Source organism: Vigna umbellata, chromosome 9, assembly GCF_029865625.1.
Source record: "Vigna umbellata cultivar VRB3 chromosome 9, Vumbellata_1.0, whole genome shotgun sequence".
NCBI classification, from domain to species: domain Eukaryota; kingdom Viridiplantae; phylum Streptophyta; class Magnoliopsida; order Fabales; family Fabaceae; genus Vigna; species Vigna umbellata.
This window is the reverse complement of record NC_142173.1, coordinates 35,642,091-35,714,179: the sequence shown is the minus strand read 5'-3', so window position 1 is coordinate 35,714,179 and position 72,089 is coordinate 35,642,091. Positions and strand designations below refer to the sequence as shown.

Below are 72,089 nucleotides of genomic sequence, written 5' to 3'. Positions count from 1 at the left end.
AACTTATTTAGGATTTTTTTAGAAATGTGAATAGTGAATAGTGAATAGTAAATAGTAAATAGTGAATAGTGAATAGTGAATAGTTAAAAAAAAAAATATTAAAATAAATTATGGAAGAGAACACTCCACGTAGAATTAATCATTCAGAGATAAGAATGGTGAATAAAAAATAATTTTTGAATAGTAAAAATGAATAGTAAAAGTGAATAGTAAAAATGAATAGTAAAAATGAATAGTAAAATTTTTGGCTATAAATAGCCAAGGGGGGGAGGCTGAAGATTTACACCAAAATTCTAGAGAAATTGTGAGAGAAGAGAGTTAGAGGAAATTCTAGTTAAAGAGGGGAAATTCTGGAAGTTTCCGGAGAACGGTTTGAGAAGAGGAAACTAAGTCTGGAATAGAGGTAAGGGAAGCCACTCTTATACTTTGCTTTTCTCTAATCCTAAATCTTGAATATGTATTATTTTGTTGCTGTATGGTCTTGAATTTTGAATGAGAACATTTATTTGTTTCTTTTGTATTTTTGGAAGGACGAGAAGTTGTCTAACCGGCTCTGCCAGATTCAACTTCTTGTTTCCCCAAAGCTTTGGTTGTTTCTTATATCTTTATATGGTATTTTTGGAAGGACGAGAAGTTGTCTAACCGGCTCTGCCAGATTCAACTTCTTGTTTCCCCAAAACTTTGGTTGTTTCTTATATCTTTATATTGTATTTTTGGAAGGACGAGTAGTTGTCTAACCGGCTCTGCCAGATTCAACTTCTTGTTTCCCCAAAGCTTTTGTTGTTTTTTTTATATCTTTATATTGTATTTTTGGAAGGATGTGAAGTTGTCTAACCGGCTCTGCCAGATTCAACTTCTTGTTTCCCCAGAAATTTTATTGTTTTATCTATACTTTTTATTGCATCTTTGTGGAAGGATTTGTCTAACCGGCTCTGCCAGATTCAACTTCTTGTTTCCCCTGAATTTTTATATTAATATTATTTTGATGGTAAGGGCAACTAATTATTTTTGTATGAATTTATAAATATACGAATGTTGAACTGGTGTTCTCTTGCGAAACTATTTTATGACTTTTATTATATTGGGTGTTATAACTGAAACTGTTAAATTGTACATGTTGTGATGTGATGAATTTATTGAATGGGTTTGTTGGCTGAAATTGATCTTGTTGGAAGGTCTGGAGTAAGGGTTCTGTAATAGCTTGTATATGAGTATTAAATAGATATACAGATACTGTTTGAGGTTGTTGTGAGAGGAAGTAAAAATATTAAAATTAGGCATTTTAGATTTAGAGCATAAGACAACAAGGTAGATAAATTAAATAAATAAATTGATTAATTATTGAGGGCCTCCCTTTGTTGGTAGGATAGAGGAACCTTAAAAACCTGAGTTGGCACATCCCTGATCATAGAGCAGCCCTGGCCTGGTCCAGTCAGTTGTGACTAGTCATATGTGCTGGCGTCGAAGGTGAGTTTGATGCGTTCAGACATCTGGGTCCTCTCCGGTGACCAATTGGGGTAAAGAAAAATCTCTACTAGGATGAAAATAAAATAAAACAAGTTGATTGTAGATGCATAATATTATCATGGTAAAAATTTCATATATATTTTATTTATCATTACATTGAGCCCAGACTTTAATATGTAGTTCCTAAGATATGTTGATGTATTTTGGTTGATCCATGATCTTTGTTTGGTGAAAATATGTTGAGTTATACTCGTTATGGGCAAAATGAGTTTATAATATGAAGCATGATATCTGTCAATGTGTTTAATTTATCGATACCAAAACGGGTTATTATGAATTCATGATTAAAGAATGAACATGATTGAGTTAGGTGGATAAGAGGGTATGAATTGTTGGTTTTTATGAAATGTTGGAGTGGATATGAGAAATCATTACTTATGAAATGATGTTTACTACCGGGAGTAGTATGTTCGAGTTATACCATGAGAGTTTGGTATGAGCAAAGTAACACCTGAGATTTATGGAAGCAGGCAGAGAGGGGTCTGACCATAAGGCTTCAGAAAGTAAGACATAGTATGTAAGTGAGGCTTAAGGAAGCAGGCAGAGAGCGGTCTGACCATAAGGCTTCATGAGTAAGCATGGTACACTTGTAAGATTTATGGAAATGAGAAAGATGATTTTGATAATGATGAATTAATGACATCGGAATAATGATATTTTATCAATTGCAGAAATACCTGATTTTAATATTTTTGTTACAAGTTTAATGATTTTATGATATGGTTGGCTTACCCTTATTTGTTTGTACTATGATCATATAACTCATGTTATATGTGATTAGATAATGTTGCAGATGCGGTTGAAAAAGCTTAGAGATGAGAGAGATGCGGGGAAAAACTTTCAGGGATTTTTGTAAAAAGAATAAATTTGTATTGGGAAGATTATGTTGTGTAAAATTTATAAGTTGAAATTTCAATGGTGAAGACTATATTGTTTAAAGTTTGTAAGTTTGGTATTGTACTTTGGAGTAATTGAAATAAAGTTTGATTGTTTATATGAGATATCAAATTAATTTAGTCTCTACTATCAGTAATACCCTTTAAAATATTCGGGTGTTACATTATGGTATCAGAGCAATGGTTTTCGAAAGTATTTTGGGACTATGGGGAGTGAAATTATTATTCTTAGTAAAACTATTAATGGTTATGATGAAAATGACTATTTGGAGGAAATTGATATCATATGCTAAATTGTATTGTTATCTTTTTGAAGAAATCATTTAAACTCGACAAAGATGCAGCAACAACAAGTTGATCAAGTACCTCAAAATCATTCTAGCTTGAATGACTTCTTAAGGCATGATCCAACTAAATTTAATGGGGAGGCTACTCCTGATGAGGCTGACTCTTGGCTAAGGCAGAACGAGAAGATTTTTCGGGTAATAACTTGCTCAGAAGAACAAAAATTAACTTATGCATCATTTCTTTTGGTGGGTGAGGCTGAATATTGGTGGGAAAGTATGCAACAGTTGATGACGGTTCGTGGTGAGACTGTGAATTGGGAGAACTTTAAGATAAGGTTCTTGGAAAAATATTTTCCAAACAGTGCAAAATTTGCAAGGGAGGCGGAGTTTCTGACCTTACAACAAAGAAGGTTATCAGTACAAGAGTACGTAGTAAAATTTAATTATCTCTCGAGGTTTTATACTCAGAATATCACAGAAGAATGGAGATGTCGAAAATTCGAGGGAGGACTAAGGCATGAACTGAAGAAGGTACTTATGCCATTGGAAATACAAGAGTTTCCAGCATTGGTAGAGAAAGCCAGAATGATAGAATTGTTGGAGTTTGATCCAAGTAGAGTTTCCAGACTTGCAAAGGGAGAATCTTCAATGAAATTCAACAAGAAACCTTATGAAAAACCACAATTATCATATCGAGGAACAGTGAAGTGTTTTGAGTGTGGAGGGGCACATTTCAGACGTGACTGCCCTAAACTTACTGGGGAAAGAGTTGAAGGGAAGAGATGTTTCATCTGCAATGATCCAGGACACTTTGCTAATGTCTGTCCAAAGAAAAAGAAGGTGGGAGAACCACAACAACAAGATTCTGCTGAAGTAAAGCCCCGGGCAACAGGAAGAGTATTCGCAATGTCTGCAGAAGAGGCTACTAAGCCAGGTACATTAATCTTACACACCTGTATGCTGTTAGGAGAATGCGTATATGTTTTGTTTGACTCTGGAGCCACACACTCCTTTATATCTCTAGCATGTTTAGAAAGACTCGGATTACCGATGCTTGATCTAGGGTGTGAATTAGTAGTTTCTACACCAGCATCGGGACCAGTTACGACCAGTTCAGTCTGTGTCGGATGCCCGATCCAAATTGCAGGACGCAAGTTCAAAGTGAACTTGATCTGCTTACCCCTTCAAAATCTAGACATTATTTTAGGAATGGATTGGTTGACTGCCAATCACGTTCTTATTGATTGTGGGAAACAAAAGATAGAGTTTCTAAATTTGAACAATTTAGAACTAAGCTCAACTCGAGTCGCTGCGAAGGATATCAAAGATGGAGCTACCTGCTATGTGGTGTTAGCTCAGGAGAAAAGAGAGAATACTGAAGAACAAATCATCGGAATACCTGTGGTAGAAGAATATGTTGATGTTTTTCCAGAAGAAGTGCCAGGTTTACCACCTAGTCGAGAGATCGATTTCACAATAGATCTAGTGCCCGGAGCTGGCCCGGTTTCTATGGCTCCATACAGAATGGCTCCTGCCGAACTAGCAGAGTTGAAAAAGCAAATCGAAGATCTGTTGGAGAAGAAGTTTATCCGTCCAAGTGTGTCTCCATGGGGAGCTCCTGTATTGCTGGTGAAGAAGAAGGATGGAAGTTCAAGGTTGTGCGTGGATTATCGACAGTTGAACAAGGTTACAATAAAGAACAAATATCCTTTGCCAAGAATCGATGATCTATTAGATCAGTTGAGAGGAGCAGAGGTGTTTTCAAAAATTGATCTCAGATCTGGTTACCATCAGATTCTTGTCAAGACGGAAGATGTACAAAAGACGGCTTTCAGATCTCGCTATGGACACTTTGAGTACGTGGTAATGCCGTTTGGTGTGACGAATGCCCCAGCGATTTTTATGGACTACATGAACAGAATATTTCGGTCATGTTTAGATAAGTTCGTGGTAGTATTTATCGACGATATTCTTATCTATTCAGAGAATAAGGAAAAGCATGCAGAACACTTGAGGGTGGCGTTGGAAATTTTAAGAAAACATCAACTGTATGGGAAACTATCAAAGTGTGAGTTCTGGATAGAGAAAGTACAATTTTTGGGTCATGTGATTTCTGCTCAAGGAATCTCAGTGGATCCAGCAAAAGTGGAAGCTGTGCTAAAGTGGGAGCGGCCGAAAACTGTAACTGAAGTACGAAGTTTTGTAGGATTAGCCGGTTATTACCGACGTTTTGTCGAAGGGTTTTCCAAGATTGTAGGTCCTCTAACTCAGTTAACTCGTAAAGATCAACCATTTCTGTGGACTGACAAGTGCGAAGCCAGTTTTGAAAATATGAAGCAACGACTAACATCAGCACCAGTATTAATCATTCCAGACTCTAGCAAATCTTTTGAGGTGTACTGCGATGCGTCATATCAAGGATTGGGGTGCGTTCTAATGCAAGGAAGGAGACCTGTAGCTTATGCATCTAGGCAGTTAAAAGCGCATGAGAAAAACTACCCAACGCATGACATCGAACTTGCAGCAGTAGTATTTGCATTAAAGACATGGAGACACTACCTCTATGGGGCAAGTTTCCAAGTTTTTAGTGACCATAAGAGTCTAAAGTATTTGTTCGATCAAAAGGAATTGAACATGCGACAAAGAAGATGGATGGAATATATGAAGGACTATGACTTCGAGCTTTTATATCACCCAGGAAAAGCCAATGTGGTGGCAGATGCATTGAGTAGGAGACAAGCTCAGATAACAACGATGATGGTGAAGGAATTAGAACTGTTAGAAAAGTTACGTGATATGAACTTGGGGTTGCAGTTAAACCCAGATCACATATGGTGTAGTCATTTAGTAATCACTAGTGACTTCTTAGAACAAGTGAAGGTTGAGCAGTCGATGGATCAAGAGTTGCAGCAAAAGATCAGGTTGTTGGACACCGATCAAGCTAAGGAGTTCGTTCTAAGTAAAGATGGCATACTTCGATTTAAAAACAGAGTGTGTATCCCTGCAAAGAGTGAATTAAAACATTTAATTTTAGACGAAGGCCATAAAAGTCGTCTTAGCATACATCCAGGTATGACTAAGATGTATAAGGACCTGAAAGAGTCATTTTGGTGGAATGGAATGAAGAGGGATGTGGCCGAGTTTGTAGCAGCCTGCTTGGTGTGTCAAAAAGCAAAAGTGGAGCATCAAAAACCGGGAGGGATGTTACGACAGTTAGACATTCCTCAATGGAAGTGGGACAGTATCTCGATGGACTTTGTAACACATTTACCAAAATCATCAAAAGGTCACGATTCTATCTGGGTTATCGTTGATAGACTAACCAAGAGCGCTCACTTTTTGCCTATTAATCAACGTATGTCACTAGAAAAGCTGACGGAGTTATACATCGGGGAAGTAGTGAGGTTGCATGGCATACCTACAAGCATTGTGTCAGACAGAGATCCAAGGTTTACTTCAAGGTTTTGGCAGACGCTACAGAAGGCTCTGGGAACACAGTTGAAGATGAGTTCGGCTTATCACCCTCAGACTGATGGTCAAACAGAAAGGACTATTCAATCTTTGGAGGATTTGCTGAGAACTTGTGTATTAGATCATCTTGGAAGTTGGAATGAGATACTACCATTAGTAGAATTTACTTACAACAACAGTTATCATTCCAGTATTGGTATGCCACCATATGAAGCTTTATATGGAAGAAGATGTAGAACACCGTTGTGTTGGTTTCAAGATGGGGAAGCACTGACAGTGGGACCCGAGCTATTACAACAAACCACAGAAAAAATAAAATTAGTCCAAGATCGGATGAAAGCAACTCAAAGTAGACAAAAGTCATATGCCGACAAAAGAAGAAGACCGTTAGAATTTGAAGAAGGAGATCATGTATTCTTACGAGTAACGCCAACTACAGGAGTCGGGAGAGCTATCAAGATGAGGAAACTGACACCAAAATTTCTCGGACCGTATCAAATTCTCAAAAAGATTGGGCCAGTGGCTTATGAGATAGCACTACCACCTCGATTGACATATTTGCATAACGTTTTTCATGTATCCCAACTGCGGAAGTATATTCCAGATCCAAAGCATGTGTTAGAAGTTGATGAAATTCAGGTCAAGGAAAATTTAACAATGGAAGTTGGCCCAGTGCGTATACTAGATGTTCAAATGAAAAAGTTAAGAGGGAAGGATATTCGCACGGTAAAGGTACTTTGGAATGAAGACACACAGGAAATGACTTGGGAATTGGAAGAATTTATGATAAAGGAATATCCATATCTCTTTTGTAAGTAATTTTTTTTTGTTAAATAGTCTTTGTTTAAATAAATAATTTTCGAGGGCGAAAATAATTGTTGTTGGGGAGATTGTAAGATCCTTGAAAATATTTGTATGTTAAAATGTAAGATCCATGAAAAAAAAAATATTTATAATAGTAAATTTTAACATTTTATTAGTAATAATAATTTTAATGGATAGAAAAATGTAAATTTTTGGATATAAAGTTATAGTAATTTTGGAGGGAGAGCTTCAAATTTTTGATAACTTATTTAGGATTTTTTTAGAAATGTGAATAGTGAATAGTGAATAGTAAATAGTAAATAGTGAATAGTGAATAGTGAATAGTTAAAAAAAAAATATTAAAATAAATTATGGAAGAGAACACTCCACGTAGAATTAATCATTCAGAGATAAGAATGGTGAATAAAAAATAATTTTTGAATAGTAAAAATGAATAGTAAAAGTGAATAGTAAAAATGAATAGTAAAAATGAATAGTAAAATTTTTGGCTATAAATAGCCAAGGGGGGGAGGCTGAAGATTTACACCAAAATTCTAGAGAAATTGTGAGAGAAGAGAGTTAGAGGAAATTCTAGTTAAAGAGGGGAAATTCTGGAAGTTTCCGGAGAACGGTTTGAGAAGAGGAAACTAAGTCTGGAATAGAGGTAAGGGAAGCCACTCTTATACTTTGCTTTTCTCTAATCCTAAATCTTGAATATGTATTATTTTGTTGCTGTATGGTCTTGAATTTTGAATGAGAACATTTATTTGTTTCTTTTGTATTTTTGGAAGGACGAGAAGTTGTCTAACCGGCTCTGCCAGATTCAACTTCTTGTTTCCCCAAAGCTTTGGTTGTTTCTTATATCTTTATATGGTATTTTTGGAAGGACGAGAAGTTGTCTAACCGGCTCTGCCAGATTCAACTTCTTGTTTCCCCAAAACTTTGGTTGTTTCTTATATCTTTATATTGTATTTTTGGAAGGACGAGAGTTGTCTAACCGGCTCTGCCAGATTCAACTTCTTGTTTCCCCAAAGCTTTTGTTGTTTTTTTTATATCTTTATATTGTATTTTTGGAAGGATGTGAAGTTGTCTAACCGGCTCTGCCAGATTCAACTTCTTGTTTCCCCAGAAATTTTATTGTTTTATCTATACTTTTTATTGCATCTTTGTGGAAGGATGAGAAGTTGTCTAACCGGCTCTGCCAGATTCAACTTCTTGTTTCCCCTGAATTTTTATATTAATATTATTTTGATGGTAAGGGCAACTAATTATTTTTGTATGAATTTATAAATATACGAATGTTGAACTGGTGTTCTCTTGCGAAACTGTTTTATGACTTTTATTATATTGGGTGTTATAACTGAAACTGTTAAATTGTACATGTTGTGATGTGATGAATTTATTGAATGGGTTTGTTGGCTGAAATTGATCTTGTTGGAAGGTCTGGAGTAAGGGTTCTGTAATAGCTTGTATATGAGTATTAAATAGATATACAGATACTGTTTGAGGTTGTTGTGAGAGGAAGTAAAAATATTAAAATTAGGCATTTTAGATTTAGAGCATAAGACAACAAGGTAGATAAATTAAATAAATAAATTGATTAATTATTGAGGGCCTCCCTTTGTTGGTAGGATAGAGGAACCTTAAAAACCTGAGTTGGCACATCCCTGATCATAGAGCAGCCCTGGCCTGGTCCAGTCAGTTGTGACTAGTCATATGTGCTGGCGTCGAAGGTGAGTTTGATGCGTTCAGACATCTGGGTCCTCTCCGGTGACCAATTGGGGTAAAGAAAAATCTCTACTAGGATGAAAATAAAATAAAACAAGTTGATTGTAGATGCATAATATTATCATGGTAAAAATTTCATATATATTTTATTTATCATTACATTGAGCCCAGACTTTAATATGTAGTTCCTAAGATATGTTGATGTATTTTGGTTGATCCATGATCTTTGTTTGGTGAAAATATGTTGAGTTATACTCGTTATGGGCAAAATGAGTTTATAATATGAAGCATGATATCTGTCAATGTGTTTAATTTATCGATACCAAAACGGGTTATTATGAATTCATGATTAAAGAATGAACATGATTGAGTTAGGTGGATAAGAGGGTATGAATTGTTGGTTTTTATGAAATGTTGGAGTGGATATGAGAAATCATTACTTATGAAATGATGTTTACTACCGGGAGTAGTATGTTCGAGTTATACCATGAGAGTTTGGTATGAGCAAAGTAACACCTGAGATTTATGGAAGCAGGCAGAGAGGGGTCTGACCATAAGGCTTCAGAAAGTAAGACATAGTATGTAAGTGAGGCTTAAGGAAGCAGGCAGAGAGCGGTCTGACCATAAGGCTTCATGAGTAAGCATGGTACACTTGTAAGATTTATGGAAATGAGAAAGATGATTTTGATAATGATGAATTAATGACATCGGAATAATGATATTTTATCAATTGCAGAAATACCTGATTTTAATATTTTTGTTACAAGTTTAATGATTTTATGATTGGTTGGCTTACCCTTATTTGTTTGTACTATGATCATATAACTCATGTTATATGTGATTAGATAATGTTGCAGATGCGGTTGAAAAAGCTTAGAGATGAGAGAGATGCGGGGAAAAACTTTCAGGGATTTTTTGTAAAAAGAATAAATTTGTATTGGGAAGATTATGTTGTGTAAAATTTATAAGTTGAAATTTCAATGGTGAAGACTATATTGTTTAAGTTTGTAAGTTTGGTATTGTACTTTGGAGTAATTGAAATAAAGTTTGATTGTTTATATGAGATATCAAATTAATTTAGTCTCTACTATCAGTAATACCCTTTAAAATATTCGGTGTTACAATAACACCCTGTAACGTCTCAACTTCTCTGCCAGTCAGAGAATTTCAGAAGTTACAGGGGGTATATGCCGCGGTTGCCCAGAGAACCGCGACATATACCCCTGTAACTTCTGAAATTCCCCAGAAGGCAGTTGGGGACTGTTGTGTTGAGGACGTTACAGGGGTATATGTCGCGGTTCTACGAGCAACCGCGACATATTCTCCTATCTGAAATTAATTTAATATTTAATTGAAATATTTCGAGGTATATACCGCGGTTGCCCGCTGAACCGCGGCATATAGTTTGAAAATAATTTCAAAAATGCCATTTCGGATTATTTATTTAATCAGTATATGCCGCGGTTGGGAGTGAAACCGCGACATATACCCATATTATACCGCGGTTAAGTAGTGAACCGCGGTAGATTCCCCCGTTCAGAGTTAAAAATTAAAACTTGGAACAGTGTCGTCTTCCTCGCGCGTTCTCACTGTTTTCGCGTTTCTTCTTCCTCCGAACCATCATTCATCTCAGATTTTGCGTTTTTCACCGTTTAAACTCAAAATTGTTCGGTCATTATTCATTTTGACGATAAAACGAGTTTTAGCCGATCAAAATCGTGATTTCGTTGCGTTTTTCACCCTCTCCGCCGCCGTTCCTCTTCCAGGTATTTGTCCTTTTGCATTCTTAACGTGATTCTTCATTAGTTTTTGCATAATGCTATAGTTTTGGTAATGTATGAAGTTTCTAGTTTTGGTAATGTATGGTATAATTTTTGCTTTAATTTTGATAATGCATGAAATTGTTATAGTTTTGGTAATGTATGGTATGGTTTTTGCTATAGTTTTGGTAATGTGTGTTGTAGTTCTTGTATTATTTATAAACCTTAAAATATTATTTATGTAATATTTAGGAATATGGATCGAAATTGGATTAATTTACCACGTATTAGTGCTGAGTACGAGAGAGGTGTAGAGGAATTTATACAATTTGCGCCGAAGAGATCACAAAAAAGGATGACAGAAGAGATCACAAAAAAGGTCCGACAAGACCTTATGCAGGAGATCAGGGCCGAGGTGAGGGCTGAATTCCAGATGCTATACCAGGAGCAGTTTCAGAGCATGCGCCCGGTGCAGTCTCCTATACAGGAACATGTTATCCCTCCCCCTCCCACAGGTAAACTTAATAAACATTAATGTGCAATTATTTCTATCTCTTGTATAATCTAACATTTACTCTGACAGGGAGAAGCGGCAAAGGAAGTTGTTCCGCATCAGCCATCCCAGAGGATGACATGGACGATGGTAGTCCATGTCTGCTATACATTTTAGAAGATACTGAGATGGTGCTGGTAGCTCGTGGAACAGAGTTTAGGTCAGCGACTGTATGTCATGGTATGCAACTATTAGAGGATGAGGTGAAGGTCTCAGTGGATGAAATGATCATGCCAGATGCCTCGGTTCCACTGTCCACGGAAGAGATTTTCACTGTGGAACAAGCATATAAGTCGTTTATCACTTGGCCTAAATTTTTGGTTAAACCAGTTTCTGACCCTCGGTATGAAATTCTTCTTTACACTTCTCAATTTTAAAGGTTTTTGATGTCAAAACTTATCTTATCTTTTCATGTAACAACAGACGCAGGCACAACAGAAGATTCCTCTATCTGAGGATGACCCTCTTTCTTCATTGCATCTACTTGCTGACATCCTTGATGATAAGCCTTTGGAGGTTCAGTATGATGCTAATGTATTTGGGCATGGCTCTGAGGTCCCAATATACCTTAATAGCCAAGATGTCCGTGAGCTTGCGTCGGGAACACAAGAGTTGAATATTTCAATTATTCAACTATGGACGATGTAAGTCTATGACCAATTATTTATATATAAAATTGATTTATATATCAAGTATCCTTATATCAAAGTTAATTTTTGATTTCAGGTATATGTCTGGGGTCACTAATAAGTTGGGGCGTTCTGATGATTATGGATTCATTGATCCCCAATCAATTCATCAATCAAATGATTTTGAGCATATCAACATGAGTCTGATAAGGTTTTGAAGGGGCAAGAAAATATACTTTTTGCCTTATATATCCGGGTAAGTGAACTTTGTTAACATAATAATGTTCCATATGTGATTTTAATATTTAATAGTTACGTTATTATGAATTTCAGGCGCCATTGGCAACTTCTTGTTATGTCTATGCAAGACAACTATGCTTTGTGGTTCTGCTCATTGCACAGGCCTCCTCCCACACAACTCAAACAAGCAATTGATTGGTAAGAACCTCAATGTTTGGACTTTCTTTGTTATATAACTGAATGCTAAAACCTTTTTTTATATACAGTTCTATTCCAGCAAGTATGATGATGGACGGGAGATCAATTGTTAATAGTAGAAAGATTGCTTGGATTTCTCTCAAGGTTTGACATATGCTAAAGTCATACTTTGTTATAATTGTTTTATAACAAATGTTATTCACTAACTATTATCAACTGTGATGATATATTGTAGTGTAACAGACAAAATGGGTCATATGAGTGTGGATACTATGTAATGTATTGGATGACCCATATTGTTCGTTCTCACATCACAAGTCGCTGGGAAACGGTAATATTTAACTTTAACAAATTTTGATTTTTTAACAAATGTTGAATTCATATACACTAATTAAAATGAATTGTCTTTTGCAGAGATTCAAGACTACTACACCAGTTCCTGAGAAGTCACTATTATTCATTAGGAACGCTGCTGCGAAGTATATAGTTAGATTATACAATAGCTCTTAGATTTAGATTTAAACAATGCATTTGATTAGATAGAATTTTCTTAGACTTTGTACTTTATTTGATGTTGAAATACATTTGAACATGTGTTTGTTATGTTGAAATTGAATTTCTGTACATGTTTTTATATGCAGGTCTGTTTTTGTGGTAGTGGATATCACAAAAACAGACCTGCAATTTTAAAAAACTGCAGGGGAATATGCCGCGGTTCTAACCACAACCGCGGCATATAGTGATTCGTTTTTTTTAAAAAACGAGACATATGGCCGCGGTTTTGACACTAACCGCGGCATATTCTACACTCTTTTGCCGCGGTTCAACCGCGGCATATAGTGTCTTTTTTTTTTTTTTTTTAAAAAATGGCTTTAGGCCGCGGTTCCCTCGACAACTGCGGCATATTCCGCAACCTATATACCGCGGTTAGAACCGCGGCCTAAAGTGTCTGACTTACTACCGCGGCTGAATATGCCGCGGTTCAAGAACCGCGACGTATAGTGAAAATGAACCGCGGTAAAAGCCCCTCGCTTCACTAGTGTCACAATAAATATGAAGTAAATTATATATTTATCATATTGAAAATGCAAACTGTAGAAACATTAGTTTATCCAATTTTTTTTAGTATTAAATGTGGCACAAAACATCTTTCCTATTCGAATTATATTTGTTTTATTGTTATTGTCGATGTTCACGTGGTGGTAGTAAATAATGATATTATTTTGATATTTTTTTTTGTTAGGATAATTCAGAGATAATATATTGGTAAGGTGATATTTCTATATAGTGTTTGGATAAAATACTTGTAATTGTAACACAGTAATTTTATCACGATGGTTAAAATATACAGTAACGGCCAGAACGAAAGTTTTCACATCAAAATTTAGCTACGGATCTTGCTATATATGGTTTGTTAATATCGATATAGGCAGATAAATTATTTTTATATTATTATTATTATTGATAGTATTATATGTCCAAATACTTAACATAAGTAAAGATGAAATATAAAAAATATAATAGTGACAAATTTATAATAAAGTATAATATTTTTTATGTAGGTTAATTAGCATAAAAGTGAGATATGTTAGTTTTCCACTAATTTTCTTTTTTTCTCATAGCATTTTCATGTTATACTCACATTTTTCTCATCTTGTTCTTATTCTTGTAACTCTTTTTTAATAAGTGAGTGTTTTTTTTTCATTTAGAGTTTTCTTCACTAATGAAATCAAAGCAAGTGTACTAATGTATTTATTGTGTTTGTTATGCCAATATCGAAGTCTTAAACTTCCTTAACAAAGAATGATGAGACGAGAGTGGTATTTGAAGCGGAGGAAGCGAAGTAGGGGGTGAATGACAATGACAATGAGTATGAAGCTAGGGTAAAACATGTTGCTTATAAAGAGACACACAATGGAGGTGAGGATGTAGATAAGGGAGAGTGTGGCAACACAGATGAAGAGTTCTTGCTACTTAATCTTGAGATTTAGGGTTTTGAGGAGTGAGAAAGAGTTGATGGAATGTTTGACATAGAAAGTGAAACTCTCTATATCGGCTGTGCAATAACCGGCATAGAAACTAAGAAAATTTCTACATTGTTGTATTTATGCTAGTTTTAGAATCATCATAAAAAAACCTTTTTTTAACTGGCATAGAAAACCTTAGCTGCACTAATGAAAACTCAATGAGATCATTTCAAATAAATTAATGTGAACATCATTTGCAATTGTCACGTGTCAAAATTTAGGTCTGTCACACCTCAAAATATAGGTCATCTTCTACTTAGAAGGTGTGTTAAAATGAGAGATTTCTAAGATATAAAATGACTTAGATTTTGATACGTGACATTTTAAAACGATGCTAAAAACAATTTAACATAAGAGATCACGTTAAATATTTTTAAAAATAAAGATTCAATTGAGTAAAAAATAAATATAAAGACCAAAACAAATAAAAAATATAAATATAAAAATTAAATTTTGAAAGAGCATAAATGTTAACAAATATCAATCATCACATCCTTGATATTGTTTGTTTTGAAACCTAGAACTCTTATCACAATTTTGTCCTTAAAGACACTTTAGAGGGTTGGAGGAGGAAGATGTATTTAAATTGCCTTTGACCTCAATATATAAGCAATGTGAGATTATTGATTGTACTAGAACAAGTCCCCCAATCGAGGTTTAAGGGAACGATGTTCGTCTTTGAAATTACTTTTTCATTTCTCCAATTGACGATTAAGAGAGCAACACTAATGTTCTTAACATCGACTCATAAACAATGTGAGACCATTAGGAATACTGGAACAAATCTCTTAATTAAAGTTTAAGGAGAATAAGAGTTTGTCTTTAGAACTATTTTTCCATTACTCCTAATTGATGGTTAATGACGCCTAAGAAAGTTAAAAGAAAAAATATATATTTAAAACTATCCTTAGCCTAGGATGGGAGATTATTAGTTATATTGAAGCAAATTACAGTTTACTGGACAAATTACAAACCAAATATATAAAAATACATATAAACTTGTTGAAATCATTTATTTCATTCATATAAAATATGCAACCCAGTAAAGTTACACATACATAAACAGTAAAGTTACACATACATGAACAAGAAAAACATGAATTATTCGAAAAAGAACGTTATTAAAATCTAAAATTTGATATAATCAAATTACCTAATTCATTACCATCTTTATCTCGTGATCTTTAATCAAAGAAATTACTTGAAATAAAAGTAAGAAGAGACTTTATATTTTAGAAAAGTAAAATAAAAAAAATTATTTTACATTAAATAACTTTTTATAATAAATATTATCGTTTATTAACTTAAACTTTCTCACCAATATATTAATAGGTAGTATTAGTTAATATTATTATTTGTCAAGATTTTTTATAAATATTATCCATACATTTTTTATTGATTTTTCATACAAGATAATATGATTATTTAACGTACCCGTATACCAATTAAAGTGATAAAAAGTAATGCATGAGGTTTGGGGTGTAATAGTATCCGAGCTAAAGGTAAACTATGATGCATCGTCCTATCACTAAACTTCACTTAATAGATACGCAACGCTTGTCACATCACAAATAATGAGAATTTAGTTTAATTATATAACTTAGAATCCATTTTTTTTCTCTATTTTTTAATCAAATTGTATATTTAAATTACTGTTTACGCTTAACAAAACTCATACTTTTCACACAAAAAAAAACAAACATGAAAGTTAGAAAAAACATAAAAACATTTTATACCAAATATATTTATAAAGTTTAAGCAAACAAAATAATTATTTTGTTTTAATACCAGACCATGTTGTGAACGCAGGAATAGAACTAGTTTGGAGGTAGTTTTTTCCTCACCACCATAAATTTTCTCCTGCACTCCTATATGAAAATATTCACTTTTATCATTTCGCAATGTGAAAGTTAAAAATGGTTTTTAAAAATTGAAGAGAACTAAGAAAAATATAACTTCCGAAAGTTATTTAGTTTTCAAATTATATAAATCAAAAGCTATTTTTTATTTATTTTCGATTGCAATTGGAATTTTTTCTTAAGAAAAAACTGACTTCTAAATTATATAATTCGGGAGTTTTTTTAAACTTATGAAGTGTATGATTCGAACAAAAGTCAACTTTAACTTTCAGAAATAAATTTTAAATTATACAGTTTAAAAATAACAAAAATATAATTTTATATATCGGGGTGCAAAAGAAATTTTTTTGAGATGCAAGAAACTGCTTTAATTCAGGAGGGTTACTCCCTACACCACCTCACATTACTCTCTCCACCACAACATTTTTTTAAAATTTTAAAACCTTTTTATATTTTAAAATATTCTATACTCCCACACTTATTCTTCAACAAATGTCAACGTTAAAGAAAAAATACTTTAACGGATATGTTACATTTGTAGCTACATCCATTCAAGTTTTTTTTTTTTAATTTTTCGTTTTAATTTTATTTTTTTATATATTTAGTTAAACAAATGTGTGACCTATCTGTTAAGTCTTTTAGTTTTAGTTTATTAATATATTATATTTTAAATTAATACATAAATATTATTTTAATTTTATTTTAAATTTATTATATAATTATATATAAATTAATTTTATTTTATTAATAAAAATTATTATTAATTTAATTAATTATTATAATAAGTAAATATTATAAATAAAACGGATGTAGAATGTGACCTCGTAAGCTTTTTTTTTAGTTTATTAATTTATTATTTTAAATTAATAATAAATATTATTTAATTTAATTTTAAATTTATTATATAATTATATATAAATTAATTTTATTTTATTTAATAAATAATTATTATTAATTTAATTTATATTTATTATTTAATTAATTATTATAATATATAAATATTTTACTGAAACGTACGTGCTCACGTAAGTTTTTTTCTTTTTTAATTTATGTATTTTAAATTATATCTACTATTATTTAATTTAATTTTAATTTATTATATAATTATATATAAATTAATTTTATTTTATTTAATAAAATATTATTATTAATTTAATTTATATTATTATTTAATTAATTATTATAATATAAATATTTTAAATGAAACAATATGTGACATCTGTAAACTTTTTTCTTTTTTAGTTTATTCATTTATATATTTTAAATTAACATAAACATATTATTTATTTAATTTTAAATTTATATATAATTGTATATAAATTAATTTTATTTTATTAATAAAATATAATTATTAATTTAATTTATATATTATTTAATTCATTATTATAATATATAAATATTATAAATTAAACAGATGTGCCACATGTGACCACATCCTCTGTAGGTCTTTTTTAATTTATTAATTTATATATTTAATTAAAATGTAATATTTAAAAAATTAAAAAAAAAATACTTCAACAGATGTGATATATCCGTTGAATATAATTAATTAAAAATTTGGATATGAAGTGGTGAATTGGATGTTGATATCTATTTTATATCAAGGATAAGTTAGATATAAGATGGTAGAAGAGTATTCCGTGATAGTAGAGGGAGCAACACTCTTAGTTAAGCCATTGTATTATCTACATCATAATAGACCCAATTCAAATTTCTAAGCAAGAATGGACCATTGTTTTGTTTTAGCTTGAAAGGTTTAAATATGTCATGAAACTCAAACAAAAATACATATTTAGATCTAGCCGAGAGAACTCAAAATACTTTTATTCTTCAAACACTAATTTATTTTCTTTATATTTTTATATTAAAATTTGAAAAAAATGAACATGGAAATTCGAAAAATCTTTCTCAAATTTTATTGAGACATAGTTGTCATTGTTTTTCGTAAAATACTAGGTTTTTTTGTAATATTGGTAAAACTGAGTTTTGAGAAAACAAAGGAAGCATCTATGTGTGAGCCACATTCATCACATTTTGTAACAGTAACGAATCCTTTAAAAAGAAAGAGAAATATCTGTAATATGAAAAGAAAGTTGGAACATCTAGCACATGAATTAAGGAAAAATGGGTAGCATTAGTCAACGTAACGTCGTAACGACGTGCATAAACGTTTGTGGGAAGAAAACAAAGTTCAATTATGTTTGGCAAATGTCAATGTCTGCCATGAATCGTGATCATGACTTGCTTAGCAGTTATGCATAGATAGCTTCTTATGTATTCAGATCGAATTGCTGCATTACCGACATTCTTATATTTTAATATTTTCATTCTTTTTTTTTATGAATATCTACTTTACCACCAACCCACCCACATGGTTAACGCTAGCACAATTAATGAAGACAACTTTCCTCCTATGAATATGATATTCTGCAATCCATCGTCAGCTTCATTCTTATTCATAAATATGATGTTGTGCAATCTTCATTTAAGCCACATAATTAAAATCCTTTTTAAGTTTTACCAAATTTATGTAAATGATTTAGTTGGGTTAATTTGCTCTCAATTTTATAGTCATAAGTTGGTATAAATCTTCAATATCAGAATGCTGTTGGTCTTGGTTTTCCTGCAAATTATACCGAAAATTTTGGTTCTTCTTCCACTCGTTGACCTTATTCAACCAATGAAAAAGTTTTTGTTGAATCTCAAAAGCTAGGGTTGAAGACTGTGCTTTCGTTAAACAAGCATATGTGATTGATTGACTTGTTTATTTGTTTGATGGAAAACATATTTGCAAATAGATCTTCCAAGTAGGTAATTTTCCATTCTTATATTTATGTCTGTTTAACACCATCGAGTAAGGTATTCATGCATATTATATTTAAGTATCACAATTTGATAATATTTTTATTTTTTTTTTCAAGTTGATTTTTGTTTCACTTTGTCATCAACTAGCATAAAAGAGCATTACTGTTCATATTTTATCTCTCATCCGTTTCCATATATCTATAATAGGATAACGTGTTTTTCTAAAAGAATAAACAGAAATAGTGCAATTCTAATAAGAAACTACTAATTTGAATGACTCAAGATTTTTATCAAAATGAGCAAGTGGTCTTTTGAAAGTATAACTTGGTCACGAAAAAGCTTTTGTTCAATTGATAATTTTAATTTTTTTTATTTACTGAAATTTCGTTATTTAAGTGATAACTTTATATTTTTCTAGAAATGAAATCAAATTTTTGTATTGTAGTTTTTATAAATTCTTTATTTCAAATTTACACTCAGATGCTAATGCAAGTGTGAATGTTTTTCCTGTTAATTATATTGTATCTCTTATATGTTTTATAATTATGGAGTTTCATTAAACTGATTATTGACCACAACGAAGATAAAAGAGAAAAAACATCTACGACCACGTGTTATTATCAAAAGCGAATTGTAATATTAAATGATTGACATTATAGATTAATTCATGAAAATAAGTTATTTGATACAATAATTATTTTCATGGAAATACATATAGATGATGCAATTATCTATCAATTATATACAATTATATACATGAGAAAACATAATTCTAGATAAATTCCCAAAATACCCATTGCACATAATTGATACTTGTTCTAAACAATGGTTCTTTGGGTAATTTTTATCTATGCTGATTTGATAGTTCACCGCTTTTAAAACATTGGAACGCAACACTGATTTAACAATACTGTAGGAACTCAACCCAAAAAGTTTGGTTGGGAGGAGCTCGACGTGTATGAGCTCAACTTGGAGAGCTCGGCCTAGAGGATCTTAGTCTAGAAGAGCTCAGTTAAAGGAGCTCGACTTAGAGAGTTCGCCTCAAGGAAGTCAAACTAGAGAGCTCAACTAGAGGAGGTCGACCTATTGAAGCTCAAGCTATAGTAAGGAGGAAGTCAGCTTGAAGAACTCAGATTGAGAGAGGTCAACATGGAAAGCTACACTTAGAGGAGCTCGACGTGGAGAAGGTTGACCTATAAGAGGTAAACTTGGAGAGCTTAACCTAGAGGAGGTCGGCCTAAAGGAAGTTGACCTCGAGAGATTGGCTTGGAAAAGGTCAGCTTGTAGAAGGTTGACCTAAAGAGCTTGACTTGTAGGGGTCGGCCTATTGGAGCTTGACCTATAGGATCTCGGCCTGAACAACTCGGTCAATAGGAGCTTGGCATGGAGGAGCTCAAACTCAGCCTCTACAAGGTTAGCCTTGAGAAAGCCGACCTAAAGAGCTCGACCTATAAGAGGTCAACCTGGAGAGCTCGAGTTGGGGGAAGGTCAGCCTATTGAAGCTCAATCTATAAGACCTCAACCTAGATAGCTCATCATGCATGAAGTTAACCTAAAAAGCTCGGCCTTAAGAAGGTCAGATAGTAGAGCTTGGCTTGTAGGAGCTCGGTCAATAGGAGCTCGACCTTAAGGAAGGTCAGCCTGTAAAAGATTAGCAGGTAAAAGGTCAGCCGGTAGAAGGTTGGCCTGGAGGAGGTCAGCCTGTAGGAACTTAGTTTGAATAGCTCGACCTGTAGAAGCTTAGACTGTAAGAGTTTGGCCTCTACAAGCTCAACCTTGAGGACTAAAGAAGTTGGCTTGGAAGAGGTCAGCCTATAGAGCTTGACCTAAAGGAAGTCAGCTTGGAGAGCTCAGCCTAAATGAGGTTATCTTATTGCAGCTCAGCTTGTAGGACCTCATCCTGGAGGAAGTCGACCTAGAGAGCTCAGCCTGGAGGAGGTCGACCTAGAAGAGCTCGACTTGTAGGAGCTCGGCCTGTAAGAGCTCAGCCTGTACAAACACGGCCTATAGGATCTCGACCTATAGGGACTCAGACTATAGGAGCTCGGCCTGGAGAAGGTCGACATGTTGGTGGTCAGTCATTTCCAAAATACTCATTGTACTTGATTGATAGTTCACTGCTTTTAAAAAATTGGAACGCAACACTTCAATTTCATTCTCTTAAATACCCATTGATTTAACAAGTTGTCAGTTCACTAATTTGATAGCTCGCATCTCATCTTAACTTGATGACAATCCTCTCCTTGTTGAGCCCGATATTAAATTCGATGGACTAGTTGACTAGGCTGGCTTGATAGTCATGTTGAAAGGCTGATAGGATGATCAATTTAGCATGATGATTGGGTGGGTTAACCTGGCCATGCTAACTAAGATAGTGAAAATGACTAAGATAGGCGAGGTGGACGAGTTAACAAGATGGCTTGGATGGACTGGTTGGCCAACCTGACCTTAATGACTCGGATATACTAGAGGAACTACATGGACGGACTGGCTCGATGGCCATGCAAATGAGCTAACATGATGGTTGATCTTGCATTATGTCGGGTTGGTCGGGCTGGCTAGATTGGTTGGGATGGTCAGGGTGAATGGGTTGATGAGATGGCTTGGATGGACTGGTTGGGCGACTTGGCCTGGGTAGGTGGGATAGACTGGATGGACTGGCTAGTCGGGCTTCCTTGATGGTCGTGTAAAAGGGCTGGTTGATCTTACCTATGTGTTCGGGATTAACAAGATGTACTACCTGGTTAGGATGGTCGTGTTGACTGACAATGGGATGTTCGATCTGGAGTGATGGCCAAGATGGTCGAGTTGACTGGACTCTATAAGCTCAACCTATATAAGCTCGACTTGGAGGAAGTAAGCTTAAAAAGCTCGACTTGGAGGAGGTTGACCAGTAGGAGCTCGACTTGTTCTCAACTTAAAAGAGCTTGGTTTAGAGGAGCTAGGCCTAAAGGAACTTAACCTATAAGAGCTTAACTTAGATGAGATCGATATGGAAGAGCTCAGATTGTCGAAGCGTGGCATATACAAGCTCGACCTGAAGAGAGTCAGCTTGAAAATAATTAGCCTGAATGAAAATGGTCTGTTTGGACTACCTCAATGACAACTCTCCAAATTTGCATTCTTTTTTGTATTTAGAAGTCCTTGTTAGTGTATTTTTTGTTTCTAATTGTCTAAAATTAAGATAGTTTAAAATTGTAGTTTTATAAAATTATAGTTAAAATTAGGTTTTTAGGAGTATTTTGTAAATTTTTTAAATAATTAGAAAAGTAATATTTTTTTAGAAAATCTTTTGGTAAAAATTCTTTTCTTTCATTTGATTTTATTTTCTTTCTTTAATTTTGATTTTTTTTTCTTTTGTGCAGAATAGGCCTTATAAATTGGGCTGAAGTGTGCTGATTAGATAATTGGGCCATTGACCCAGCTAGGCTGTTTGAATTAAACTGGCCGCTAGCAGGATTGGGTTTCAATTAAATGAAACGCAGCGTTTTGGGGTTAGAGAGGCCTGACTGAACTTAAGAGAGACGGCGTCGTCTTGTTTTGGGTTGGACCTTAAGCCGAATTAGTGAAACTGTGCGTTTCAGTGGCAGCAACTGCCTTAGAGGGTCTTCACCTTATGCATTCATTTGGCAGAAAGGGAGAAATTCACTTGAGAGGAAAACAAACACCCACGAGCTAGGGCTTGGAGAGAATGCAAGAAAGAGAGAAGATGAAGTCACGACCCTTGAAGTCACGACCCTGCCCTGCAAAGAAGTTGACCAGTGAAAATGAAGAAGATGACTTGGACCGAAGAAGGAGCTGCCCGGAGCTGAACGACAAAGATGGAAGCTAATCAGAGGGCTTAAATAGAAGGATGAACAGTGGCTGTCGATTATGAAGCTTCTCGAGCAAGGTTCCCCTCTCCCATTTTTTTCCTTTTCCCCCTTTCTTTTCTCTTTTTGTTTTCAGACCCTATATAAAGGGGTTTCTTCCATGTAAACACAACACTTTTAGACACTAGACACTTTCAGACTACTCTACAGTTCTCCATTCTTTAGTTTAGGGTTTTATTCGCTTTTCTTATAGTAGAGATATTGTTCTTAATTCTGGATTTCACTGATGAGATTCATGGAAACGTGACAATCTGTGAGCTCCTCATTCGGTGATCTCTGGTATAGTGTTTATAATTTTCCTTTTTCATATTAATAAATTTCCATTTCGTGTTTTCCTTTTATTCTTGTTTTTGTGTTGAGATTGTTCTGTGATTTTGATTTCTGCAATGGTTTTGTTTAGAAAATTATTTGGATTTTGTATCTCTGCAATTTTATGATTCCTTTTGGAATTAAATGTCTCTGTAGTGAGCATTCTTTTTCGAGATGTCTTCTCGAGTCAGAGATGAATCCAATGCATAAAGACTCATTCGGTTTTGTGTTTCTATTCTTTTCCTTCTATTATTTCTGATATGTGTGATTTTAGTTCTGCAATTAAACTCTGTTTGAGAATTGTGAAGGAAAACATCCACATTTCTACATTTGTTTTGGATGTAATAGGACCCAGAGGTGGGCCTAGATTTTCAAGAGGTCTTCTTGAGAGATGTTAAGCTTCATAATTATCAGACTAAGTTCAATTTCAGTGTTCTATTTTTGTTTCTTGTGAAAGTGTGCATTGGTTGGAAAATTGAGTGAGAATTGTCAATTCAAGTTCTGAAATATGAACTATAAGACCCTGTGATGGGCTTACTTTTCTCGGAATGTCTTTCTGAAGAGTAATTGAGACTCTTTCTTTCAATCTATTGCATATTTGCCTCTGTTCTTTGTTTTTGCCTAATATCATTAGTTTGCTTCTTTATTTTTAGTATTTATGTTGACTTAATGTTAGAATAGTCTTAGTTTTGATTGTGATTTTATTTTTCCTTCCATTTAGGTTCTGTTATATGTTCCACTGTTCTTAGCATTCTTAGTTAGGTTTTTTCTTGTTTTCTTACATCATTTACATATTGCAGTGATAATTTTTAAGTTCTGTTAGCAGGCAGTAGTAATGTTCATTAGTTTATGATCATTTTAGTTGCATTTAATTTTCATATTAGTTTAGGACATGTTGTTGTTTCTATCTTGGGAAGTTTAGATTTCTACTTTCTTTTATTTTCCTTTTATTTCATATTCTTTCCTTAAACAGAATTTGTTTTTAATTCTTTTATTTTACATTTCATTATTTTTAATTTCCACACCTTGTCTTTTAGTAAATAATTAGGTAATAAATAAAGCAAGAATTAACCAAACACTTTAAACTTAATTACAATGAGTCCTTGGATTGATACCTAGGTTATCCCTTTACTACATTAGTGGGGAAACTTAGTTTGTTCTGATTTTAGGCGACAAAAATCAGTTTAACACTCAACCTGTAAGAGCTCAGCCTATAGAATCTCGTAGAAACTCAACTCAACGTAATAGAAATAATAATTAGGTTTAATATCTCTTTTGGTCCCTAGAAAGGGGGCCAAAGTTCAATGTGGTCCCACCTTTTTTTAGAAGTTCAATGTGATCCCACCTTTTGTAAAAAGTGTGCAATCAAGTCCTTTTTGCAAACGGCGTGAAGTTTTTAACGGAGCAGCTGACAGGGTGGACTGAGTATCATTACGTGGCTTTGTGTGGGTAAGACGTGGCAAAGAGAGGGTGATACGTGGCTGTGAGAGGGTCAATTTGGTAATATTAGTGAGGTTAGGAAATCAGAAATTAGGGTTCAGGAGTTTTAGAGAAATTGCTAATTTGGGATTGATCATCGTGGACGAAGTGCACATTCAGGATCTCAAGCGCGAATTGGAGACCACAAATCTGAAGCTCAAATTGGAAACCGCAAATCAGGTTAGGGTTTATGATATGTATTTGTTGTATATGTTATCACTGTTGTCGCTTTATAGGGGGATTAAGTAGGGGTGAAAAGTTGTCTTGTTTTGATGGTTCATAGTGGTCCCATAGATATTAGTTTAACTTAAATTAGTGGTCCCCGTTTGCATTTGCAGGGTTGGGGTAGGGATGGGTGATGACATGTTTCAGGTTGTGGTCCATCACGGTGGGACCTTGATCAAAGAAGTCCCCTTTAAGTATATGGGTGGGGAGATAGTTTATTGGGACGTAGATCCCGATAAATGGTGTTATTTTGGAGTATTAGGTTCACTTAAAGATCTGGGTTACATGGAAGTAAAAGAATTATATTACAATATCCAACATGTTTTACATAAGCTTGATGATGATAAAGGAGCCATGAACATGATGAAGGTGGCTAATTATTTGGGGAAAGTGAACCTGTATGTTGTGCATGGGGTGGACGAACCAGCTATTGTAGAAAATGATGACAATGAGATTTTGTACGTATGTGAAGGTCCAGCAGACAGTGGTGAGGGTAGTGACGTTGGAGGAGAAGCACATGTTGAGGGTGACAATGAGGATGGTGAGAATGAAAATGTCTGGGAGGAAGACAAGGAGGATGCAGAAGATGTTGAGGTTGAGAATGAGGGATTAGTGGAAGTGCACATTGAGGATGGAAGGGAGGATGGAAGGGAGGTTGAAAGTGAAGAAGAATTGGAAGTGGACATTGAGGAGGGAGGGGAGGTTCGTACTGAACAAGAGGTGGAAGTTGACATTGAGGATGGAGGGGAGGTTCCTACTGAACAAGAAGTGGAAGTTGACATTGAGGATGGAGGGGAGGTTCATACTGCACAAGAATTGGAAGCAGACATTGAGGATGGAGGGGAGGTTCATAGTGAACAAGAATTGGAAGAAAACATTGAGGATGGAGGGGACAGTGATGATGAACCTGGAATGGATGATCTCAGTGGTGATGAGTATGTGGATGCAGACAATGATGAAGAAACCCAACAACAATGCAGGGGTTTGTCAGATGATGATTGGGAGTCTGATATGCTTGTAACTCCTGAAAACAGTTCAAGTGAGGAGGATTACAACGAGGATAGATTATGTATGGGTGGTTTCTCAAAATATACAAAACAGAAGTCCATGGCAGATTACAAGTGGGAAGTGGGCACCATTTTCAGTGGGAAGGAAGAGTTTAAGGATGCTATTAGAAGGTATGCTGTTCATGCTGGGAGGGATCTAAAATTTGTGAAGAATGATAAGCGTAGGGTGAGGGTGCGCTGCATGGGTGGCCAAGGGAAGTGCCCATGGGTAGCTTACTGTGGGTACTTGCCATCACGCAAAATTTGGCAATTAAGGAAGATAATTGATACTCACGGTTGTAGTAGGCAACTTAACATCAAACTAATGAATGCTCAGTGGTTGAGTGAAGAAATAGATAGGTCTTTAGTTGACAATCCTAACTTAAAGGTGAATGATATTCGTACTAAAGCATTAAGAAAATGGAATACAAATGTGTCAATATCCAAGGCACGAAGGGCAAAGTTAATTGCCACAAGACAGCTTGAAGGAGATTTCAAAGAACAGTATAAAAGGATATACGACTATGGACATGAGTTGTTGAGGTGTAACCCAGGTTCAACAGTGCAGATTAAAGTTGACTCGCATAATGGTGATACAATCTTCCAAAGAATGTATGTTTGTCTGAAAGCTTGTAAAGACAGCTTCAAAAGTTGTAGGCCCATAATATGTTTAGACGGATGTTTTTTGAAAGGTTATTACAAGGGAGAGCTTCTCACTGCTGTTGGTAGGGACCCAAACGATCAAATGCTACCACTTGCCTATGCAGTAGTAGAAGTGGAGAACAAAGACAGCTGGACATGGTTCTTGCAATTATTAATTGAAGACCTCGGTGGTAGTGAAGTATGTGGGGGGTGCACGTGGATGTCAGACCAGCAGAAGGTAAATATACACCTTATATTCAATTTTAGTTAATGCTTTGTTAAAGGATCTTGTTTTATGACTAAAATTATTTGTGCAGGGGTTGGTCCCAGCTATCCAAGAGCTTCTTCCTGGGGCAGAACAAAGATTCTGTATGAGGCACCTGTATGCAAACTTTAGAAAAAGGTTTGGTGGTCAAATTTTAAAAAACCTGATGTGGACAGCTGCCACAAGCACATATCCACAGGCTTGGGAGAGAGAGATGCTGAAAATTAAAGAAGTCAATATTGAAGCATATAAATACCTCATAGCCATTCCCCCGAGGTAACCCATTAGCCATTACATACAATTTACTGTCCCTGATGCATTGTAACCCATTTGAGTGTGCAACAGGTTTTGGTCAAGATCTCGCTTCACAGGTCAAGCAATGACTGATACACTAGATAACAACATCAGTGAAGCTTTCAACAGTGTTCTTATTCATTCAAGAGGAAAACCTATTATAACCATGATGGAGGATATCAGAGTTTATCTCATGAAAAGGTGGGCCACCAATAGAACCAAGGTGGCATCTATGGAGTTCACAATATGCCCAAAGATAAAGAAGAGACTTGAGAAGGAATGTAATCTGTCAAGATATTGGGTGCCAAGGTAATATAACTCCATTTATTTTATATACAAGTTATTTATCTACATTGTTGATGTGCTTCATTTGTTTCAGCTGGTCTGCACGAAAGATTTTTGAGGTTAGGCATACTTCTTCAGTTGGGAACAAGTTCACACTGGACCTGGACACAAAGGAGTGTAGCTGCAGAAAGTGGATGATTAGTGCCATTCCATGCTGTCATGCAATTGCAGCAATGAACTTCTCCAACGTTGATCCACAGACTTTTGTCCCCAATGTGTTCACAAGATCCACCTATGAAGAGGTCTATGCGTCCATCATTTTTCCACTCAATGGCCACCTACTATGGGAAAAGACAAATTTCAATGATGTACTACCACCACTGATCAGGAAGATGCCTGGGAGGCCAAAGAAAAAAAGGAGGTTGGAAGCATGGGAGCTAACTAAAGATCAGACTCAAATGCGTGTTGGTGGCCATAAGAAAAAATGTAGTCTTTGTCGTAACATGGGGCACAACAAGAGTAACTGCCCTTTAAAGCCCCAGCCAGTAGAAACAACACAACCATCACAGCCACCTCCAAGTTCACCAACCCCTGAACCATCACAGCCACCTCCAAGTCCCCAATCACCCCGGCCAACAAAATGCAAAGTCAGAAGAAAACGTACTTAGATGCAAAGTCAGAAGAATTGTTATTAGATATTTAAATTTTGTGGTGCTGTAATATGTACTATTTCTTACATGGTGGTGTAATACATACTTAACGTACTTACTGAACTGATTTTCTGTATTTCTTTTATGTGTCGTAATGAATGAAACTGCTTTTATGTATTTGTTTTATGTACTTGTTTTATGTATTTGTTTTATGTATTTGTTTTATGTGCCAATATTCAGCATCATATGCATTATTTGGTGACCTTGGTGAACAGTTTTAAAGCAAATGGGGGACTCATTTCAACATTTTTAAAACATCAGGGGACTGATTTCAACATTGTTAAAACATCAGGGGGACTGATTTCAACATTGTTAAAACATCAGGGGGACTGATTTCAACATTAATCACTAAAATTTACTCATTAAAATAGTCAATACGTAATACATTGAATTGCATAATTCATCTTACACCTTACAATCTAACTAAATGAACCTAGACAGAACCTGAACAAGGCACACCACAATACACACACACAAAGCTACAACTAAGATCTTCATCATTTTCTGCAAGTCCTGCACTGATTTTTCCAGCTGACTTATCCTCCTCACCATTGTGCAATCTTTTTCATCAACTTTCTCTTCAACACACCACTTGAAAAAGTTACACGAGCTGCCAATTGCAGATCCACCCTGTTATTCACCAAGTTATGGATTCTATCAACAAATGCATCATCAATTCAAAAAAACTTTAACTCAAACGGGTATAATTCAAACCTTGTAACGTGGACAACCCCAGAAATTTCTCCCAGCATTCTTCGTAGTTCTCGCCACTTTGGTTACAGCAACATCACCACAGTAACAAGTAGGGATTATCCCACCTCCTCTCACACCACAACCATGGGACCACCCAGAAGATCCTTTGCCCCAACTTCTCGAACACGATGAACACCCTTCAGAAGAAGCCATTCGTATCCCAAATTAGCAATTTCTCTAAAACTCCTGAAACCCTAACTTTTGATTTCCTAACCTCACTAATATTACCAAATTTACCCCTCACAGCCACGTATCACCCTCTCTTTGCCACGTCTTACCCACACAAAGCCACGTAATGATACTCAGTCCACCCTGTCAGCTGCTCCGTTAAAAACTTCACGCCGTTTGCAAAAAGGACTTGATTGCACACTTTTTACAAAAGGTGGGATCACATTGAACTTCTAAAAAAAGGTGGGACCACATTGAACTTTGGCCCCCTTTCTAGGGACCAAAAGAGGTATTAAACCTAATAATTACAATAATGTAATCAAATTTTCATTATATCTCATTACCTAATAATTTAACTACGGATAACTCGCGTAATTATTATATATATATATATGGGGTTTGCTAACGCGCGTACGCCTGTTTTTCAGTTGGTACATTTTAGCAATGTGTACCGGATTTTAGTAGACAAAAATACCCTTATATATAATGGATTCTAAGTTTTAAGGTTAAGGGTATTTTAATAATTTTCATTCTCAAAACTTAAAAAAAAAAAAAAACTCCAAACCCTTACTCACCTTTCTCATTCCTCTCAATCTTTTCTCTTTCATCTCTCTCACTCCAACCTTTTCTCTGTCATCCCTACTGTAACCCCAGTTGAAAAAATCAGAAACACTTACCTTTAAAAAATTTGTCTTTGTAAAGAGTTGAGTCATTGACATATTCACCTTCAGGCAAAGGTTCATTCAAGATCTCTTCAATTTCACCATCTTCACTAATCTCTCTAATTTTTGAATCATCATCTCTAAAAGAACCCTCCAGGCCAATTACCAATTCTTTCGAATGTCATTATGCTTGTCAAAATTAGATAAAATTATATACGACAAAAATTATAAAATGAAAACTCATTATAAAGTCATTTTTTGTAAGAAATTGTTTAACGAGTGTTTCTGATTTTTTCCAAGCCAATTACCAATTCCTTTGATGTCATTATGCTTCTGAAAATTAGATAAAATTAGATAAGACAAATTATAAAATAAAAATTCATTATAAAATCATTTTTTGTAAGAAATTGTTTAACAACAAGTATTTCTGATCTTTTCCAGATCAATTACCAATTCCTTTATGCTTGTGAAAATTGGATAAAATTAGATAAGACAAAAATTATAAGATGAAAACTCATTATAAAATCATTTTTTTGTAAGATTGTTTAACGGCTAGTGTTTCTGATTTTTTAATTAGGGCTAGGGATGACAGAAAAAAGATTGGAGTGAGAAAGATGAAAGAGAAAGGGATGAGAGGAATGAGAGAGGTGAATAAAGGTTTGGGGTTTTTTTTTTTAGTTTTGAGAATGAAAATTATTAAAATACCCTAACTTAAAACTTAGAATTCATGGTATATAAGGGTGTTTTTGTCTACTAAAACCCGGTACACATTGCTAAAATGTACCAACTGAAAAAAGAGCGTACGCAAGTTAACAAACCCCTACATATATATATATATATATATATATATATATATATATATATATATATATATATATATATATATATATATATATACCATGAATTCTAAGTTTTAAGGTTAAGGGTATTTTAATAACTTTCATTCTCAAAACTAAAAAAAAAAACAAGAAATCCCAAAACTCTTACTCACCTCCCTCATTCCTCTCAACCCTTTCTCTTTCATCTCTCTCACTCCAACATTTTATCTGTCATCCCTATGGTAGTCCCAACTAAAAAAATCAGAAACACTCGTCTAACCATAATCTACCTTCCTCACTTATCCAATTTGTTTCTCTCTCATCTACATACTCTCCCTCACCCACACGCAGCAACCGCGACACCGTAATTTGTTGTTTTTGCTCTGTTTGTTCATTTGTTTTCCACTTTAATAACAAAATAATTGATGATGTTGATGTTGATTTTTGATTGGAGGGTTGTGTTATATCTTTTCCTTTCTGATTATATTAAAATTAAAAAAAAATTGATATAAAGCTTATGCATAGTTAAACACACATAGAAAAATCTTCTTCTTCTTATTGGAAGCAGCAAAACATGGTTGCCACTGGTGCCACCCCAGATGGATTATTTTGGTTGGTGTATGAAGGGTGCATTTCTGGCTACGATAACTGCTTTGAACGACGTTCGTTTTTTTATCATTTAGTGAGTAGTTTACATGAAATTGAAATAATTAATTTCATGTAATACAAAATTAATAAACGATATAACACAACCCTCCAATCAACTACTAATTCTAAAATTTTAAAACGAAATTTAATAACAATCAAAAGAGAAAAGATATAACACAATCATGTAATCAAAAATCAACATCAACATCATCAATTATTTTGTTATTAAAGTGAAAAACAAATGACCAAACAGAGCAAGAGCAACAAATTGCGATGTCGCGGATTGTTGTTTGTGGGTGAGGGAGAGTATGGAGATGAGGGAGAAACAAATTGGATAAGTGAGGAAGGTAGATTAGGGTTAGACGAGTGTTTTTGATTTTTTCAATTGGGACTACCGTAGGGATGACAGAGAAAATGTTGGAGTAAAAGAGATGAAAGAGAAAGGGTTAAAAGGAATGAAGGAGGTGAGTAAGGGTTTCAGAGTTTCCTGTTTTTTTTTTAGTTTTGAGAATGAAAATTATTAAAATACCCTTAACCTTAAAACTTAGAATCAATTATATATAAGGGTATTTTTTTCTACTAAAACCTGATACATATTACTAAAATATATCAACTAAAAAAGAGCGTACACAAACTATATGTATATATATACACCGATTATTAATGATAACGTAAGTCTATAAGCTTATATTTTGTATCATTTATGTTTTGAATAGTATAATACATCACATGAGCATCACGACCCACACCACAACATAGTTATTAATATGTTCAAATGGACACAAACATCAACGACAATATGATGATGATTTTAGTCTTCAACAATAATATGTGTATTTAATAAAAAAAATGTACTTCATTTTAAATATTTATCATAATTTATTTCAACTTTTAAGATATATTAAAAAAAATAATTTAACAATCCTAATTTTTTTTTTCAAATTTCAAAATGTATCATTAGAAAAAGGTAACCACATCTTAAAAAAAAAATAAACACCTGAATATTTTTCAAAATATGAAAAATAACACTATTATAATTATAACATTTAATTTAGAAAATTCAATTTCCAAATACATAAAAATTCATAAAATACGAAACTAGAAAAAAAACTTTTGAAGTTATCACGGTGATACTAAAAACATGGTTGAAATAGTTAAGATGAGGAGGCTTAAAAAAAGTAGTTGAAATCGTTACAAACATCTACACTTAACAATGCGATGGTTTTACATTAAAGAAAAAAAGTATACCTTAGCTTAAGTGAGATGCCCTTGATATGAAAAAAAATGTAAAGTTATGTACATAAAAAACTTACTCATTCCCGTAAATTTTTTGAAAGTTTATCTAAATCTGTAATATGTAACATCCCAAAATACAGTAACACCATATAGTAGAATTAATTACATTTAATGATAAACAAATCAGTCTTAAATTAACGAAAGCAAGGGTTTAGGCTGATCGGCCTTACAAGAAGTTAAATAAGAAAAACACGCTCGACGTAAACGTACCCAACCAATGGTTAAAAAGCACAGATATAAACCGATCGACCAAATAATATAAAGGTCGATTCAAAAATTAGTACAATGAAACATCTAGTCCAAACAGCTAACCGAACGTCTACTGTTCGGCCTTCACTTCAACATCTACAAGGGTTGCTTCCTCCAAATTTTCTTCTTCCAGTGTTTCCTCGAGCAACGCCTCACCATCTGCTCACATCCACACGGATGATCATTGCATAAACAGGACGGATGTACAGAGACGATCGACAACGCAAGGAAGAGAACACAGGGTAAGCTTATTGAATTTAATTCAAGTAAAATCATTCATTTCATAGTATATCAACATATCAAATATTTCACAACATATAATTAAATCAATCCTTAACTCAAATCAATTCCTGATACTAGACTGACCGTCCGGACTGTATGAATCTGTGTAGCTACAGGCGTCCTTGCACCCGAGTGGTGTAGTAACTGTATTACACTCGACAGCTGCCACTCGAGGTTAGTCCGTTTCTTACGTCGCCCATGTTAACTTATGGACTAAGGACCTCCTGCCATTCCCACACATGAATTACTCTCCTCTACGTGAAGATGAGTATCACGGAATATCAGGATGGACCAAGCCAGCATTAGCATGCCCACAGTCATACTTTACAAAATTCCATATTCAACCATGAGTCGTTCCTCCCTGGAACGCTCGTCCAAAATTCACAACCATAGTTCACCTCATATAATGTTCATCATTTTTAATCTTTCACTTTTATTTTCATTTTTGTCTTTTTGTCTTTCAGTCCAAGTACATAAAATCACTACCTCTTTATAACGAGAACTAATGTGAGGAACGAGACCGAAGAACTTGCCCCTTTCCAAGATAAAGTAATACCGGCTTCAAGATAAATGGACGACCTATATTACAAGGCGGCTCGACACGATCGGTCGACCCAGATGGACGACCTACATTAAGAAGGGTGGTCGACACAGATGGATGATCTGTATTGACAATGGTACTCGACACTGTCGGTCGACACAGATGGATGATCTGTATTGACAATGGTACTCGACACTGTCGGTCGACACAGATGGATGATCTGTATTAACAATGGTACTTGATACTGTCGGTCGACACAGATGGATGATCTGTATTGACAATGGTACTCGACACTGTCGGTCGACACAGACGGATGATCTGTATTAACAAAGGTACTCGACACTATTCATTATGAGCTCTAAGTAGAAGACCGACACAACACATACTCAACCAGAATTCTTCCCAAATGAAAGAGTTCAACTATTTGAAAGGAGTTACTGAAAATACCGATCGGTCAAAGACCGTTTCGATATCGAACGTTCATTATCATAGAATTTCATACTTAAATTCAACTTACGGTAAACACATTTTTCAGTATAAACTTTCATACATTAATTTACTCATAACATAGCATAATCCATATTTTTCGTACATTGTCTCATCATCAAAATCATATAGTAAAGTCTAATATCATAGGTCATACTCAATAAAATTCATAGAACAGGCATCCGACACAGTGTAACTCACAGAATAGTCATGCATCACAGTATACCTCAAGAATTAAACTTAATAAGCTTCCCTTACCTTGGATCAGAAGTGAACGTCCTAACTCAAGGTGTTTGGTTCGTCTGCTAACAGTTCTCTACTCACACAGGATCACTTAATTCTTCCAACCCGATCTAACCATAAAAACCAAGAAATACTAAGAACTCAACCCTTCATGCAACCAGGATTTGGCTTTGCATGAGACAGAAAACGTTCGACGAAGAAGAGAGACTTACCAGTATCAGAACGTTGAGGTGATCGGTTCAAAACGAAGCTCACGACACCAGGAATGGTTCTACGGTTTCTGAAACGTGAACGGAGAAGAGAAAGAAGAAGTTTCAGTAGAGAGAAGGTAGAGGTTTCTAGAGAGAAGGTGAAGAATATGAAAAGTTAGAATCTGAGGAAGAAGAAGAGTGCATGCAAAGAGTGATGCGGACTTCAGAAAATTCATTTTTGTTTAAAAACCAACGTCCGTTCTCTTGCTGCCACTTGTCTTCCACTACTGATTTAGGAACATTCCATCACGACACCTGGCAGGAAGGCAGTGAGTCTGGAAGTGCGTTTTAAATGCACGGCAGAAGGGTTTTTAGGGAAATTAATGAGGATGAGACAGGGATTAATGGCGCTCGTTTTTCTAGGGTCTTACATAATATGATATTATAATTTAGTAAAAGAATATATAATATATAATTAATAACGTGTGATGGGTTTATTATATATATTTTTTTAGTTTAGACGAAAATACTCCCAACATGTAAGATCGGTTTGTTCAATTTGACGATAAATTTTTATTTATTTTAATTTTTAAAGAATAAAAGTTTTATTGAGAAACCGAATAATTAAAGGATTTATTTGAGATTCTGAAAAAAAAAAAAGAAAAAGACCTATAGAACGTTAAACCTAAATTTATTTGATTTATGACCTTTAGTTTGTATTTAAAAATTGGTATATTGAAAGACCAAATAGGTCGTACGGTAAGAAAGATGGGTATTGGTATCGGGAGGCAGAAATAAAGTGCAGAAAGCTTATCTGATGAGGCTGTGAAAGAATTGAAAGCAATTGATAAAAGAGATGGTTGGACCCAACTCACAATCTCTTATACTTTGACTCAATGTTTCTTCTGCTTCCTACCAATTAACCCTACATCTCCTCATAAACCTTTTCATTAAAACCATTCATTATTCATAGATTGGCTGTGGAGCCCCATTTGCATATAATTTTATCACTTTTTTTTCGCCTGCTCTTAGTCACTATTTATTGGTGTGCGACCAAACTAATAATATTTAATGTCCAAAACTAATTTTATAACTACTACAACTTATATCACGCCATTTGTTGCAAAACCATTAACTCATTTTGTGTTTGGATTTCAAAATATATTTAGAATAGAGTTGAGAGAAGAAAGAAGTGAACTTGATTGAATTAAGAAAAATATTATATGTGAATTTGAAATAAAAGTTTTTGAAAATTTGTGTATGATATGATATATATGAAAATTTGTGAAGAAAGATGTTAATTCCTCATATTTTCATATACAAACTAAATTATATAACTAAATTTCTCATATACTCATCACTCAACTTAAAATAAAAACAAAAATAAAATCAGGTTTCCATGTCTCAATTTTTACCTTAAAATATACAAGTTTTAAACATAACAATATATTGAAGACACTAAAAAATTTTAAATTATTCTAAGGAATCACCTTAAGTCAAGCAAAAAACCTAATTTATCTATGTAACCCATCAACTCTAATTCATTTATGTCTTTTCAGTAGTAAGAAGATTGAAATTATCAAAGTAAAAAGATCTTATATATTTTAAAACTGAAGGTGATAATTTTTTCCTTAGCAAGATAATAGAAAATTTTATAAGGAAGGATGAGTTAAGGGTTATAGAAAAGTGGAAATGAGAAATGAAAAATGAGAGAATGGGATATAAAAGTAGTTTACTTACTGTTTTAGAAAGGAAAAAATTTAATAAATTTTTTAAATATATATTGATACCCTCTTCTTTTATTTTAACCTCCCTTCCTTTCCTAGTACCTTTTAATTCAATTTATCTTTTATTCCACCAACAAGTAAAAATATATGTTATGTATGCTTTGTACATGTCTTAGAGCTCATTACTCTCACTCCTTTAACTTCCTTATCCAACTACACTTAAATCTAAAATAAATTCATATATATATATATATATATATATATATATATATATATATATATATATATATATATAACTAAAGAAGTTTTAACATAAATTTAATTTACTTTTAGAAATTATTTTACACACCCATTTAATCACAAAGAAATAATTTTATTATGAATTGGATTATTAATTTAGTTTCTAAAATTATAATAGTTATTATAAATTGCATACAATCAATTAATGTAGTGATTTAGTGGATTTGTTATTTAAAAAAAAAGGACATATCAAATATTCAAATGATAATAGTTCCAATAAAAATAAAGGAGATTTGAGTCTAATAGAGATGATCTATTATTAACATAGATGGTTAAAATATAATGAAGGACACATTACACATATTAACTGTTATTAACACTCAATATTGTAATGTTTAAGTAAACATATAAAAGTGAAAGTTGAAAATGAGTAAATTGAAACATACTTGATGCTTAAATTGTCCTTATAATTTTGATTTAGACTTAATTAATTTTGATTTAGACTTAATTAATTTTGATTTAGACTTAAATAGTGATTATGGGGTCAAACAGCATGTGGGTGATACAAAGTCAATTAGTTTTCATGTTTGATGTGTGAAGTTGCAAGACAATTCACATGAATAATAAACATGTGTCATGTGAGTTAGTTGGTGCATAAGTGGTCTAAGATTACACACTTGATTCATTATTCATCGAGTGATGCCAAAGAACACGTAAAACAATGGTTGTCATGACATAGTAATAAGAATTATTGACACATTATATAATTCGTTTTACTCCTGTTAATTTTACATTAGTCTTTTAATCTATATATATATATATATATATAATATATATATATATATATATATATTGGATTCTTTTTTGGAGGTATGAGGTATCATGAACTCCCAAACATTTAAAATTCTTTAATATGTATGATGAGAATTTATAAAATAAAATTATATAAATTTTTAATTTTTGAAAAAATTTAATAAGATTTTTTTCTTTGAATTTACTTATTATTTGGGTTCACTTATTACTCTCTTTTATGTGTTTTTTCTCTTTGATTAAAAAAAACACTTAAAACAAATTTATTATTTTTCTGTTATTTTTTATATTTTTATTCTATTACTGAATGAAAAAATATATCTGACTATTAGATCCATGAACTTAGATTGATTCACAAATAAACAAAATCATAATTTTACTACATTTATGAATTGTTTTTACAAAAGGTAAACTTTTCTATTCATAGGAACAAACGAATATAAGTGGTTTCCAAAAAGAGTGGGAAAAGCTAGTCTTGAAAATTAAATTTTAGAGTCAAAAGAGCATATAACAAGTGCAACTTCCTTACTCTCATGTTACAAAATTGACAAATGTAACAAATCGTACAAATAATAAAGTAGATAACTCTAGATATCATTTTTTTCACAAAGACTTACATTATTCAGAAAAAATATGTTTATTCCTTAATTAAGACTAATAACTTTTAAAAGAATAAAAATTGTTGATGTGTGTGAAATAAATCTAAAACTGAGAAAGTAATAAAATTTATGAAATTACTATATGATAAAAACTTCATTCAAAGTTAGATTTCATGCATCTAATCAATATGAAAAACATTAAACAATATACTTCTAATTCTTACTTTAACATTCGCACCACATGTAGCAAGTCTTAATGTCTCTAGAATAAGTCTCTATCGTAATTGTCTTAATAATAAGAGTTAGTTTCCTATGCTCCAAGAATGTGTGTTTTTATTGAGATCAAGCCTCTTATTTGTAGGATCTAGGTAAAAGTAACCAAATCTAGTAACAACTTATTTTATTGAGATATTCTTCAATCTTCAAGGATTTTCATTTATCTGACTTTTGTAATTGAAGTAACCTAATATGTTGATAACTGATTTTATTAAGATATTATTCAATCTTCAGTGATTCTCATTTATTTGATTTTTATAATTGAAACAACCCAATTTGTTGATTTTGCTTATATATTCTTCAATTTTCAGTGATTTTCATTCATATGCACAATATTTTCACAAATAAAGCCAAATATTTGTATTTTCCAATTTATTGACTAAAATATTAATCATTTAAAAAGTAATAATAAAAATACCAATAAAAGATATAAATAAAATAAAAACAATCACAATGTCAATTATCAAAATAGCCTAAACTTAAACATTTTTATGTTCTCATGAAAGCTTAAAATTATAGAATTTAGAAAAACTCATGTCAACCTATCCGAATAACTTAAGTGTAAATGATTTTTCAATCCAAATTATACAAACATAAAATTACACTTGTAACTCCAAAACTCAAGATAAGATGACATGGTTTTCGTTTTATCACTTCAATCCCTGTAATAGTATAAAAGATAATAACATGACTATTGAATTTAAAATTAGCTCACAAGAATTAATATTTCACTCTACACAAAGTGTATATCAATGATCCCTCATTAACAACATGTTATAAAATCACTTCATCAACTTTTGTCCATCATCTAAATTATACAATTCACACATTTGATAAGATCAAAAGGTTTTTCATAAGTTGTAATGAGGCTAGGCTAAAAGAAATATGATTTTTTAGGAATTCAAAAACACCATTAAACCGAAGAGAACAATCAAATGTAAATAATTCCTGCAATTTTGGGTATTTTATACATAATAATTTTCCCAAAATATCCTTCTCATAATACAACCCTTTTTCTTAACATATATTTTGTTGGCTCTTTTTCTTTTTATGAAAAAAAAAATTATGAAATTATCCAAAGTCAAATTTTTTACATACCTCAAACTTATTCAATCTTATACTATGGTAAAGTGTTTATGTCATATTCCAAACTAGTATGATCTCAAACAAAGAGTCTTAGGTTAGGTCTTCACATCCTTTATAGCCCATGTTAACTTCAACTTGGGTTTATTATGCTCAAAGGAGACCTAGTCTTCTTGGATTATCCTAGTAATTGCTTTTGTTGTAGGTCCCTTAGATACAAGTATGTCATTAGTTGGGACTAATTCAAGTTAATTTTCAACTAGGACTGACTGTGGTTGACCTTCGATCGATCTTTGGCCGGGTATACTCAATCGATCTTTGACCTGGGCAACTCGATTGATCTTCAGTCTGGTTGATCTTTGGTTGGGATTGATTTGAGTCGATCTTTGGATGGACCGACTCGAATCGATCTTTGGTCAAGGTCGATTTAGGTTGACCATCGGTGAGGACTGTCTCGGTTAATCTTTAATCGGGACAACTCGTGCAAACCTTTGGCTTACTTTTTTACCGTCTTAGTTCTACTTAGATATACCTTGATTTTATATTTTAAATATTAAAAAAAAATCCAATCCAAATCCAATTAAGTGAATTGAGATTTAGATTTTTGAAATAAAGAATTGATCTATTTCAAATTCATTTAAGTGGACTAGATTTAAAATTAAAAAATATAGATTTAAATTTGAGAAAAATATATTAAATTGGATCTCAAATTTTAAATATTTTTACCTATTTTATAATATGTTGTATGTTCTTTTTTTTCATTTTTTTAAAGTTTTTTTTTTCTTCCATGTTTTCGCTCTTTTCACATTTTTTTAATTTAAGCTATATTTTATGTTTTGGGAATATAGTGAAGCACTCTTCTTTAATGAGATGATATTTTTCAATGTGATGACATATAATATTTTTATTAGCAAGTTAAATTTCATGTTCTTTTCTTATCTAAGCATGTCTTATCTTATCTGGAAAATTATTTAAAAATGTGTTTTTAATAATTATTTATCAAAGGTTAAATCATATAATCACGTGAGCAAATTATGAAATAATCAATCTTAAACTCTTATAATTAGAACTGATTATTTGTGTTTGGATCACTTATATACATCACAAATTATTAATTTTGGTCTAATGATAAAAGTTAAAAAGAGGATAAGAGAAACTGTGACTTCAATTCCTCTACTAATATTTGAAAAATAAATATTGATTCAAAAACTTGAAAAAATTTAGAAAAAAAAATAGAGATAATAGACTGCTAATATTCAAAAATATATAAATAATAATTTATAATATAGACTTTTAGTTTGACTCTTCAAAAAGTAATCTTAAACTATTATATCTCAATTATTTCTTTTTTCTTTCAAAGCATTAAATAAATTATTTCTTACTTTCTAGATTAAATATGTTTTTATCCTTAACATTTAGTGAAAATTAAAATTAGTCTCTTTTCTAAATTTTGGACTAATTTAATCTCCAAACTTTAAAAATATGTGATTAAATTCACACATTTCTAAAGTTTGAAGACTTAGGTCAAAGTTTTGAAGAGAAACTAATTCTAATTTTCACTTAAAATTAAGGGATAAAAGCATATTTAACCTAGTTGCTTTTCATATTTTGCACTCAACTTTACCACAACCCAATATATAAAAATGGGATAAAACATGAATTTTACATAGGATAAAACATGAATTATCTAATTTGTTTTGCATTGAGATAATTTCTTTAATATATTTGTTTACATTTATACTATTTCAAAAACTAATTTATATTCCTGTCCTTTCACTACTTTCCTTTATTTCTCTAATAAAAGGATAGAGTAATTGATACTTTTGTTGAAATAGTTTGTGCATTTAAGTTAGGGAACGAAAGTGGGTCCAACGCACACTATCCATTTATGCTTTTGCAGGGAATACTAGATCCGAGACCTCGCCGCTGAGAGCGTCTCTATGCTGCGGAAAAACCATAAACCACCGACACCACCTTGTATTCGTCACCGTCTCATCTATCGCCACGTGTAACCCATTTATCAGTCAAGGGCGGGGTGATTAGAATATAACCATCAAACCGCGTTGTTCTCCTCTTCATCATCCCAAACAACCTCACCCATCCTACTCTTCACACTTCCCGTAATCACGTTACTCACTTCATCTCATCCATTTTTTTTTGCCACTCTTCTTTTTCTAACGCTCATAAACTTTCGCATACTATTACCTAAAAACTTGTTTTTATCTATTTTCATTTCAAATACATATTCAAAATAATTAAATAGTAATTTAATATATTAAATAAATCAAATGATAATTGCAAAAGAGATCAAGCAATACAAGCAAACGAAGATAATGGTAAAAAAAAAATAATATCAAAATCATATAATTATCATATATCACATTTCATACATCATTAAACAAATATCTTAATCATGAATTTAGACCTAACCATTCGATTATAAATATAAATGTTGAGGCTAGTCATGCACGTGACATTTATTGTTTCGCAGAGTCATCACTAATAAGTTTCATCCTACCACATAAAAGGTTAGTCTGTTTCGCATCTTAGGCCATACTGGAGCACCTAGACTAGGATCTCCTCCTACTCCCACCACATGCATCACTTCTTTTTAATTAAGAATGAATAATCATTAAAGTGTCAGCATAACCTCAAAAACTGAACTTCCTATATTCATACACAACTTGGAACATCCACTTAGAATTTCTTCTTAGAAACTCTCATTCAATCTCACATTGATACATACCTTAACATCATTCATAATATTTATTAACATTTAATAAAACATATTAAACAAGTCATAAAGTATCTATCCACTAGTGCAAAATTTGCCTTTCACGTCACCCAATAGATGTCCGTCCACGAAAACACCAACATAAATAATTGACCGATGACATTTTCGTAAATAAGTTTGACTGTAAACGTCCGTTGTGGAGGGGCCCCGACGTGTATAATATTATAGACGTCGGGGCCACTCCAACGGACGTTTAAGAGGCTGAAGCAATTAACTCTTCAACTATCCCGTCAGCCTCTTAAATGTCCGTTGTGGAGGGGCCCCTCAAAAAAAATTCTTAAGGTGGATGTACCCAGTTGAAAGATACATGAAGATCTTAAAGGGATATGTCAAGAATCAGTATAGACCAGAAGCTTCAATCATAGAGCGATACATTGCAGAGGAAGCCATTGAATTTTGTTCAAGTTATATGCCATCTTGTGAACCAGTGGGTCTTCCCAAGAGCAGACATGAAGGAAAATGTGAAGGTAAGGGTGTTCGAGGTGTAAGAATTCAAAGTGTTAGCAGAAAAGAAGCTGACCAGGCTCATTTGTACGTCTTAAACAACACTGTTGATGTGATTCCTTACATTTCTGACCACGTTAATGAAATAAAGGCAACAAACCCAAGAATGAGTGAAAAATGGCATCTTAGTGAACATGTGAAAACCTTCTTACAATGGTTTAAGAAAAAGATTTATGCGACTCCACATGTTTCTGAAAGTTTATTGAGGTTATCTCGTGGACCGAACGCAGATGTCATTACATATGGTGGGTACTATATAAACAATATTTCTTTTGAGACAAAGGTAGAAGATGACAAAAGTAGAGTTCAAAATAGTGGCGTCACACTACAAGCTAAGGTTGTCCACTTTGCTAGTTCTAAAGAAAAAAATCCAATCACAGCATCCATGAGTTATTTTGGAATAATACAAGAAATATGGGAAGTTGATTATGTCACTTTTAGAGTCCCAGTTTTCAAGTGTAAATGGGTTGATATAAATTATGGTGTCATGACAGATGACTTTGGTTTCACATTGGTAGACTTGAACAAGATGAATTACACTGATGAACCATTTATCATGGCTAGTCAAGCAAGACAAATATTTTACGTAAATGATCCAGCGAATAAAAAATGGTCAGTGGTTTTATAAGGAAAAAACATGCATGGACATGATGATGACGATTCTCTTCATATACTTGAGACAACATCTGTTGCATCTATACCCATTGAAGACCCAGTTGATGACGTTGTCGATGTCATCCAAGCAATTCGTAGTGATCACAATGAAGGGATTTGGGAGAAAACAATATCTTAATAGGTTGTGATATTTTTTGTATTGACTTTATATTTATGTTCATCATAATTGAATTATTACTAACATTGTACAATTTTTCAGGTATGTTGGCCTTAGACTCAGGATCAGGACAGACTAGAAGTCGTCGAGGCATCACACGATTGGCAGATGTGACATCCGGACGCGTTGATGGGCAGAGGAGACATGTTAACATTGACCCCATATCAGGTTAGGCATCAGGGCTAAATGCTGATAGGTTTAGGAGTTATCTGGGTAAGTTAGCAAAAAGCCATGTCTCTATCCTTCATGCAACTTGGGATGACGTCCCAGAGGTCGACAAGAACCTCTTATGGCAAGATATTCAGGTATGTTTACTTACAACACTGTTGATATACTTATTTCTTTAATCTTTTCAAATCAATAACATGTGTTTTGTTTTAAACAGCAACATTATGATATTCCAAACACAATACAAATTAGAAAGAAAGTGTTAGCGCATATAGCGATAAGATGGAGGGATTTGAAGACAAGGCTGACACGACTATATGTCTTTGGAGACAGACAACATGAAAATTCATGTCAGCAATATACCTTCACAGAGGAGGAGTGGATACAGTTTCATGCATCTAGAGAATCTGAGGAATGGAAAGTTTATTTCTTAACATCTGAAAAGTCTTTCATTGAGTTCTTTTGATTTTACACTTATTTATATACATGGTTTCACAGGGTAAAAGGTTAGCAGCCCAAGAAAGACAACGGCTAAACGATGCACCACACTTGTTATCACGAGGTGGTTATGCAAAACTGGAAAAAAAATTAGAAAGTCTAGAGCGGATGCCTTGGGACTTGAGTCGTCGAACTTAGCACCTGAACCTGCTAAGTACGAGCTGTGGAAGGCTGCTCAGACTAAATCTGATGGGAACATGACATCTTCCTCAGCTGCCTTGATCTCACAAAGAATTGTAAGTTCAAATTCTAAACATTGTTTGATTGTGTATCTATCACAACATGTCTTCTAAGTAACTTGGTTTTTTTATGTGCATGATGAGTTGGTTGAGCAGCAGACTCAGGGAACATTTGTTGGCCAAGGTAGGGACGACATTCTAACAACGGCCATTGGAAAGCCGAGCACCCATGACGTGTACGTGGAGTTCCTGGGACGATTGGTCTTCGTGACTACTTTGGCCCTACACAGAAAACCACTCAATCAATGAGTCAGGAGGCACTAAGGCAGTTGGATCTTCAATGGGAGGAAAGACTCAACCAAAGCATGAGATCAATGGAGCAACGATTCATGAAGCAGCTACAAGAACAAAAAGAAATACAAAGAGCACTTGAAGAGAAGCTGCATTCCATGACGCAGGGCAACACGGGGCCCGCTGAAACTCCCACACCACCTCGTGTCAGCACTAGAGGATCATGCTCTGCTGTAGAACCTAATCAGTATAGCGGTCAATATGAGTTGTTAGTTGATGGGGATCCCCCACGCATTGTGGCTGTCAGACGAGTGCTTGAGGGAGGGCAGACTATTCATGGTGTTCTCATATTACCCCACCACGTGTGTGTGACGATTGACGAGATTCGAGATCCCCAGGCTCAAGTGCTTGTACCCACTCCAGAAATTAATTTTGTGGGGGAGGCCAAATAAGGATCCAATTTTTATAAGCCGGCCTTAGAGCATTGATCATGTCACACATCGCTACTCCACAGGTATAATGTCTTTGTTATTAGTATTTTTTACGTTAAGTTAAAAATATTGTTGATAACTCTTGATGAAATTCTTATCTTCAGTTCACACGTCCTCAGAAGCAGTCGATTCATGATTAAGTCATACATGAAGATGATGACATGGCTGAAGCGGAGGATGATCCTTATCAAAGCTAATGACAAGATTACCCAGGTTGAAGAGAGCACCATTAGAACTATACTAGGATTTGAGAGTATTTGGTCTGCCCCCATGTGCCAGTATATATCACATTGCCTGATGCATTGGAGGTGATTGGGGGAGACAGGATGTTGAATATTTCCATCATTCAACTGTGGTGCATGTAAGATAGTTAATTTTATCTTCCATATTTCTTTTGTTTGATTCCTATAGTTTCTAACAACTTAACTTTGTTGTTTTAGGTACATGGACACAATCGTTGTAGACCAAGGTCGGTCTTCCATGTACGAATTGTTGAACCTCAGACCATTCAACCTTCTGGTAACACACTTGAAAACAGAAAACATTATTTGCAAACATGGATGGATGAGTCAAAAAGAGACGTATACCTTGTGCCATACATTGATGGGTAAGTGTTGTTATATGTAAAAGTTCATTATTAAAGTTTCCTTAATTACTTAGTTAAATAACTTTTGTCCTTCATGATAGGTTCGCACTGGCAACTGATGGTCATCATTCCCAAACAATGTAAAATTATATGGTTTTGTTCGTTGCACAGGAAGATGAAAAATGACTTGAGAACCATGCTTCAAGGGTAAGTGTTTCTCCAAAAATGACTTTGAATTTGATGTTCACCTTAAACTTTTATGATAAATATAGTTATGATAATTTTACTTTGTGTTTTCAATTTGTACAGAGTTATTGGTAAATCTCGGGGTCAACTAGTTCAAATTTTATATCCAAAGGTTGTAAGTCATTTATAGTTGTAATTCATTTTCTGTTATTGAATGATCTAAATTCTGGACTATTTAGTTTGTCATTTTAGTGTAACCAGCAACAGGATTCATGGGAATGTGGCTTCTATGTCATGTGTTGGATTAAGACCATCATTTGAGCTGTGATTACAGATGACTGGAATGAGGTAATGATGCATACCTTGAATACATTACAAATCAAATTCATCTTTAAACATATATGAAACCATAATGAATCCTTCTTCAATTTTGCAGGCTTCAAGAGTACATCTCCTATACCAGAGGACGCAATTAGGCAGATAAGGCAGGAGTGGACAACTTATCTTCTGCAAAGATGGAGTTAGGAACAATTTTATTTGTTGTTGAACATTGCTTAGTTTTAGTTTAAGTTTATATATTGATAGTTTTGGTATTGGATTATTTTGTACATTAAGTAGAACTTTCTTTATATGAAACGCATATATACTATACTATATTGTTCTAGGACAATTTTCTGCTTTTCAGGTGTGGTTTTAATGCAAAAATAAATTGATTTAAAAAAAAAACGCCAGTAGACGTCGGTTAGTGCACTAACGGACGTCTATAGACGTCTGGCAGTGCACAAACCGACGTCCAAACCCCTGATCCCTAAACAACCCGTTCAGGCATGTAGACGTCCGTGGTGGCTTCATCGGACGTCTATATAGACGTCGGGCATGACACAACGGACGTCTATATAGACGTCGGGCCTGACACACCAGACGTCTATATAGACGTCGGGCCTGACACAACGGACGTCTATATAGACGTCGGGCCTGACACAACGGACGTCTGACTAACGTCACCCACAAAGACGTCGGGTACAGGTCGGACGTCAAAAAGCCAAAAGAACAGACGTCTAAAGCCCTTTCTGCACTAGTGATCAACCCTTAAAAGAAACCACAAAAGCTAAGGAATGAAATAACAAAGAGTGAAAGCAAAAGCGCTGGTGCTGAGCAGCACATTCTCTCCACTTAACGCATAGACTTCTGCTAAGCGCCATACCCAAAGAGAAAAGACCTTTAATTTGACCTTGGTTGCTCTCCATACTTATCTAAATGATCAAAATGACATCTTAGACAATGATTTAAAAACATGTCTATAACTCAAATTAGATAACCTAAGCCAACTTGACTACAAATTACCTAAACTCACTTTTACATTTTCTAATAGATAAATGAATAATATAGGGATCTAAACCAGTTAAAAATGACCTAACAACTAACCCCAAACATTCTATTTCAGACCTATTACATTAAAATTTCACTAGTCAAAACCACTTAAATGAACCAAAAACCATACAAAGACATACTCTACTAACAACCACTAAATTCTACATCAAATTTCTCAAAATTCAAACAAGTTTTAAATAACCTTAGGACAGACCTAAAAACTCAGTTCAACCCATTAAGCCCTTCAAAATCTCACCTATCAACACCTTTAAACCAAAACTACTTATAACTCAACCTAATTTCCACTTCTAAGCAACACTTCAATCGTATACATTTAAAATTCACAACACCAACACTCACAAGACTAATCAAGTCTAAAATAACATCATCCAAGGCATCAAGCATCAAATAGCTAATTACACTCATTCAAATGAAATTAACACTAACAAGATATTTCAATTACAACTAATTCAACATAACATACTCACAACCACCAAACATCCATATCAAATAAAATTAAAGAAAGATCATTAGTTTCCCTTACATGATTAGGAAAACTACCACGACTCTATACGGCGTATTACCCTGACTCGGGTGAAGGAACTCTAAAAACGCCTACAAACCATAAAGTCGTGATAAAAGAAAGTCCTTAGGACCTCTGGTAACCAAGGAGCTAGAAAAAGAGAGTAGATGACACATGCGGAGAAACTTATATGTATATGCCTTAAATTAAGGCTTAGAGAAAAATGAGTAGAAACTTACTTGCTCTATAAGAAAAACTGGTGGGTAGATAATGAATAACTCAGTGTCGTGATCTCTCACTTCCTGATCGTCAAACACATGAATAAATATTCATAAATCTTAAAGAGAAAAGTAAGAAAAACTCAAAGAATGAATTTTAAAGAGATAATGAGTGTTTTAAATAGTGAACGTTTTAGATAATGAGATGTTTTTATGAACTTTTATTTATATTATTGAATTATTTTAACATTAAAATACTTGATCTCTTTATTTTAAAATATTTATTTATAATTCTCTATTTTCTAAATTCTTATTTAATATATTACACAACTACAATACTTTTAATTATTATTAATACTATTTAATCATAATTAACTTATGAAATAATATTGTGATAAATTAAGAAAATAAAATACACCCATGAATGGTGTTTTTTACACCAATGACTGCTAAGGTTAAACTTAGCTAATAATATTGTTAAAAAAGCTACACTATCGTTGGATGATAATATTAGTAAGCTTAACTTGGATAGTGGTTCATGGTTAAATGGTAACATACATTTGTTTTATAATATCTTGATATATAAGATTTACTTAGAATTACTTATAAAATGAAAGTATCTTGTTTTTTTGTAAAATAAAAAATAAGCAGGTCGAACAACTAAAAAAAGGATTGGACGTGACAGTGTTTTTATTTTTGCATGTGGAAAGCAAATGGATTACCGGGGAGTGGCAGTATCATAAAGGCAAAACCGGTTTAATCAGTTTCCTGAAGGTGGAGTGGCTGCAGCGGATAAAAGCAGCATTTAGAGGCATATATATAACCCTCCCTGGCTTGGTTCCTCTCTCACTGAACTCGCACAGGAAGAGAAAGAGAAAGACAGAGAAATCGTTGGGTGAGTGAAAATGGAGTTGTTCTTCTACGCGGTGTTTGGTGGTTTGGCCGCGGTTGTGGCAGCTCTGGAACTGAGCAAGAGCAACAAAGACCGAATCAACACATCTTCAGCATTCAATTCCTTCAAGAACAACTACCTTCTTGTCTATTCCCTCATGATGGGTACAGATCTCTCTCCATCTCTTTAGATCTCGCTCGATCTCTTCCTTCGCTTCTCTCATTCCGCTTGATCTGCCTCTTCCTTCTTTCATTTCTCTATTCCAATACCTTCAATGCTCGCCCTATTATTTTGTTTTTTTCTCTCGCCATAATTTTCCTTTTATTTTTTCGTCACGGAATATTAATTATCACCGAAATTATAATTGAATCAAGGACGCCATTGTTTGTTTGTTATTACCTTGCGTCCTGTTATTTGTGAAATTGATTGTAGCGAGAAATCGAAAGCGTTTCAGGCGGATCCTGACGATTAGAGTCTCTGATTGTAGTGACGTGTCAGTTCTGGAAATTGTGATTTCTTTTTCTTTTTTCTTTCTTTTTTTTTTGTTAATAGTGCATTTCTACACTGTGCATTGCATTACACTTTGTGTTTTACTCCGCTCGTTGTCTTATTTAAACTTGGCTTTCTGATTGGAATGATGTTAGATGAGATGGTATTTAAAAGGACATTTTAATTTAGTTAAGTTGTCTATCTCTTAAAGTGGTTGATTTATTGAATTTATTTTAGTTTATATGTTTGCTGATCTTAATTACGTTTTTTCGTCATTGAGACTGAGGAGAATGGTTTTGGTGATTGGGAAATTGAAAATGCACAAATCTGAAATTTATTATCAGAGGTAGCTCTCTTTGTCGGTTGTTTGTGTATGACTGCAACTTCTACATGTGATCGTGCTATTTTTTAAAATATCAAGTTGGGATTGGAGTTGCTTGTTTTAGTTTTATGGAAATCTAATGGGTTGCCGTTTCTATGGTTAAAGCTGGAGATTGGCTACAAGGTCCATATGTGTACTACCTTTATAGTACATATGGATATGGGAAAGGTGAGATCGGACAACTCTTCATTGCTGGTTTTGGGTCTTCCATGCTCTTTGGAACAATTGTTGGATCTCTGGCTGACAAACAGTGAGATGACTTTTCTGTTTATTATTATATCTTGCTGCGCACCTGTCATAGATTTTTTTTCAGTGTCTCATGCATCTTATCCTGAAATCAGAGGCCGAAAGAGGGCTTGTGTGACTTACTGCATAACCTACATTTTGAGCTGCATCACCAAGCATTCTCCTCAATACAAGGTCCTGATGTTGGGTCGTATTTTGGGAGGCATTGCTACTTCACTTCTGTTTTCAGCATTTGAATCGTGGCTTGTTGCTGAGCACTTCAAGGTGAGGAATAAATAATTGTTTGATTTAAAGCTTATATGCTCTATACTAAGAATATTTTCTCGGGAGATATTGATATAAGACATTGAGAAAGTGCACTTCACTACTGCCTTCATATATGGTTTTAGATTTATGTCTATTTGCAGGGTGTATCTGACTTGAATTATACAATGTAATTGAACTGCCACGGGCTCAAGAGCCGGGTTTATGTCCTCGTAATGATAATTTAGCTCGATTATTTTGGACTGTAATTCCAAATTGGGCTAGTCTTGTATGTAGTTGCATGACTTCTTAAGATGTTACTCTTTAAGAGTCTAAACACTACTCAAAATTTTGCACCTAAAAATTTCAAAAGTAGTTAGAAAAGTGTATCGTTATGTCTATGTTTAGAGTAAGTGTCTTGGTTCAGTAAATCATGTAAATATATCAATAGAGAAAATTGCATTTTGGTATTTGGATTCATTAAATGGATATTAAATTAAGTTCACGGTGTATACTTGAGATAGTTTTCAGCATACGCTTCTCGTTAATATGGTTTTTTTTTTGTCTTGACATCCATTTTGTTACGTTGTGTATTTATGATTCTGAATGTTCTCTGTTTTTTTTAACTTTAATTTGTCAGAGGGGCTTTGACCAACAATGGCTATCATTAACATTCTCAAAGGCTATATTTCTTGGAAATGGCCTTGTTGCTATTTTGTCTGGTCTGTTTGGAAACGTCCTTGTTGATACATTGGCTCTTGGACCTGTGGCCCCCTTTGATGCTGCTTCATGTTTTCTTGCTATTGGTATGGCCATCATACTATCTTCATGGACGGAAAATTTTGGGGATCCTTCCGAGAGCAAGGACTTGCTTACCCAATTCAGGGGTGCTGCTGTTGCCATTGCTTCAGGTAGATTCCTTACCTTCATTTATTTTCTCGTTGTTTTTATGCAATGGTTTGATACAGTAAAGTTGAACTCCGAAACTCTTTACCCGTCATATTAATCTATATATCAGTTTACATGTAAAAAACTTGTACTTCATTGTAACCAATAGTAGCTGTAAACTTTTTCTCCAAACTATATAATAGGTGTTATTTAAGCTCCCTTAAATGAAACTGATCCAGCAAAGTGATACTTTCGTATTTCTTATTCTGTTATTATTTATTTTATTCAACTCATCTTGTATTCTTTGTTCTCAGATGAAAAAATTGCCTTGCTGGGTGCCATACAGTCTCTCTTTGAAGGTTCAATGTACACCTTTGTGTTTCTATGGACTCCTGCATTGAGCCCAAACGATGAAGAGATTCCCCATGGTTTTATTTTTGCAACTTTCATGTTGGCTTCAATGTTGGGAAGCTCACTTGCATCCAGGTTGATGGCCCGGTCTGCACTCCGAGTAGAGAGCTATATGCAAATTGTTTTTGCAGTTTCTTCTGCTGCTCTGATGCTCCCAATTTTGACCACTGTATGCTATTCTTCCAATATACTCCTCTCATTCCCCTAGTATTCTGATTAACATCTCACACCATTTTTCTATATATTGTCTTTGTTATTGTGTAACAGTTCTTGGTAGTTCCTACTGGGGTGAAAGGTGGAAACATCTCATTCACTGGCTGCATTCAACTTCTTGGCTTCTGTGCTTTTGAGAGTTGTGTTGGCATATTCTGGCCATCCATTATGAAGATGAGATCTCAATACATTCCCGAGGAGGCCAGGAGCACCATCATGAACTTTTTCCGCATTCCTCTGAACATTTTTGTGTGTGTCGTGCTGTACAATGTATGTTACACAATCTTCTACTTTAATACAATGCGTTATCTTAATAGTATCATAATTTTTTATTTGTTTTTGACTGATTGTGTATTTTCTCTGTGCAGGTTGATGCATTCCCCATCACTGTTATGTTTGGCATGTGCTCAATTTTCCTTTTGGTGGCTTGCATCTTGCAAAGGCGACTGATGGCGATTTCAGATAAGCCAAGTAAGACCCTTACACAAATTATCAATTATCTGCTGCTTAAGTTGATTTAGAAATAGGATTGGGATGGGCAGAAACCTTATTTAAACTAATTGGTTGTGTTTTAAATTTATCCCATCTGGGAACTACTGGTATAGCTTTGGTTTATTATTCCTTCCTAAGGTTGTTCTTGTAGTCTCTGACAGTTCAGCAAAGCCAAACAATTTCTCGGCTGTAAGATGTGATATTGATTCCTATTTTGGTTAACTTGGGAAGCTTCTTTTATCTGGAAAAGGATTAATTCACGTGCTATCCCTCCTTTTCTTTTATAGAATCCAATACTAGAGCTGTGTGTCATTTGGCATGACCCTATAAAAATAAACGTTCTTACTTTTGCTGGGATTATTTTTGTTTGAAACAGAAGCAACAGATTGGCAACTGAAGGATAGGGACGGCGAGTCTGAACCATTGAACATTTAACTGGTTTTTGCCCGAGTTTTGCGAAGTCACTGAACTTAAGCTACGTGAGTCTTACTAATGCATTTTTCTGTCTACGACTGTGTACGATGCAATCTGAGTGAAGGTAAAACTGATGCTCACAAAGAGAAGAAATTGAAGCAAAAAGCAGAAAAGGACAAGAGGAGCAATTTTTTAAGTGTTTTTAGTATAAATATCGTAGTGCATTAGATTTCTATTGGCTATTATTACTTAAGGAGAAATCTCCGTTTTGGTAGTTCTGATGGTATTCTTTTGGGGGGCAGTATCTAAGTTTGTCCCGTTGGGAATAGTATATATGCCATACTATTTCTTTCTATATCTTTTTATTTTGTAATGAAAAATCGCACTCCATTCAATAATGCATCTCCTTTTATCTTCCCTTACCAACGCCTACAACTATCACCATTATGCGCACCATTTTAAAGATGTAATGACAAAGGTCAAAAGGCAAAAATATCTCTGAAAGTATTATTATACCGAAAGTTTCTTTTCTATAAGGAAAGAAGGTTACCACACCATAACAAGTCAGAAAAACAAAATGTAACAAACCTTTTTTTTCCCTCTCATTTACATAATTATTTCTACCTCACACATAATCTTTTTATATGGAAATTGACTCTTCTCATAATTATACCTGTACATTTCTCCTTAAGACTGAAATCAAGATAAGTGTTTTGCACGTAAGAAAGATCCTTCCAAGTAGCATGTTGATTAATATTGTTCTAATGTACCAAAATCTGAGAAATATGTTGGCTGCGTGCAAATTCTCATGCTGTTGTAATATAAGATCCCCTTTCGAAAAAGTGAAATATATGATTTTTTTATGAACATCGTGGCAAGGTTTCAACTACGACACATGAAAAACAGGATAAATTTGAGTAGTTGAAGGCAACAACATCTTGTAAGCCACCAGACCAATACATTGGATAATAGGGAAAAAACCAAAGTATCACATACTCAATTTCGAAGTTTGTCTATAAGGTTGGAGCTTAACCAACATCATATCTCTCACTTTGAATTTCATATGACGTCTCCTCTTATTTGTTTGGTTCTTCATATACTGTTGTTGGGCTTTATGCAAATTGTCTTTTAATTGATGTAGAACATCATCACGTTGTTGCAACAATTCTTGCAAAGTAAAAGGATCCTTTGAATCTGTAACATGCTTATCAATCTTAGGAGAATCTCGACCATAAACTACTTTGAATGGCGTCATACCCATATTGAGGTGGTACGAAGTATTATACTAAAAGTATGCCCAAGGTAACAATTTCAGCCACATCTTTGGATTGTCATAAGCAAAACAACGTAAATACATTTCTAAAAAAAATTAACAACTTCATATTGATATAAGATTGAGGATGGTATGCAATGCTCATGGCTAAAAAAGTGTCACTCAACTGGAAGAGTTGTTTCAAGAATTGACTCATAAAAACTGTTTTTATTATATACAATAAACATAAGAAATCCATGCAATTTCACCACTTTTTGCATGAACAATTAAACTACTTGCACACTAGTGTAATATGCTTTTAAAGGAGCAAAAGGACATACTTAGAAAGTCTATCAACCACTAACATGATCATTGTAAAACCACAAGCATTGAGTAGCCCGTGATGAAATCCATCGCGATATCATCCCATATCTGTGTTGGAATGGAAAGATGATGCAATAAGCTGGAAGGTAGTGTATTAGAAGACTTAGTCTGTTGACAAATGAGACATTGTTTAACAAAATCAGTTATGTCTTTATGCAGACCTTGTTAGTGAAGTTGTGTAGCAATCCGAGATACATTTCTTGCAACACCCGAGTGTCTGCCAAGTGGAGAAGAATGAAATTCATATAATATGTGTTGAGTCAAGTCACGATTCCTAGGAATAACTAGTCTACCATTCCAGTATAACAATTCATAATGTATGGAATAATTAGGGTCAGGAGGGGTATCCTTGTGACATAACTCATGAATGTTGTTTAATTCCGTATTTGTTGCAATCGTGGCACATAATATAGGTAGAATTGCAAAGTTTGGTTGAGACCATGCCATGAAAAAGGATCCAAACAAAGCATTTGCTGCCAAATTGTCCTTCGGTTTGTACTCGATAGTAAAGTCGTAGCCTAACAACTTATGCAACAAAGACTGTTGTTCATACGTTTGTAATGACTGCTGGTTAAGGCTCCTGAGACTCTTTTAACTTGTCCTAATTAAGAACTTGTGCCCCAGAAGGTAATGTTTGAATTTTTCTATCGCTTCAGTGATGACATATAATTCCCGCCTATAAGATGATTGTTTCTGAAGTCTGGGGTTTAATTTCTTCGAAAAGACAACAAATGGATGATTGTTTTGACTAAGCACGACTTCTATACCAGTCCTTGATGCATCTGTTTCTAATACAAAAGCCATAGAAAAATCTAGAATAACGAATACTGGAGCCTAAGTTAAAGCGAATTTGAGTGTTTCAAAAGTTGTAGTAACAACAACATCCCATTTAAAGTTGTCTTTCTTGAGCAAATTTGTCAAAGGAGATGCAATAGATGCATAACCCTTGATATACTTCCTATAATAACCCGTAAGACCCAAAAATCCCCTTAATTGCTTGACCTGAAACAGTGTATCCTAAGTATTCCACTTGAGTAAGACCAAATGAACACTTAGATAACTTGGCAAGCAATTTGTGCTTCCCTAGTACTTACAAGACAACTTCTACTTGTTGTAAATGAGAATACCATGTTGGACTATATACTAGTACGTCGTAAAAAAAAACCAACATAGATTTCCTCAACATATCTTGAAAGGTTTCATTGATCAAGCACTAGAGTGTAGCTAAAGCATTCGTCAACCCAAATGACATTACAAGCCATTCATAGTGCTCATCATGTGTTCTGAATGTTGTCTTATATCGGTCTTCCTTTTTAAACAAGATTTGATGATAGCCAAACTAGAGATCAAGCTTAGAAAAATATTGAGTCCCAAATAACTCATCAATTAACTCATCGACAGTGGGAATGGGAAAATTGTCTTTAATGGTTATGGAATTTAAGGCTCGGTAGTCGGTACAAAATCTCCAAGTACCATCTTTCTTCTTAACTAATATAATTGATGAAGAGAAGGGGCTACTATTGGGCATTATAATGCCTTTTTCTAACATCTCTCTGACCATCTTCTCAATTTATTCCTTTTGACTGTGAGGGTATCTATAGGGTCTAACCTTAATAGGACTAGCTCTTGTAATCAAAGGAATATAATGATCGTTTGATTTACTAGGAGGAAGACCAGTAGGAACCGCAAAAACATCATGACAGGTATGCAAAAGTAATGCTAATTTAGGGTCCAAATTCTCAGGTAATTGCAGCCCGTGATCAACAATACAATGAGGTTGCTAAAATTGTAGTGTAAATAGTTCAATATGGCACGAGTCCTTTGAAATCTCCAAAGATGATGTATTGGGCTAGAGTCGGAAGTTGTGGTTTATCACCATGAAGTGTAATAAAAGTTACCTTCCACAAAGAACTTCAATGTCAAAGCCCTGTAGTAAAAATTATGGGGCCCAAAGTAGCTAACTAATCTGCCCTTATGACCAAATCTGCACTCGAGATTGACAATAAGTAAATTGGTAGTTTTAAAGAGTGCCCTTGGATCTAGACGTCAACTACCCTCACCCTATCGTCCATAGTTAAGGAATTTCCTTTATCGACTAAGACTTGAAATCTAGTAGTGTGTTCAATAACTAATTTCAAACAATAGGCAAGCTACGATTGCAAGAAGTTATCTGAACTATCATTATCAAGTAGTACTTGAATGGTGACCCATTGATAGTACCTTGAAATCGCATAGTACCAATGTTTGAGGCTCCTTTGAGAGCATTAAAAAAAAGGTGATGATCGTGGTTTAATGATTGCATGAGAGGAATATTGACTACATCAGGTGGTTCAGGTACCAGTTTGAAGTCCTCATATTCCTCTAGTTGTAACAACAAATATTGTTTATTGGGACTTCTATGGCTGGTCGAAAATTTCTCATCACAAGATAAACATAATCCCTTCTCCTGGCACTATTGCATTTATGTAGACATTTTTTAACATTGGCAAACTTAATTGATTAGGTTAGGCTCTCAAAATGAGTAGAATATTCCATATGTTGAGATTCCATCACTTCTAAAATTCACTTGACATCACTTCCAAAATTCACTTGACATCACTTCTCATCTTTGCACTTTTTCTATTATCCACAATTATAAGATTATTTGTTACTTGTTCATTCTTTGTAACAAAATTATTCTCCTCTAGTTTCTTTTCTTGAATTGCCATTAAGCTATTACTACTTGTGACAAAAGATTATCAGAGATTATTATTTTAGATAGACTTACGAATGATTTTGTATGTATCTTGATAAAATACATTTTCTTCGAGTCCATGATACCATACCATAAAATGAATTGCACAATTAATATAATTTGATGGGAAAGGATTTGCGTAGCCTCAAACTTTTTAATCCTTTCCCGTCACAAACCGCGTTCCATCGTGCTTTTCATCAACTTTACTTTCAAATAAATTTATTATATTTAAATGTTTTTATTTTTAAGCAAGTTTATTAATTATGTAGTGACCAAACTATTTAAATCAATACAAAATGTCACTTTCTATTACTTTTTGGATCAACATTAATTTTATATAAAAACATAGCATTTATATATATATTTTTTTAAATTAACTCGTGCCATACTTAATAATTTTCATCATTTCTGTGATGAACCTGAACACAGTCCAACTCTTTTAATAAAATTTAGTAATTTCAATTATAAAATAGTAGCTTTAGCTTGTTCCATATTGATCGCAGCGCTAGGTAGAGAGGCAAAATGATAGAAGCAATGAAGGTCCTCATAATTCTCATGACTTATATGAAAAGGCTAAATTATTGAAATAACTGAATACATTGTTTGATAAGTATATTATATATACATGAAATAATGGTTAGGTACAAAGAAGTTTTCCGGTGAAGTTGAGTGGTGGATTGAATGGTAGAGACTATCATCTGACACGACTACGTTTGGCTTCTGCAGAAGCAACTTCCAAATCTCCTATGAAAAAAAGGATTTTGTCCAAAATTCCACGACATGATCTCTCTTCAGCTAGACAGCTTTCTCCATTGAATTCAATTTCTGAATGGAAGCTTTGAGCAGTTTCTTTTTCCTGATTTTTTCTTGAACCCAGATGTCTCTGTATCTCTCCTTGGTGAACAAGATAGTAGTCACTGCCTTCTCTAATAATCTTCAAACCCCTATTTTATCAAACATCAAATAAAGTATTTCCCTTCATATCAGAAGTCTTATCATTGTTGCAAAAGCTGAGATCAATATTCATGTCTCAACTCAAATCCAAAACAGTTTTGAGACAAAAATTGGTTTTTGTTGAATACTACTGATTCATGTTAGAGCCTAAACTAGTTCTAGGTAGGAGGAATTCGATACATCAATGTTTTAGTTGCAAATATAACCAATAATTTTAAAATCAAACCGCTAAAAAAAGTATTGGTTTAGTGTTTAATGGTCAAACACTCATTCTTAATAAAATAATTGCAACAATTAAAGGGCACATAAGTTATCCCAAAGAAACAAAATACTGTAAATTTATAACATTAAAAACTAAATTGAGTTCTTTCTTTAATTAAAATCAATTTATACTGAATATATAAAAGTTCTTTCAAAATAAGTACATTTTAATATACAGTGAATATAAAAGATGGTTTCAAAATAATTTTTGTCATATTTTAAGCAAAAGGATTAAGACAACGTAGTATTAAGCTATTCTATTAAGTCTACTTTTCTGATTCTTGGACCAATTTTTTCTGAAAGTAAATTTGTGGTTTAAAACCATTCATCGAGAACGATTTATCTGTTTCCCAATCAAATCAATTAGCATTTCAAAACATGTTATTAGCAGTGTTATTGTTGAAAAGATTATAATGCATGTGATTAAGCAAGGAGAAAACAAAAGCTCCTCTGACCATCAAAAGATGAAAAATTAGAAAACTCACACTCCAATTCGATCACAACGATCTTGCACCTCATATACATCTTTCCATGATTTTGAGCCAATAGGAGCATAAAAAGCAGAATGATCTTCTCCCCATCTCTCTCTAAAAAGGTTACACCATAGATCATTGTCTGAGCCCACCAGCTTCCACTTCCTACACACTGCACAAGTGCTGCAACTTGTTTAGTTCAACCCTTATTCAAACAAGCTAATATAATTCTCAATTAAGAACTTTAACAAGTTTAAACTAATTAAAACTTGTATTATCTGGAAATTTAAACAGCATTAGGAAGCCACACATCTTCCCTACTCCACAATGTTTTTGTGATGAGCCTATGCCAAAAACTTTTGAGTGGAGTCAATTGTATTTGTGCAATAAGTGGTAGGCATCAAATGTTTGGTGAAGCTTAAAATCAAATTATCTTTTTATCACTTATCAAAACGACAATTTCAAGTGGCAAAATTTGGCCAAGCTCCAGATGTTGTCGAAGGGAGCTGTGTAAATGATTTATGTTTCTTGAAAAGTATGGTCACTGTTAGAACACGGCCAAGGGAACACAAATAACATATCTCACTGTTTCAAAGTGTAGGGAAGTTTCACACACATACACATAGATCCGGCCACCTGATCATGGAGGAACTATGGGTTCTGATACCATTTGTAGGGAGAGACAACACATATAGATCCCCACATATAGATCCCCACACTGATAAGATATTGTCCGTTTTGGGTCATGTCCTCATGGATTTGCTTTTGGTACCACTCTGAAAGGCCTCTTATCAATAGAGGTATCTATGAAACTCATGTTCTTCGGGAACCTTTACCAGGTAACTAATATATGATTACTGGTTGCAGGCTGAGCAACAAGTGACAAAGGTTGCAGCCTTTATTGGTTATTTTCCCTAAATGAAACTACACAAAACGAAATTATTTTCCTGATTTTATTTTGATATGATCTGCAATAGTCAGAGTTGCCTTCCACCTTTTGTTTCTGATGGAAAAGATCCTCAATTCAAACATTAAAGAAAGGAAGAGCCAGTAGTTGACCTGATTCAGGGAAAACTGAACAAACAAATCCACCGAATTTAGGGGATCATATTCATCTCATGATCACTTCAATCTCAGATCCAATTCGGTGGAAAACATAACAGATTATCCAAGCCAATCAATATGAAAATTGAATCAGACAAATTGAAGAAAGTCAATTCAGATAAAATGGAAGACACTGCTGTTTTGAAACTTGGAGATCAATTGCAACACCAATTGGATTGGAAAAAAAAATAACTTTTGCAAAGAGATAAGAACGTAAAAATGAAAAAACAGTGAGTGGGTGAGGCTGACCTTGTTGAGCAACAGAAAGATGGTAGTAATCCAAGAGACCGAATATCTTCGTACATATTTCCACAGGCAACCTCTCCATTTTCGACAACTTGAAAATAATCATAAACTCACATAATTCTTCCAAATAACACTCACGAGTTTCGTTTCCTTGGATTCTGTCTGTGCAATCATAATACTAACAAAACATTCATTTTTGTTGTTTTTTGTTAGTTGCTTCTAGTAGGAGGAATGCAAGAATCCACAACAGCTTTGCTTATTTTATAATATAATATTATTATTACATTATTTTCGCGCGTAGGTATATGTTGGTGCATGCTAGCTACTCGCTCTGTCAACCATTCATTCAAGAGATCGCGTCCTACCGCTTTTATAATTATTCTTTATACAACTTTTTTTTGCTGCGATTCTTTAAGAGTTTAATAGTGTAAAAAAATTATACAGTAAATTAATTAATGAAAATTAGTAATATTTTTTTTATATCCAGTACATATTTAATCCTAAACTAATTTAATTATTTACAAGTTGATGTTAGTTATTATATCATGAAGAGTAATTATCTTGAGTGTGTGTAACTGTATAAGTTCTTCATGTGTAATTAAAGTAAGGAATATTTTTGTAGCAACGTCTCAAGATATTAAAAATAATAAACGATTTGGCTAGAGCAAAAAAATCTCTATATTGTATGCCATGCCATAAATGTTTAATAAAAACTTGTATCAAGCATAGAATTTATCAATGAAAAATGCCAGATGGCCTAAGGGGCAACACTGGTTCCCTCGAACTGTGAAGCATTTTTCTCCAATGCACATTATTTATTGGATACCAATTCTTCCATACTCCTCATTCATTTGCCACTTTAATATTCTGCGCATGAAAGTAAATAAACTGATTTTTCTCCTTCTCTTCGTTTAGTAACAAACAGATGCACAAGTCTCAAAGCGAAAACAGTTAATTATTAACCAATACACAAGTCTCCGCCACTTCCGAAAATACATATATACATATACATGTATGAATTTTCAAATCTCTAACTAGCATTCTTTTGACCAAGTAACCCATCTTAATCAAATCGGAATATATGTAAATAGTAGGTCAACAAAACCCCCCGGATCTAAATCGATACAAATGCTACCACCTAATCAAATTGAAAATGGTATCAACTAACTAGCAGAAACCAATGGCAATATGGATTGAATCAAACTACTAAGTTTGCCTCTCAAACGGCCAACGGTGTTCTTCAATGTTTTACATGTCTTCTCAACAGGGAATTCGCTTATCTGTAGCATTTGCAGCTGCATCTCCATATACCTCTTAAGACTGGCCCCGGCAATGTTAATGAGACTAAGTGATTCATTACCATGCATACATTTTGTGACTAGAAATCCGGCTAGAATATGTTGATCAGCCTTCACAAGTTCTGAAATGAAATTAGGCAAAAGGATCCTTGTGAAAAGAAGCAACTGATTCTCATGATCTTCATTGTTGTGAATTCCTCTACCTGACACCAGAGCTTGTTGAGATTGATTGGATAAATTTCCGACCAAATAGCAGATATAAGAGAAAATAGTACCATAGGTAGAATCAGTGATGATAGAAGTAAGAATTCCAGAAGATAAAATTAAAATTAATAACTCGTAGTCCTTGCTCCTTGATTGAGGGATGCCTTGTTTGATGCTATCCTCAACTGCACCTAGGCACTGCAACTGTAATGTTTTGTAAGGCAGCAACAGTGACATCTTCAAAGCCAGAAAGCAATCAATGCCAAATGCCATCTGGATTAAGCTGCAGGCATCATCTTCATCAAGTAACACAGCATTAGGCTTTAAAGATGATTGATCAATAAGTCTCAGCAGATCAGTAAACCTTGAAAGGCTTATGAATTTTCTGAAAATCTCCGCCCAACACACATGCAAAGGGTGAACCAAAACAGAGTCTTCTATCTTCTCTTTCTCAGGATTGTCTACTCCCTCAAGGCTTTCCCATCCCTCGTCCCAATCATCATTGTTCCAGTCATTTCCTCCATCAGTTGCTTCAGCAATGGTTTCTCCATCTTTCCCTGCAGTGAACAGTCCATCCCACTCTTCCAAAATAGCCAGAAGAGCATCAAAATGGAGATCTTCACGAGCTTCTCCACACAACCCCATAAAGCAAGACACTGCCTTGTCTGCATTCAATAGATCATCAGGGGTAATTTCTATGCTAGGAGAGATTGAGGCCGCAAGCTGAGATGATTTAAGAGCAATCAAAGTATTTGTAACCCTACTAGAAGAGTCTTTGTGATCTGGCAATGACTTGTCAACATCAGTCTCGCTCTTTCTACTAGCATAAACCGATTCATTCCATTCTTCCCATGGTTGAACATTGGCTAGTATTTCTGTAGAGAAACCCCTAATTTTTTACCCGAGATAAATTGCATTAGCTCTAGCACAAAAACTCTGACTGAACTTGGCAACTGCAAATTATCAGAGAATTGGACCATTCTTTCCCAAATTACATGTCTAACACATTGCATAACCTTCAAGTCACCTTCTAGCTTGCTTAAAGAAGACAATATATGATACAGGTTCTGGCTCTCATGGGATCCACTGATCAATTCCGACAAAACAGCTTCAAGAATATGCAAATAAAAATGAGGAAGATCCGGAGAATCTTGGCCACTATCAGAAGCTAAACCAGAATCTGATGATGCAACGGTAAAAACCTCTGCAACAGCACCAAACCCGCAGCCAGAAAAAATCATAGCTCTGCAGAAACTATAAATTTCTGCAGAAGAATCACCTTTTAACCCACAAATGACATAGCCACATATGCTGCCCCAGCCCTGACTAGGGGAGATGATATCTTCCATTACCAATTTCATAAAAACCTTCAGGCAATTCATTAAACATTGTGGATCGAAGCAACCAGTTTCTACTGAATTTTTCTCCAATGCAATTTCTTTCATATCATCTGTCAACCTCATCCAAAAGTTCAGAAGAACAATAAGGCACTCTTGCCATGTTGAATTGTCAGGTAGGAGTCCATATGAACTGAAGAAAGGCAAGATTATGGTGAAATACTGCTTCATGATCCCCAAAGCATCAGGCCGGCTCAAAAGCTTAATATACACTTGGCACAAATCATAACTCTGTTCAAGCTTGTTTATAAAGCCTTGCAGATATTCAGGAGTTCTATTGCTAGAATCAGTAGTAACTTTAGTCTCCAAATCTTTCAGCAAACTTACAACGTAATACCTGTAGACATCCTGCCATGACATGAAACCATCAGGCAATGAGTCTCCGTACATATTGACAAGAGCCTGTACCATTTTTGACAAAGCTGGCATGCTACTTTCCTCAATACATGCATAAACTTCATCACTAAAGCACTCAAAGTTCAAACCATGTAGCCCAGCAATATTTTTGAAGTTCAGGTTAGGGATAAAGTATACATTTTTGCATTCTTGCTCGATGACCTTATAATATTGTGCCAAGCTTACATTGGCATTTACATGATCAACCTGCAGCACTGGCGATAAGTCTTTGGTATTTTCCTGTTGCAAGTAGCACTCTGATAACAAGCCATACACATAAGCAAGGCGAAGTTTGTTGCACCCGTCAATTGCAGGGTATACAATTGTTGAGATGGTTTCAATGGTTTTCTCACTATTACTGATAATTTCCCCTTTATAGCCTGCAACTTCAGCAGTAATATCATCATTGCTCCAAGTATCAGAAACAAGGACAGCAGTTAGGTAACGCAATAGCACCTAAAAAAAACAAAAAAAATAGGTTTCATCAGTGGATTGTATTACGTTTTGTTCAAAGAACTAGTTGACTTAAAAAGCTAAACGGTTAAGGATTGGATGAAAACAATTTTCATAATGGAGCACCCCTTCAATTGAAACCACTGATGGACGAAACTACAAGTTCATACCTACTTTACACTGATACTAATACTACTTGACACTGAATTTACCAAGAGATTACCAAAGCCAATAATAGAACTTTTACAACATTATATATAGGCTAAGGAACAATAAGAGACAAATAATTTCATTGTAAGCAACATTGTTTTCTTCACAGTTTACGTTTCATTGCATTCTTGCAAATCCTCATACCTCAGTACAGTTCAAGTCATACGTGTCAACCAGTTTTAAAATGTCCTTCAAAATGTGCTTTCTTTCTAACTTTACTGACTCAATGAGAGAGATAACAACATTCTCAATATAGATGGAATCCCTGGACAAAAAGCGCTCTGTCTCAACCCCGGGAATTATTTTTTCTAGTGCTCTGGAATGTTCAGTGAGACGTTTTTGTGCTTCTAACTTCAATTTCCACTCTCTCCAAAATGAGGATTGTACTTTGCCAAGTTTATCCATATCGTCTGAATAAACATAATAAAAACATTGTCTTAGTCAGTTACATATGCAAAAAAGTAAGAAAAAATAGTGGAAGAAAGAAATTCACAATCAACACAAGCATGATCATCAAACTATTTTAAATAGTTCAACTACTGAACAAATATACAATTAACAGCAAATAACAAAAAAGACAATCACCAGAACTGGGTGATGCATGCTTTTCCTTAAACCTCCTCTTCAATAGCTCCCTCCGATGAGAAGGATCAGTCTTTAGTCCAGAGTTATGTAGTAAGCTGTATGCCATCCCAACACTCATGATACTACAAATTTCTTGATAGTCTTTTCTTATTTTGAGTTGTTCTTCTATAATTTCTACCCCATTGAAGGCATCAACAAGATTCAAAAGATAGGAGCACCCCATTATATCTTCCTCTTCGGTGACTGGTGGCTCCATAACTGATTCTGCTAGAGAGGCAATCAGGTTGTCTCTTGGGGCAAATCCATTTCTTGCCAACCAGCACAAAATGGTTACCACAGCTTGCGTTCTGATATTTAGATATTGCTTTCCGGTACTGATTTTCCTATGATGCTCTCCTTTCTTACTTAATTCAATCAACCAGGGGAGCTGTGAAGCAGCAAAAGACAGAACTTTCCCATTTTCAGTCAAGATTGATGCCCAATCAGTTCGATCTCCAATAGCCAAGGTTTTCGCAACAATGGAAAGCACGTCTCTAGCTTTCTGAAGATGAACATCCTGATTGTCATCACCAATACCATCAAACTCCTGAAAACAACCATTAACATCTAGTATATTTTGAAAACTTTGATTTGGAAGGGAGTTTAAAGATGAGCCTTCTACTGAAAATTTGGAAGGATTTGTCTCTGTTGATATCATCAATATTTCACACTGGCCTTGCATATCTAGATCTTTCCATGCATGGAGAAGCTCACCAATAGATTCCTCATCACAGTGGCTTAAAGCAAACCCTAATAGCTGCTTTCGAGAGTCCACATCCATATTATCAAGGGCAGGGCCTCTTGCAATTGCAGCACATAAATCCCATACGGTACCATGTCCTTTTCTGGCCAAACCAAGACAAAGATCAAATGCCAGCTGTAAATCACCAGAAACTGCAGCTTCTCTAGCAATAGCTTCCTCAACAGCTGATATGTCATCAGCAGACCTCAAGCCAAGAAGTCTAGCAACCTCAATAAGTTCATCAACATGAAAATATGCTCCACTTTGATTTGTGATTGCCATTTTTATAATTTCCATGGGATCTTTTATTTGCCTGAATTGCATGGGCAGAATATTCACTCCAAGGTTTGGAAGTTTAGCAGTAAGTGCATCAATAATATCTGCCTCCGCCTTTACATTTCCACTACTTGGATATAGATTAAGACATTCTCTGGCCTTCCAGATCTGGAATAAATTGTAGCAACATAATTAATCAATTCATGTAGTTGAGGATTGGTTAGCATAAACATAGCTGCATATAGAAGACTATCAAGAAGAAAAAAATGGTGCTTTGAAGTGATTTAGAAGACAGTTAACAAGAGCATAATGTATATTAAAAACTCTCATTTCAATCACTATTGCAAAGTAGGTAAAAACTGAAAAAGCTACAAAAAAAAGGCTAACAAAGATGGATTATCATGAGAAAGGCTAACATAATAGTTCTTACGTTTGAGTGCATGGTTGTGATAACATGATGGATTATCATGAGAAAGGCTAACAAAGATTTTAAGCATTAGATGTTACAGATAATAAGCTGTTAAAGGCAATCTTACTTCAGAGCAAGAAAGACTCGAAGCTGAGAAGAAGTACTCCCTAGCTGCTTGAATGACAAGGCTTTCAGCCTTCTCCGAAGCCAAAGCAACTGAACTTGTACCCTTCAAGTAATTTCTTGCAAGAGAAAACTTCCCAGCTTTGAGCAGTCCTCTACAAAATTCAGTCAAAATATACTCCCGGTCCAGGAAAGGAAATGCCTTTTCCCTCAAATACTGCATATCACGCCACATGCTGGCCCATTCACTATCTGACCGGCTTGGCTGACGACGAATAAATTTAGAAAGAATAAGACGTATGATCTGTTTTACACCCTTTTCATCTGACTGAGCACCTAGGAAATAGTTTAATGGCTTTGGGACCTGTATAGATCCATAAAACAACATAGTAAACACAACATAGCTACAAAACAATAACAAGAATTGTAGAATCATTCTACAAAATAGTGGAAAAAAAATGTGCAATGCAAGCAATAGTGACACACATTGGTTACAAAAATTTGGTTGGGCATAGAGGTCAAAATACCAACCTGGTAAAATGCCAAAAGCCTCCCTGCTTCAATGTGACCTTCAGCAATTTTAAGTCTTCTCTCAAGGTCCTCAACTTGAGATGCACCATCTGTTCAATAATTTACTCGTAAATAGATTGGAACTAATGCAACTGAATCAGCCACATGAAATCTACACTAATTCACAACAACACATGCAGGCACACATAGACTTGCAGCATTTTTCATTGGTAAGTTTTGGGATTAAAATGATGTGCACAACTCACCTTAACAACAACACAAGTATATGTCAATCAAATATACAACACAGGCAGCAAAACAACATTGGATAACAGAATTGCAAGCATAATTCTCATCCACATTGAATGACTAAAACAAGACCTTTTCAGCACAGGAGACAATACAGTGAAAGAAAATGATTAGGCAAGAAACACTTAGCATAATCTTGTATTCCAGGATTAACACAAACTGACAAATTTGTTACACAAGGGACCAACAAGACAAAGGATGTAAATTTTCAAAAGTTTAGAGGAAGATTAGCATGGAAAGTTACAGCCATTTTAAGATTTTTGGGTTATTTTGCATTTTAGATTAGTAGTCCACGCATCTGAAAAATATACCATGCACATTTGAAGCATTGAATGAAGATAGGTACAGAAAACTGGATTCATTACAAGACATTTTTTCCAGCTCTAATATTCAAACTCACCTTGTATTTGAGAAACTTTAGATAGTATAGCAGCCATAGTACTCCACTTATCTAGAACTGTGGACAAGTATATGCATTGCAAAGCACAATCAGCAGCTTCAACCTCAGTTTTGAAATAGTCATTACTTTGGAAGTTTCTGCACCCTTCTTCAATTACCACCAAGCATATGTCCAATCTATTCTCCTCAGAAGTGTCCTTCAACCATCTGACTAAAAACGATTCCTCTATATTTCGATTTGTAATCAGAAACAGTGACATTTCCAAGTAAGGATACCTTGCGAAACTTTTCACACAGAAATGGAATGGCTCTATTGTGTAACCTTTCAGTTACATTTTCCTCTTTCACTCCCTTAAGCAAAAATTTAAATTTTTCATAGTCTGACAATTCTAACCACTTGGCAAGATTCATGCTGAAGCCCATTTCACTATCATCATCATTGGAGTAAATAATTTGATTCAAGTATAACACATCCTGATGGAACGGTTGTAATTCAGATATGCCTTTGCGAAGGGCAAACTCAAGCAGGCTGAGGCAATTATCCAGCTGTCCACTAAAATCATCCATCACTCTTGCTCTATTTGTATACCAGTTTGAGAGCTCATCAATTGAAGGCCAAGAAAATCCATGGAAATGCTTAACAAAAGGTTCAGTTTTGACTTGTATTAGAATGTCATGGTTTTTAACTGATGCATTGATGAAGTGAACCATCTTCTCACATTCAACCCAATCATCTTGCCTCACAGCAAAACCAGACGGGGGAGACCTCCCAGGAAGAAGCTGCCCATACATTTGTACAGGAACAGTTTCTGGGATGGCAGCTAAAATTTCCAACATAAATAGAGACAAAGAATATGGATGACGCTTGAAGAGCAAGTTTAGTGCTCCAATTTTTCCACTCTCAGCAAGTGATATGGCAGCCTCATTAACAGGCATAACGCGGAATTTGCTATATTCCTGCACAGAAAACCTGCAGAAAACTGTGTCAATGAACTTTGAGTCAGTGGAAACCATAAGAATTATTGAACAATAGCAAATGATCAAATATCCTATCGGTCATTCATTCTAAATCAATAATATGGTCATCTTTTGGAATTATGTATATATACACACCTCTTAAGGTTTTGTTAACGTGCTATGGTTCAAGGAAATGGATATTTGCAACATTGTCAACAAAAGGAAATAAATAGATCAAAGCACGTTCAAGTTTTTAATTGTTGCAATCACATCCTGGAAGTTGATCTTAAGGAACTTAACATTAAGATTTAAGAAAAGATTAACAAAATCCAAAATTTCAGCTTAAAGACTGGTTTTCTTTTGTTAGTGTGTGTGTTCACCAGTGTACTGTAAACAAACTGAGAAAATAGATGGTAGTGAATTTAACCAAATTACCATTTATTCAATATTCCTCCCACGAGAATATGCTGAGGTATTTGACAACTAGGCCTAATTCATGTTTACTCTATCCTATGCTTTGCTTCTGTTAAAGAGGATTCTCATTTCCCTATCCTCCACGTTTTTTAATTGGCAAATTTCCCTATCCTCTGTGCTAACTTATCTTCTTCTCAATGATATTTCAATTTTAATAAAAAATAGAAAAAGAAACACATGTAGAAAAAACTTCTAGATTTAACAAAAGCATAAAAAATATAATTTATTTTAACAAAATAGACATCTGTAACTTGCCTGCCCATGTTTATTCCAAGGTATGTTTCCAGCCTGTCTCTAAATTGTAAGATTTGAAGTCTGGCAAGTCGAAGATTCCAGACTTTACTAGAATTATCATCATCTACTTCTGAGAATTTATGATGGTCAGTGATGCGTAGACCATAATCTAGCAAAGCCTTCACAGCATCTTCTGTCACTCCAATTCTATCAATACATTCTGAAAGTACAAAATTTTTATCCTTAATATTTGACAAAATGTTTTTTATTTCATTTACTCCATGGCTAGAATTCAACCACTGTGACTTCAGAACTTCGTCTTTATCCAATCGATGACTATCAGCGAAATCCAGTGCAGACTGATATTTTTTCTTGCTAATCAGTATACTATACATTTCAGGGACAGTCTTCTCAGTAAATGAAACAAGGTGCCAGAGAAATCTAGAAAGGTGAAATTGATTAGGCCTATCTTCAATTATCCAATCTGTCTGATGCAACTCTTCTGTTGATCCAACATGCAAAGCATCACCTTCTTTCGATGATTGACTTGCTAAAAGAAAAACACAGCCCTTATATTTCAGTGCTCTTTCCAGAACAGGTAAAAAATATGCATGATCCTCTTCTGGAACTATAGAACCACTAAGGATGTCAATCAACATAACCACACCACTCCTGTTTACAATGGCAAGGATATGGTCACACCACCAAGTAAAATCCATAAAACCCACACAAGATTTGTTCACTCCATTTGATAAATTACCAGACGTTGGTGAATCATCTCTCTCTCCCAAGACAAACCGGGAGAGTGTGAGGCCTTCTTTGTCCAGCTTAAAAATATGCAAGCACCCTGTTAAATCCAGAGTAGCAACGAATGAAGCCTGTGGTGAGATTAGCACCTTTGCATATGTCAGTAGACCTCTGTAATCTTTTGGCTTTAAATATAATCCCTCAAATTGCAAAGAGAACAACTGCTCCAGTTCTGTACTTGAATTCCTCCGCAACAGAGAAAGATGGCTAGATCCTGAAGATATATACATAAGTAATCAGTGAAGAACTTGGAAAAATAATGTTTAATAGATATTAATGACTTGTAGAAACACTACATTCTATTATCCATATTTCAAGAATACCTGATTAATAAAATAGGAAATATTGTTAGAGAATATAACGGAAGAAGTACAGGTGCAGATGATAAAATATGTTTTTGAAATTTGAATCAAGCACACAATATAAGTTCATTAATGGAATTACTCATGTCCTTTATCCAAATAAAAAATATAGTTTTCCATGTGTATTCTAAGGCTTGAAATCACTGAAATAATCTCTTCCCAAATTAAACAACAGTGACAAAATCCTATTTGGTGGGTCAACTACATGGGTCAAACAATGCTAGAATGTTCTAATGTGAATTATGTCCATGAGACCACAGACCTCTAGCTCCAAATCCTTCTCCATAGTTTTGATGTAGTTTTTCTTAGTCTTCCTCTGGCTCTAATAGGGCTAATCTCCACATAACCTACTCTCCTTTCTTGGACTTCTATTAGTCTCTTCACATATTCCTGAACCAACTAAGGCAAGATTTTAGTGTCTAATACGATCACTTCTAATCCTATCTTTCCTAGTTAGGTTCACTTTTCAAACCCCCCAAAACCCAACATTCTCACTCTACTACATTGAGTATAAAATAGAAAAATTAGAATATGTACGTAATGTAAGATACATATTTACAGTTTAGACCCTTAATTAGATACTTTTAATAGGGAATTAAACATGTAAAAACTTTAATTGTTCGTTAATATGGTCCAAACCTTCTAGTAAACAAAAGCCCACCAATACTTTTTATTGGATTTACAATAATTATTTAAACTAACAACCAACTTCTCAGATTATAAAGAAAAAGTCTTTTTTTTACTGCAGAAGAAGTAAAGGTTCATAATGAAAACAAGGTTTCTTTTGCTTTTGAAAATATTTATCAAGATATTCCACTTATTGCTTTGTTTACCCTCGCAAAATTGGCTGAAATGGATCAGGTGAAAGGTTAACCCATGACACTAACAGAAGCAAATCACATTTCCTGCATAATCTTTCACCATGTAGAGAGCGAAGTTTCTTCCAGTATCAGATCAGCAGTCAGAAGTAAAAGGGAGCCTACATTGATTTGTCTATAATAAATAATATAATAACTCAACCTAAATTCAGAACCCACACTTACATAACAGAGAATAATTGAGAAAATAACCAACCAAAAACATACATACCAGAGTTCTTGTGAACAGCCACAAAAAGGTTAAGTTCACTATGGTGATCAAGGCAGAAAATATTGTTGCAAATATCAATCGTGCGATTCGAAATGTAATTTCGAAAGGTAGAGCCCCTCTGGCCACGGCTGATCTCAATTTTCTGAACCAAACCATCTGATGTAATAACGGAGAACCTACACCTCAAAAAGTGCAACATTTCAAACCGACATTCCATCTCCTACGCCAAGTAGTTCTCAACAATAAACATTTTGAAACAATTACAGAATGGCCATATTTTGGAGATCAGCAACAAAATAATCACATTTCCCATTCCTTGTAAGTTGTATGGTATATAAAAACACAGAAAAAGAAAAGAAACTTACAAGTAAGACTCGCTTGTATCCAAATCGACATCAGACAATAGGGAAACAATTGGAGAAGAGACTTTCAGATTTTTCTTCGAGATTTCTGCGACAACTACGCCACTGAATTTGATAAAATAGAGTGTATCAGAGTCGTCCGCAACTCCAAGAACTTCTTCATCTTCAGACCAAGTTCCTAAACTAAACGTAGCAAGACTAGTACCTAAGGAACCAATTGCTTATCAGAATCTAATTGCGTTTCCACCATTCAGTACAAAACAAATTTCAGAGCGAAATTAAATAAACAAATTAATAAATCTCACTGGTGAAAATGGCGCATGGATGTTGATAGTCGTCCTCTTTACTAAAAATCGATATCCGATTTCCCGCGGCAACTGCAACGTGTTTGGCTGTGGCGGAAACGAACAGCGACACCAATCTTCTGAGTCTCTTCGGTTGCTTGTATTCAGTCCATTTATCTTTGAGATGGCTCACACCTTCAGGAAGAAACATTAGTTGGATCCAAACAACAAGCGCTGATCAGGATTGAACGAAGTCAAACAGAAGGCGAGAGTTACCTCGAGAAGAAAGCAAGGAGAAGAACGTAGCCTTGGCGCTTTCGTTTGCCTGAAATGGAAGAATGGTGAACGAAAGCGAGGGAATTAGAGCGCCAATATGAATAGAAGAAAGAAAAGAGGGAGAAGAGTGTGACCTGTTGTTGGAGATGGAGATGGTCTTGGTGTTGAGGAGGGTAATTGGAAGCGTGATGT

At 34.3% G+C, this 72,089-nt stretch overlaps 5 protein-coding genes across 6 annotated transcripts in view; 2 read left to right on the top strand and 3 right to left on the bottom strand.

The window, feature by feature from the left end:
• Positions 1-24,277: 24,277 nt before the first annotated feature.
• Positions 24,278-27,938, top strand: LOC148193384 (uncharacterized). The gene is made up of 4 exons (XM_088099625.1): positions 24,278-26,595; positions 26,675-26,898; positions 26,968-27,225; positions 27,296-27,938. The coding sequence occupies exons 1-4, from the start codon at positions 24,796-24,798 to the stop codon at positions 27,867-27,869; spliced, it is 2,856 nt and encodes a 951-aa protein (XP_087955751.1). The 5' UTR covers positions 24,278-24,795; the 3' UTR covers positions 27,870-27,938.
• A 306-nt stretch (positions 27,939-28,244) lies between these two features.
• LOC148193383 (uncharacterized) lies at positions 28,245-28,845 on the bottom strand. Its single transcript, XM_088098116.1, has 2 exons — positions 28,626-28,845; positions 28,245-28,541 (listed from the first exon to the last, which is right to left on the bottom strand). The coding sequence occupies exons 1-2, from the start codon at positions 28,815-28,817 to the stop codon at positions 28,335-28,337; spliced, it is 399 nt and encodes a 132-aa protein (XP_087954242.1). The 5' UTR covers positions 28,818-28,845; the 3' UTR covers positions 28,245-28,334.
• Positions 28,846-48,473: 19,628 nt separating this feature from the next.
• On the top strand, positions 48,474-52,651 carry LOC124820968 (uncharacterized). Its single transcript, XM_088099746.1, has 8 exons — positions 48,474-48,680; positions 49,493-49,637; positions 49,729-49,897; positions 50,517-50,787; positions 51,079-51,344; positions 51,443-51,658; positions 51,757-51,859; positions 52,257-52,651. Exons 1-8 carry the CDS (start codon positions 48,530-48,532, stop codon positions 52,313-52,315), a joined length of 1,380 nt encoding a protein of 459 aa, XP_087955872.1. The 5' UTR covers positions 48,474-48,529; the 3' UTR covers positions 52,316-52,651.
• Positions 52,652-57,224: 4,573 nt separating this feature from the next.
• LOC124837930 (uncharacterized) lies at positions 57,225-59,953 on the bottom strand. 2 transcript variants are annotated; one of them, XM_088098285.1, is made up of 3 exons: positions 59,706-59,953; positions 58,365-58,524; positions 57,225-57,608 (listed from the first exon to the last, which is right to left on the bottom strand). In XM_088098285.1, exons 1-3 carry the CDS (start codon positions 59,806-59,808, stop codon positions 57,359-57,361), a joined length of 513 nt encoding a protein of 170 aa, XP_087954411.1. In that variant the 5' UTR covers positions 59,809-59,953; the 3' UTR covers positions 57,225-57,358. The 2 variants fall into 2 exon arrangements, with proteins under 2 accessions (XP_087954411.1, XP_087954412.1); XM_088098286.1 differs by having other exon boundaries at positions 58,365-58,535; positions 59,706-59,948.
• Positions 59,954-60,638: 685 nt separating this feature from the next.
• Positions 60,639-72,089, bottom strand: part of LOC124837929 (MAG2-interacting protein 2) — an 11,821-nt gene continuing 370 nt past the window's right edge. The window contains 14 exon segments of the mRNA XM_047313421.2: positions 60,639-62,100; positions 62,103-63,453; positions 63,805-64,070; positions 64,246-65,470; positions 65,839-66,198; positions 66,366-66,454; positions 67,054-67,295; positions 67,297-68,022; positions 68,739-69,738; positions 70,976-71,151; positions 71,341-71,542; positions 71,643-71,816; positions 71,898-71,946; positions 72,032-72,089. The exon segment at positions 72,032-72,089 is cut by the window's right edge and continues 370 nt beyond it. Coding sequence (XP_047169377.2) covers positions 60,866-62,100; positions 62,103-63,453; positions 63,805-64,070; positions 64,246-65,470; positions 65,839-66,198; positions 66,366-66,454; positions 67,054-67,295; positions 67,297-68,022; positions 68,739-69,738; positions 70,976-71,151; positions 71,341-71,542; positions 71,643-71,816; positions 71,898-71,946; positions 72,032-72,089 — 7,153 coding nt within the window. The 3' untranslated portion in view covers positions 60,639-60,865.

Coding starts and splice junctions, on each gene's coding strand:
- LOC148193383 (XM_088098116.1), bottom strand. CDS start 28,817: ATGGCTTCTTCTGAAGGGTGTTCATCGTGTTCGAGAAGTTGGGGCAAA. Junction 28,542..28,625: donor GGGGTTGTCCACGTTACAAG/GTTTGAATTATA, acceptor GGTGAATAACAG/GGTGGATCTGCAATTGGCAG.
- LOC148193384 (XM_088099625.1), top strand. CDS start 24,796: ATGGGTGATGACATGTTTCAGGTTGTGGTCCATCACGGTGGGACCTTG. Junction 26,899..26,967: donor CTCATAGCCATTCCCCCGAG/GTAACCCATTAG, acceptor AGTGTGCAACAG/GTTTTGGTCAAGATCTCGCT. Junction 27,226..27,295: donor TCAAGATATTGGGTGCCAAG/GTAATATAACTC, acceptor CATTTGTTTCAG/CTGGTCTGCACGAAAGATTT.
- LOC124837930 (XM_088098285.1), bottom strand. CDS start 59,808: ATGATTATTTTCAAGTTGTCGAAAATGGAGAGGTTGCCTGTGGAAATA. Junction 58,525..59,705: donor TCTTTCTGTTGCTCAACAAG/GTCAGCCTCACC, acceptor GCACTTGTGCAG/TGTGTAGGAAGTGGAAGCTG. Junction 57,609..58,364: donor CGTTGTGATCGAATTGGAGT/GTGAGTTTTCTA, acceptor TTGATAAAATAG/GGGTTTGAAGATTATTAGAG.
- LOC124820968 (XM_088099746.1), top strand. CDS start 48,530: ATGGAGTTGTTCTTCTACGCGGTGTTTGGTGGTTTGGCCGCGGTTGTG. Junction 51,659..51,756: donor TGTGTGTCGTGCTGTACAAT/GTATGTTACACA, acceptor TTCTCTGTGCAG/GTTGATGCATTCCCCATCAC. Junction 51,860..52,256: donor GGCGATTTCAGATAAGCCAA/GTAAGACCCTTA, acceptor TGTTTGAAACAG/AAGCAACAGATTGGCAACTG.